Raw genomic sequence first — 72,089 nt, 5'->3', positions numbered from 1 at the left:
TGTGTTCAGTCACAGAACCACCAGCTCACACCACCATCACGTGAGGCGACAATGTTGTTTTAGAGCCACAAAGTGCTGGAGTAACTCAGCGGGTCAGGCAGCATCTCTGGAGAACTTGGATAGGTGACGTTTCAGGACAAGACCCTACTTCAAACTGATAAAAGTTTGCAGTTCCTTGTTCTCCAATATTTTTTGGAGACTACCTCCCATTTTAACCATTTGAATTCCCCATTCCCATTCCCATACTGATTTTCTGTCCTGGGCCACCTCCACTGCCTGATGTGGACTGTGAGAACAGACGTCAAGTGCCCGCTAATAAAGATGTTTGGAAGAATGAATGGCCATTGTTAAAGTTAAGTTCCAATAAATTTCAGAATTTATCGTCATATATTGAATATATTGAATATCACTGCATATAAGGAGCAAACTTTCTTTAAAAATGGACTGACTAAAAGGTAATTTCAAATGAAGGAACTCTTCTGAGCTGCCAGTGTCCTGACTCAATGAGTCCAGTTACATTTATTGACACGTGCGCCGAGGTCCAGTGAAAAGCTTTCGTTGCGTGTTAACCAGCCAGTGGAAAGACAACACATGATTACAATTGAACCACTCACTGTGTACAGATACTTGACAAGGGAATAATAAGAGAAGAATCTATGGAAATCAACAGGAGCTCTCCCTGACATTGTGTTCATAACTTCACAAGTCATTGAAGCAGAAATAGGCCATTCGGCCCATATGTCTTCTTCGCCATTCAATCATGGCTGATCTCTCTGTCCCCCTCAGCCCCATTCTCCTCCCTTCTCCCCATATCCCCCTGTTGGTATCTGTATTTGTGACTCCATCCAATTCAGAAGCTGGGAGGCTTTGTGACTTCAGTTTAAAACCTCCCACGTTAGTTTCTGTGTTGTTGTTAACAACCACACTCCACAACCTTTGTCCATGCTGCCAAGGCGAAAACAGCTTTTATCAGATCTCCCCTCTGGTAGCAGATGGTGTGGGATCATCCTATGGAAACTCAATTTAATTTAATCTAATTGATTGTCACGTGTACCGAGGCGAATAACGTTTAGTACAAGTTACTCCGAGGGTCTTCAGTGAAGTAGATGGGAGGTCAAGACTGCTCTCTCGTTGGTGATACGATAGTTCAGTTGCCTGATAACAGCCGGCACGAATCTGTTTCTGAATCTGGGGGTTAGGCTTTTCAAACTATCAGTTTAGTTTAGTTTAGAGATACAGCACGGAAACAGGCCCTTTAGCCCACTGAGTCCGCACCGACCAGTGATCCCCGCACATATTAACACTACTCTGCACACACTAGGGACAATTTTACATTTATACCAAGCCTATTAACTTACAAACCTGTACTTCCTTTTAGTATGGGAGGAAACCAAAGAGTTCGAAGAAACCCCTCGCAGGTCACGGGGAGAACATACAAACTAAGTTCAGACAGCACCCGTAGTCAGGATCGATCCCGGGTCTCTAGTGATGTAAGGTACCGCTCTACCGCTACGTCACCATGTTCAGCTTAGTTTATTCTCACGTGTACTGAGGTACTGTGGAAAGATTTCGGTGGAAAGACAATACATGATTACAATCAAGCCACCCATAGATACACGATGAAGGGAATAACGTGAGTAACAATTAGTGTAAGATAAAGTCCAGTAAGTCCAATCAAAGATAGTCCGAGGGTCTCTAGTGATGTAAATTCCATCAGCCCACTTGCAGAACTGATCAAGATCCTGCTGCAATATTTGACAACCATCTTCATTATCTACAACACCACCCACGTTTGTGTCATCTGCACATTTGCTAATCATGCCATGTACGTTCTCATACACATCATTGATGTAGATGACAAACAGCAATGGGTCCAGCAGCGAACACCGAGGCTCACCACTTGTCACAGGCTGCTCACTTGTTCACAGGCCGGTCACTAATTCAGATTGGATTAGAGACTCAGCCTGATCTCTCCTGCCCTTCCACATAGTGATCAGTGGTTGATTTATATTACTAGAGCCCACAGGTTTATACAGATACACAAGGGTCTGCATGTACTGGATCGGATTGAGACCCTTCTTCAGAAATGAAATCCTATCAGCTGGTGTTTTACTTGCACTGGAAAAACTTGGCTAAGAATATAATTCCTTGTTTTGTGCAGGAAGAAGTCATGTTGTGAAGTTACGTGGCAGTGGGTGGGGAGTGAGTGGGAGTGTGGGGGGGGGGGAGTGTGGGATGGAGTGTGGGAGGCAATGTGTGGGGAGTGGGGGGGGGGTGGGGTGGAGTGTGGGGGGGGGGTAGTGTGTGGGGAGTGGGGGGGGGGGGGGATAGGTGGGAGCCCAGATGAGGCACAGGTGGGAATCAGCGGAAAAGAGAGGATGGTGGGGGGAGGGGGGGGGGGGGGTCAAGAGGTCACCTATAAATGAAAAACTAGTAAAAGGGGCGATGTTATAGAGATGTGTAAGATCATGAGGGGAATATATAGGGTCAGTCAGATGTGTAGGAAGGAAGAGGGATCACAGAGGGTGTGCAGTAAAACAGAGTGTGGCCGGTACATTTTACATACGGGGTTTAAAATATGAAGGGCAATGTTCAGCGTTACCATCCCGTCAGACCGTTTCTAATTGTTTGTAGGGTACATACGTTATTGCTGATTCATGCAGAAACTTATCATTTCTGCAAGAGGATGTGTTATTAGAATTCATAACTTAAGATCTGCTGCAAATATCCAGTAAAAATGCCACAAATACCCACAAAGGACAACCATGGGAATTGTTTTGAAGACATTTGGGCCCCAGATCTGAGAAAGGATGTGCTGGCTCTGGAGAGGGTCCAGAGGAGGTTTACAAGAATCATTCCAGGAATGAGTGAGTTTGCATATGATGAGCACTGGGCCACTACTCGCAGGAGTTTCGGGAGTTTAGAAGGGTTGCGGGGGGGGGGGGGGGGGGGGGGGGGGGGGGGGGGGGGGGGGGGGGGGGGTGGGGGGGGGGGGGGGGGGGGGGGGGGGGGAGACCTCATTGCAACTTACAGAATAATGAAAGGCATAGATAGAGTAGATGTTCCCACTGCTGGGAGAGTCTAGGACCAGAGGTCATAGCATCAGAATTAAAAGTTGCTGTTTTAGAAAAAAGTGAAGAGGAAGTTTAGTCAGTGGGCAGTTAATCTGTGGAATTCATCGCCACAGTGGATTGTCCAAAGGTCATCCCGATGCATGTCTTGCTTCCTAATACAGTCATTTACAAGCTGTACCTGGACACAATACCTACAGGTATAATCGTCAGGGTCACCAGCAGTTTTCCTACATTCCTACATCCTGATTGAGGAGTATTGAACCAATTTACCTGCCACCTGCGCTTCACTCACCCAAGAAAGAAAAAAAACAATCACAGGATTCACACACAAGCGCAGAATTTACATTATCCACTTAATCAACTTGACCCCCCCCCCCCACACACAGCACTTCCCCCCCCCCCATCATTTGTCCCTCCCCCACACACAGCATTTGCCCCATCTCTCACTCAGCACTCGACCCTCCCCCACACACAGTACTTGCTCCTCCCCACACACAGCACCTGACCCACCTCACGCCCCCACCTCCCCCCCACAGCATCTGATACACCGACCTTCCCATTAATGCACAATCTTTTATCTAGGGTAGGGAAATCAATAACCAGATGACAAAGGTTTAAGGTGACAGGGAAAAATTCATTAGAAATCCAAGGGACATCTTTTTACTCAGAGAATTGTGGGGTTTCTGGTACGAGCTGCCAGAGGAGGTCCAGTAGCTGTGACAGGTACTATAACAGCATTTAAACGACAAATGGAGAGATGCAAGAAAGGAACGGTTCAGAGCCATATGGGTCAAATGTGTGCAAATTAGACTAGCTTAGATGGGGCAATTTGGTGAGCATGGACAATTGGGGCTGTCGAGCCTGTTTCCATGCTGTATGACTCTATGACAGATGGATAACTTGCCCCATGTGATGCTGCTAAACAAGATGAGCGTGCAAGGTATTAGAGGGAAGATACCCGGATGGATAGCAGGTTGGCTGAATGGCAGAAGGCAAAGAGTGGGGGAAAAAGGGCCTTTTTGTGATAGGCTACTGGTGACTAGTGGTGTTCCGTTGGGGTCGGGGTTGAGGCCGATACTCCTCACATAGTTTATTAATGATTTGGATGAGAAAATTGATGGAAATTTGGCCGTTTGCAGATGATACAAAGATAGGTGGAGGAGCAGCATAATGTAGAGGAAGCAGGGAGTCTGCAGAAGGACTTGGACAGGTTGGAAGAGGTGGAAGATGGAATACAGTGAAGCAAAGTGTACAGTCATGCACTTTGATAGTAGGACTAACGGCATAGACTATTTTGTAAATACGGAGAGGATTCAGAAATCTGAGGTGCAAAGGGACTTGGGAGTGCTGGTGGAGTGTTCCCAAAAGATTAGTTTGCAGTTAAATCGGTAGTAAGGAAGGTAAATGTCATGTAAGCAATTATTTTGAGAGAACTAGAATATAAAAGCAGGGATGCAATGCTGAGGCTTTATATGATGCCCAGTCAGACTGCATTTGGTGTTTTGTGAACAGTTTTGGTCCACATATCTGAGGAGGGATTTGCTAGCATTGGAGAGAGTCCAGAAGAGATTATTCAGAATGATCCCAAGGAGGAGTGGCTTAACGTATGAGGAGCCTGTGAGGGTTTTGGGCCTGTACACGTGTGTGTTTAGAAGGATAAGTAGGAATATCATTGAAACATACTGAATAATGAAACGACCACACAGAGTGGATGCTGAGAGAATGTTTCCATTAGTGGGAGAAACTAGGATCACAGGGCATATTTTAGAATGATGAGAGAGGCGGATATTATTTGCCAGAGGTTAGTTTATTTGTGGAATTCATTGCCACAGACGACTGTGGAGGACAAGGCATTGGGTATTTTTAAAGCAGAGATTGAAGGGTTATTAATTATCAAGGAAGACAAATGTTAGGAAGAAGGTGGGAGAATGGGGTTCAGAGGAAAAGATCAACCATGATTGAATTGTGGAATAGAATCGATGGGACGTTTCCGTTTCAAATTCAATAGATAATAGACAAGAGGTGAGGAGTAGACCATTCGGCCCTTTGAGCCAGCACCGCCATTCGCTTTGATCATGGCTGATCATCCACAACCAATAACCGTTCCTGCCTTCTCATTATATCCCTTGACACTGCTATCTTTAAGAGCTCTATCTAACTCTCTCTTGATAGCATCCAGAGAATTGGCCTCCACTGCCTTCTGAGGCAGAGAATTCCACAGATTCACAACTCTCTGGGTGAAAAGGTTTTCCTCATCCCCAACCTAAATGGCCTACCCCTTATTCTTAGACTGTGGCCCCTGGTTCTGGACTCCCCCAACATCAGGAACATGGCTCCTACGTCTAGCGTGTCCAAACCCTGAATAATCTTACATGTTTCAATAAAAACCCCTCTCATCTTTCTAAATTCCAGAGTATGTAAGCCCAGCCGCTACATTCTATCAACATATGACAGTCTGCCATCCCGGGAGTTAACCTAGTGAACCTCAATAGGTTAATTGATCACCGAATACTTGTTGCACTCCCTCAATAGGAAGAATGTCTTTCCTCCAATTTGGAGACCAAAACTGCACACAATACTCCAAGGTGGGGTCTCACTAGTGCCCTGTACAACTGCAGAACGACCTCTTTGCTCCTATACTCATCTCCTCTTGTTATGAAGGCCAACATGCCATCCGCTTTCTCAACTGCCTGCTCTTTACATGCATGCTTACTTCAGTGACTGATGAACAAGGACCCCAAGATCGCATTGTGCTTCCCCTTTTCCCAACTTGACACCATTCAGGTAATAATCTGCCTTCCTGTTTTTTCCACTAAGTGGATAACCTCACATTTATCCACATTAACCTGCATCTGCCCACTCACCCAACCTGACCAAGTCACCCTGCAATCTCATAGCATCCTCCTCACAGTTCACATGGCCACCCAGCTTTGTGTCATCTGCAAATTTGTTAATGTTACTTTTAATCCCTTCATTGGTTTCTCAAGAGAAGGTGAAAGAAAGAAAATGGATGGGATAAACCCATTAATGGGGAGGTTCTTTCTCATTGGTGCATTCGAGCAGTTCACGACTTACTTCGTTCAAAATCTATTGGTTGTTTGGAGCAAAACATCATTTAGTATGAAAACAGTTATCAAATAATTAACTCTCAGATACGTTAGTGTGTCAGAAGATTTTGGAGAGACCATTCTATGTCCGTAGTGGGTGTTCAGTTGAAGTCCTGGAGTCATCGCTGCAATTGGCCGCTGGGAGAATGCTGCGGTCCTTCTTGACTTTGGTTGTATTGCAGATTTGGAACTGTGAGTTCATTGAGAATGTTGAAAGTATTCGGTGATCAATTAACATGATATTTATTATTATACTATATATTCCCGTATCTTTATAGCTACATAATTGAACGTTGTGGTGTATGGACTGTGGATAGTAGAAAATATTTATTCTCTGAATGGAGACACTGCAGATGCCTGCAGATGATGCTTTACGAAAAAATACTCAATTTGCTTAAATAACACAGCGGGTCAGTCATCGTCTCTGGAGAACTTGGATAGATGACATTTCGGGTCGGGACCCTTCTTCAAACTGTTGTTGCCTGATCCACTGAGTCACTCCAGCACTTTGTGGCTTATCACTAAATGGTGTGATGAAAAAATAGTGATCTATTAAATTGATGATAAATTTCTGCCACGTGTGAAATTTCCACCTGTCCACATCAGGGGTTTGGGTGTTTTTATAATGAGAGCAGAAATGAGAAAATATGCTCATATCCTTCAAATTGATGACGGGAGAAGTGGTCTATTCAAATGTGGCAATTATGTTAATAAATAACTCATTATTTTCTAATGTTTTCTAACTGAGCCATTTGGTAACTAGTTGCTGACTTCTGTCGGAACGGTGTGTGTTTGGATAATGTCGCCAAGATGAACACATTTAACGTCCCATTCCGATTTTATCAAACAGATTTAAACGTGAAATTTCATCCACGGGAATGTTCTTCAGTCACAGATCAGTCAACCCGCAAAACTCGGGTCTTGTGTACTGCAATTCAGAAAGAGATTATTAATCTGAATTGATCAGAGGTATAGGTCGGTCACTGTTGGGACAGAGTACATCGGAGTCCGTAGAGTATAAACTCCTTGAGGGTGAACAACAGCATCCAAAGCTGCAGCTGTTGCTGACTGAAGCCGCACACAGATTCTTTTATCCCCCATATAGAAACATAGAAAATAGGTGCAGGAGGAAGCCATTCGGCCCTTCGAGCCAGCACCGCCATTCATTGTGATCATGGCTGATCGTCCCCTATAAATAATCCGTGCCTGCCTTCTCCCCATATACCACTAGCCCTAGTGCTCTATCTAACTCTCTCTTAAATCCATCCAGTGACTTCGCCTCCACTGCCCTCTGTGGCAGGGAATTCCATAAATATCATAGAGTGAGCGCAGCTTGAAATTTTAGTGCAGATTTCCGTGACAAAATTCAGCTTAATGTTTTATCTCATTCATGTGCCTCGTGTTAAATGCTCAAAGAGAGAGAGAGAGAGAGAGAGAGAGAGAGAGAGAGAGAGAGAGAGAGAGAGAGAGAGAGAGAGATAGAGAGAGAGCGATAGAGATAGAGAGAGAGAGAGAGATAGAGAGCGATATACTATCGAGCTCTAGCTCTCTCTCTATCTATCGCTCTCGCTCTCTCTCTCTATCTCTCTCTCTATCTTCCTCTTCTCTTTCTCGTTCTCTTCTCTTTCTCCTGCTCTCTCTTCTCTCTCTCTCTCTCTCTCCTGCTCCTCTCTCTCTCTCGCTCTTCCTCTCTCTCTCTCTCTTCTCTTCTCTCTCTCCGCTCTCTTCTCTCTCTCTCTGCTTCCTCTTTCCTCTCTCTCTCACTCCTTCTCGCGTTATCCTCTACGCGTAAGACGTATAAACAGAACCTTCGGCGGGGCAGCAGCTGCTGAAGAAAGTATAATAGTCCACAGTGTGACTGATGGACATAATTTGTGTAAAGAACAGCAGAGCATAAGTCACCTTTGTTTCACTTTCCACAGGTACTGAGTGTTTCAGAATATTCCCTCTGTTTAGAAGCTTTCTCCCATCTGCGGCTTTCTAGATAAATTCAGGCATATATTCAGCTGTTGTTTCTCAATCCCCGTCCACCTCATTGACACTTCTATTTAGTGCCACGTTCAGTCGGTCGTATAGTTTCTCAATGTTCACGGTTTTGGTTAAGGTTTATGTTATAAACTCCATCAAAGGGAAATGCGCATTGCCTGATCGAGTAGACTTTCGGCAATCTTTACATCTCCTTTCTTTTGAAATCGATTGGCCTATATTGAATTTTCTGCAGAATATTCAGTTGCGTTCAGGAAACACATTCTGTAAATGGGCTGGATGGGTTGGAGTTTGTAAAATGTGTGCAGGATAGTTTTTTGCAGCAATACATAGAAGTACCTACTAGAGAAGGGGCTGCGCTGGACCTCCTGTTAGGAAATGAGACGGGTCAGGTGGCAGAGGTATGCGTTGGGGAACAGTTCGGGACCAGTGATCACAATACCAGTAGTTTCAATATAATTATGGAGAGGGTCAGAACTGGACCTAGGGTTGAGATTTTTGATTGGAGAAAGGCTATCTTTGAGGAGATGCGAAAGGATTTAAAAGGAGTAAATTGGGACAGTTTGTTTTATGGAAAAGATGTGGAAGAGAAATGGAGGACATTTAAAGGTGAAATTTTAGAGTGCAGAATCTTTATATCCCTGTTCGGTTGAAAGGAAATAGTAAAAATTGGAAAGAGCCATGGTTTTCAAGGGATATTAGACACGGTTCGGAAAAAGAGAGAGATCTACAATAATTATAGGCAGCATGGAGTAAATGAGGTGGTTGAGGAGTATAAAGAATGTAAAAAGAATCTTAAGAAAGAAATTAGAAAAGCTAAAAGAAGATATGAGGTTGCTTTGGCAAGTAAGGTGAAAGTAAATCCAAAGGGTTTCTACAGCGATATTAATAGCAAAAGGATAACGAGGGATAAAATTGGTCCATTAGAGAGTGGACAGCTATCTGCAGAGCCAAAAGAGACGGGGGAGATATTGAACAATTTATTTTCTTCGGTATTCACCAAGGAGAAGGATATTGAATTGTGTGAGGTAAGGGAAACAAGTAGAGTAGCTATGGAAACTATGAGGATCAAAGAAGAGGAAGTACTGACACTTTTGAGAAATATAAAAGTGGATAAGTCTCCAGGTCCGGACAGGATATTCCCTCGGACATTGAGGGAAGTTAGTGTAGAAATAGCAGGGGCTATGACAGAAATATTTAAAATGTCATTAAAAACGGGAATAGTGCCGGAGGATTGGCGTACTGCGCATGTTGTTACATGGTTTAAAAAGGGGTCTAAGAGTAAACCTAGCAATTATAGACCTGTTAGTTTGACGTCAGTGGTGGGCAAATTAATGGAAAGGATACTTAGAAATAATATATAGAAGCATCTGGATAAACAGGGTCTGATTAGGAACAGTCAACATGGATTTGTGCCTGGAAGGTCATGTTTGACTAACCTTCTTGAATTTTTTGAAAAGGTTACTCGGGAAATTGATGAGGGTAAAGCAGTGGATGTTGTATATATTGACTTCAGTAAGGCCTTTGACAAGGTTCCTCACGGAAGGTTGGTTAAGAAGGTTCAATGGTTGGGTATTAATGGTGGAGTAGCAAGATGGATTCAACAGTGGCTGAATGGGAGATGCCAGAGAGTAATGGTGGATGGTTGTTTGTCAGGTTGGAGGCCAGTGACTAGTGGGGTGCCACAGAGATCTGTGTTGGGACCACTGCTGTTTGTCATAAAAGGATGATAATGATAATGATAATACAAGCAAGGATCCTGGCACTGGGGTGGTGGGGGGGGGGGGGGGGGCGTGGGGGGGGGGGGGGGGGGGGGGGGGGGCGTGGGGGGGGGGGGGGGCGTGGGGGGGGGGGGATATAAGATGATGCAACTGCCAGTAAGATATATAAAAAAGAGACGGCAGAAGAATGCATGACGTTTATAAGTAAATTTATCCCATGATTTACATTTTTTGTTAGGAATGATTTTGTGGTCATATGATCCTATTATAAATGGGGAACCAAGCAGTGCATTAGAAAATAGCGAAGTGAACGATTACTTCCCATCAGCATTTACAATAATGTACAAGGAAATAACATCCTGATCACTGAGAGTGAAGAACATCCATGTGTAATCAGAGACCGTATCACGCCAAGATGAAGCAGCACTTGATTACATTGTGGAGACAAAATGCCGAACTGAATAAATAAATGAAGTGGAGACGGTGACGCCTCTTGAACAAATGAGATCCTGAGCATTGGCAGGAGGAGAGGATGGGCAACCAGAATACTTTATTTTTCTCCATGTCAAAGGTTTAAACCAGTGTGTTATGGGGATGCGAACCTAACAGGAGTCGGGAGCGAAATAAACTAATGGGAAATGGATCGTCGTAAATCCATTGCTGTAATGTAGAAATATACAATGTCATAGTGGGTTTCATCCACACATCTGGTTTCATCTGTCCTCGACCTCGCCCAACACACAACTGGAAACGGATATAGATCTTAGACTACAGGAAAAATGAACAAATATAATAGTCCGAAGAGGTGGCGGGGGGTGGGGGAACCAAGGGTGGAATCTGATATTTTTTTCAATGACAACATTATGCATGACGAATTTGAATATTGTAGAATTCAGCAAAGGAAAATATCAGCAAAGGGAAATATCAATTATTTGCCGACATATACGGGGGAAATGTAATCCGTGCAAAATGGAAATTTGATGGGATGGGTTAACGTTTCCAGAATAAGCGTTGACAAGGATGAATTAGAATTCGGCAAAGGACAGATATGAAAAGGGACAACAATGAGAGAAGAAAAGACTGCAACTTATCCACACGTGGGGTGAATTTAAACAGTGGAATACGGAAATTATTTCGCCGAATAATTTTATAAAATGTTGATTCCATCTTAGCTAATAAATGTAAACTTGTTTAAATGCTATAAAACCAAACGCCCACACAAAACGAGCAAGTAATATAAAATATATTAGTGACAACATTATACCAGGGAGGACAGTGAGCCTGAATACCTGAAAATTCCATGGATCCAAAGACCCACATCATAATATAATTGAAGCAAAGGGCACGCTCGCTACAATATCCAACAACGTATAGTTTCTGCAATGGGTCTTGCAGATTGCAGCCCACAGTATTTAATGCCCACAATATTTAATATGTAAAAGAATATGTGATTGTGTTTATAGTTTGTTTGGTTGTTTGTTTGTTTGTCTTTTTGCACAACGTCCGCGAGCATTGCCACTTTTCATTTCACTGCACATCACGTATGTGTATGTGACGAATAAACTTCTTGACTTGACTTGACTTGACTTCGGTATTCACTCTTTGAAAAGAGGAAGGATAGAGAAAACATGAACAGCCGATCTGTTCCAGCCTTGGACGAATGATGGAGTTCACAATAACATGGGCCATCTGAAGCACTGAAAATAATAAGTAACGTCGGGTTGAATTGCTCAAAGTGAAGTCGTGTTTGACTAATCCACTGAACCTCTTTGTAAGTGTATCTCTCACGGCAGATAAAGAGGAATTTTCAGAAAATGTATTCTTATGTTTCAGGAAGATCACATACCGATCTGCATCAAACAGACAGTTAACACGTTTACACATTCTGTTGTCATACAATTTCGTTCAGACTGAAATGTCTGAAAGACAATAAAGGATACTTTTATACTTTTTTATACTTGTGCTGCAGCAATTAAGAATTTCAATGTTCTATCTGGGACATATGACAACAAAACACTCTTGACAAAGGAGAGGGAGGGGGGAATGAATGGGTCCAAACAGATTGGCTGGTTATGTCGGGAGGGTGCCAAGGCAACGCCATTTATTCACAAACTATGTTAATGGTTGGGTTGTGGGTGGTTGGGGGGGGGGGGAATGGGAGTGAGGGTGGTAGCTGGTGCTATTAAGCGTAACATATTCAATATTGCTAATGCCATGACGCAAGGTGTTGGCAGAAGGAACTGCAGATGCTGGTTTACAGTAAAATACACAAAATACTGGAGTAAGTCAGTGGGCCAGGCAGCATCTCTGGTGGAAATGGATAGGCGAGGTCTCAGGCCTGGGTTCTTCAAGCTAAAGAAGGGTCCCGACCCGAAACGTCACATATCCATGTTGTCCAGTGATGCTCCCTGATCGGCTGAGTGTCGTTCACTTGCATTGGACAACATATCAACCAGCATCTGCAGTTCCTTCTAAAACATACGGAAAAGCGAGTGGACAAAAAATATGGCATATATGTAGTCCTGTGTTGAAAAATGTAGGCTGCACTATTGGAGACCATCGATTAGGTCGGGTGCACATTTTATTCTGGTGAACGCTCCAAAGCCGCAAGTATTACAGATGAGATCTGAACTTATTTGGTCAGGACTTTAAACTAAATAACGTGAAACTGACGGTCCCGACGTGCCGAGTTGAAGACCGTTACCATTCACTGTGTGTATTGAAATATCACCACGCGCACACACTTTGAAGGTGGCCGCTTAGAAAGTGAGGAAAATAAACAAACGATTTCTAACTTTCATTATTTTTCTCTATTCTTATTGTGTATTGAACTGTCATTTTGTCCCATAAAAACAGGGAACCATGGCCCACGACTGGTGGGTGGGGAGGATAGATGTTCTGGCCGGGTGGAGGTTCTACACGAAGACGAGTGGGGGACAGTTTGCGATCAGTACTTTAGCTTGCTTGATGCCGGCGTGGTCTGTGAACACCTACAGTGCGGTGCAGTGGCCGCAACTCGCGGAGTTACTCACTTTGGCCGAGGATCCGGCCCTGTGTGGAAGGAGAACTACCACTGTCGGGGGAACGAGTCCCGATTAGTTGATTGTCCAGTCTTACCCAGGGATCAGACGAGTTGTTCACACGGAAACGACGCCAGTCTCATCTGCTCAGGTGAGTCAACAAATGTCCTTGAACTGAAAAACAGAGTTGCCCGGTGGTAGAGATGTTTACACGGTGCCTCTTTTAACCATTGAAAACATCTGCTGTTTCCTGACGACCATCTTTATTTTCTTTTTAGAAGGAAACCTTCAAGAGAGAGCTAGATAGGTCTCTTAAAGATAGAGGAGTCAGGGGATATGGGGAGAAGGCAGGAACGGGGTACTGATTGGGGATGATCAGCCATGATCACATTGTTTGGCGGTGCTGGCTCGATGGGCCGAATGGCCTACTGCTGGATCTATTGTCTATTGTCTATTTTCTTCAGGCGCCGTCTTTCCCTTCCCCCACTGATAGGATACGGGGGGGGTGGGGGCATTGTTATACAACGTTGTCATACATCGATAGACTGAATTTGAGTATGCAGTGCACGATTCTCCAGTTTATAAAATTGTTTCTATGGATAGTAAATGAGAGATTGTAGCTAGTAAACATAGTAAGGATAGTACAAAGGATAAGAACTGTTCATTAAGGAGAGAGAATGATGGCGATTTGTACAGTCGGGTTCTACTTCTCGGTTCACTGCTACAATACACAGATATAAATTAGTTACATCAGCTGTAGAGATCTGAGATAGAGTCTGTAGGAAGAATGCGATATGAAATTTGAAGTGGCTTAGTGATCCTTTCACGAACTTGACCCTAAAAGCAGGAATAACTCAGCGGGTCAGACAGCGTCAGAAAAGGAATAGGTGACGTTTCTGGTCGAGACCCTTCTTCAGTCATCTATTCCTTTTCACCAGAGATGCGATCTGACCGGCTGAGTTACTCCAGCTTTGTGTCTCTATTGTCGGTTAAAACCAGCATCTGCAATATGGAATGAAAAATTGAAAAACAAAATGTTTTCATGATATTGGAATGGTTCCAGGAATGCATTTATTTACCAAAAGAGAACGAAGGTAAAGCGAGATTTCAAAAGACCCCGCCTACACGAGGAACGGGCGATGGACTGGTCTCAGCACGCCTATTGCATTCGGTTTAGATCAATGCATCAGCTGGTGGTTATCGTTTATTCAATAGCCAGTTTATTCCTTGTTACTGGGCCCATTTCTCTTGGTGAGGCACATAGGTTTCTCGGCAATGATTTATGTAGACGTAGACAGAATGTTTCTATGCAGTTTATCTGCCAATGTGACATAGAAACATAGAAAATAGGTGCAGGAGTAGGCCGTTCGGACCTTCGAGCCTGCACCGCCATTCAATATGATCATGGCTGATCATCCAACTCAATATCCTGTACCTGCCTTCTCTCCATACCCCCTGATCCCTTTAGCCACAAGGGCCACATCTAATTCCCTCTTAAATATAGCCCATGATCTGGCCTCACCTACATTCTGTGGCAGAGTATTCCAGAGATTCACCACTCTGTGTGAAGAATGTTTTTCTCATCTCGGTCCTAAAAGATTTCCCCCTTATCCTTAAACTGTGACTATTGTTCTGGACTTCCCCAACATCGGGAACAATCCTCCTGCATCTAGCCTGTCCAGCCCCTTAAGAAATTTGTAAGTTTCTATAAGATCCCCCCTCAATCTTCTAACTTCTAGCGAGTACAAGCCGAGTCTATCCAATCTTTCTTCATATGAAAGTCCTGACATCCCAGGAATCAGTCTGGTGAACCTTCTCTGTACTCCCTCTATGGCAAGAATGTCTTTCCTCAGATTAGGACATGTGACATGTGCACAATTGATGAAGAAAATAATCCTTAAAACTAATAGCTGACCAGGTAAATGTTGAGAAGTTATGGATTATTTTGTCTTCGGTGTAATAGTTTAACCCAACATGTATTGTATTATAGATGAAATTTGGTTTCTGAGATTGATCAATGGGGGCAGCCGCTGCGACGGCCGAGTGGAGGTTTACCACAATGGTAGATGGGGGAGTGTGCAGGATAGCGCCTGGAACATCAATGATTCCAACGTGGTCTGCAGAGAGTTGGGCTGCGGCTCCGCCATATTCGCCTCCAACTCCTCAAGGTACGGAGAGAGTGAGCTGCCCGTGTGGGTGAACAGCGTTCACTGTGAAGGAAACGAGTCGCAGCTCCGATATTGCAGCACATTTACGCTGAATCAGACATCCAGCGACAGCATCGGTGTTGGAGTCCTGTGCTCAGGTGAATATTGGCATAACGATTCAAATTAGACATTGTAATGATTGTTTGTGACTCCAGAAATTTCGAGTTGTATTGGCTTTTCTGTCATCTGGGTTTTCGACTTGTCAATTGGGACAGCACGGAAAATGAAGAAGCTTTATTTATCCGTTCTGGTCAATCTAATCAAAGGTCCGAAATAACATTTCTTAGTTTACCAACTTTAATGGCTTGTTGATAAATATTTATATTACACATCTGTATATAAATATATATACATATATATTACATACCTGAGATCCCTTTAAAACTATGTTGGAGAATAATACAGCATCGAGAAAGGCCCTTCGGCCCATCGAGTCCACCCCGAAGACTGATTACTCATTTACATTGGTTCTATATTATCCCACTGTCTCATAAACTTCCTTGACACTGGGGGAAATTTAATGGAGGCCATTTAACCAACAAACGCGCCAGTCTTTAGGATCTGGATGAAACCCACGTGGTCACGTGCGCAAACGTATAATCTCCACACAGACAGCACCTGAGGTCAGGATCGAACCGGAGTCCCATGTAGTGTGACACCACAGCATTACCATCTGCGCCGCTGAAGAGTTAGCTCCCATGAGACTGCCAAGCAATTGAGAGAGAGCTCTTAAAGATAGCGGAGTCAGGGGATATGGGGAGAAGGCAGAAACGGGGCACTGAATGTGGATGATTAGCCATGATCACAGTGAATGGCGGTGCTGGCTCGGAGGGCCGAATGGCCTCCTCCTGCACCTATTGTCTATTTTCTATTAAAACAAAATACATAACAGGACTTCTGCAACATTATCCACCCAGGACCTGGGTATAAAGTGGGAGGTTGTCCACGTATAGAGATTGTCCACGTATACTATGGGCCCTCTCCATTTCCAGTCGGCAGAAGAGACCACCAGGTCCAGGGAGCAGGCGATGGTGAGTGTGAGGGGCCGTGTGTGAGAGAAGTCTGGTCAAGAAACACTTCCATGTGGTGTGGAACAACACGGGGTACCTTTCCGAGGGATAGCATAGAAGGCGCGGCCGAAGGTGGGGTGATGGGTTTACATTGCAATTGTGTGATTAACCCCCTTGTATGTGTTCAACAGACCATCTCCAATTACGGCTGTCTGGGGGTGGGAATACATGTGCTGGACGAGTGGAGATTTATTACAATGGGTCTTGGGGCACAGTTTGTGATGACTCCTGGGATCTGGACGACGCTAACGTGGTCTGCGGGCAGCTAGGTTGCGGATATGCCGTGGAAGATAAAATTCCGGGATTCTGTGGACAAAGTAAAGGCCAAATTTGGTTGGATGAAGTAAGATGCTCGGGTAACGAATCATACCTCTGGAACTGTTCCTCCGCACCGTGGGGCGGCACGATTGCAGTCATAAGGAAGATGTGACAGTGAAGTTTTCTGGTAAGGATACGTTCGGTCTGTTGATTCTCTGCAGCTTAGAGTGGGAACCTGCATTCCAGAGATGTATTCAATGGTTTATCGTAAACACTGCGAGCATTGAATCTCGTTGATGGAATAAAGTCCTTTCTCTGCTTAGGTTTTCTTCTACTTACCAACACCAAACTCTCCCCACGTGTAGCTCTGCTCATTTCGACCTCAGCTGTTGTCCGGTTTAACGGCATTTGTCCACATTTCCCGAAACGGACCGACGAGATGTTGATCGTTCCGGCATTTTCGGCAAAGTCATTGTGGGCGGAAGTGTCTGTTCCTGAGCTGATATCTGTGAACGGGAGATATTCCCTCTTTATTCTATACTCTTGCTTTAGGGATCGTGATTGTTAATTTTCATTTCGATGTTGCACAATCGAAGGTTAATTAAATGGAGTATTTGCTTTCAGGTTCAGAACTGTCGCATTTTCAACCAGAACTGAAGCAAGATTGCACCACTTCACACAAGTATTTCCCTGCCCTCCACTTTCAGCGACTTGATAGAACAGCTGACCTTGCGATTTCCTCTTCACCCAATCTGTTCCCAATTACCAGCCCCTGTTGAGTTTTTCCAGCGACATCTGTTTTTGTTGAATCAGATCTTTCTCATGCCTCTTTGTTGCTATCTGCGGGATGGATACATTATGATGACATGCATGTCTTCTGTTCCCTTCACAGAACACAAAGAGATGCGCCTGGTGAACGGAGGCCGGCGGTGTGAAGGGAGAGTGGAAGTGTGGTACAACGGGACATGGGGAACAGTGTGCTCCGATAAGCTATATAGAGTGGAGGCGGAAGTGATCTGTAAACAATTAGAATGTGGACCCCTCGCATATATTGAATATGACACCAGAAAATATGGACAAGGTTCTGGGCCCATATGGATCGATGAGATGAAATGTAGCTCGCACGAGTCAGACCTTTGGCAGTGCCAGTTTGACCCGTGGGGGAAACACGACAGTGACCACAGGGAGGATGCAGGCGTTTCCTGTAAAGATAACACAGGAAAGTCAGCATACGATGGCAGATTAAACACGCGCGTAAATCCGTCAACATTTCACTGTTCTCAACAGATGCTGAAATGCCGGAGACAATCCGCGGGAAAGGCTGCGACGGAGGAAATGAATCTAAATCTCGCCGTTTACCAGGCGAGTCATTCTACTATTTACGCCGTCAGCGTGACGTCAACCCCGGATGTTTGATGAATGAGTGATCAACTAAATAGCTGAGAACCCTCAACAACTTCTCTTTAGACTTCTCTCACGACCTTCTCGTTAAACGTGTAGCCATGGTTCCTTGCATGGATCCCAGCTATGTCTGCCTTTTGATTCAAGTACTTTGACCAGTCCTTCTTCCAAACGTGCACTGGCATCATTCCCCAAACTCATTCTTCGCTACTTCGACATGAAATATACAACCCATATTCCCTTCCACCCCCCCCCCCCCCTCCACCCCATCCGTCCGTTTCCACCTTTATCCCTTCCTCTGGATTCATAATTCATCCTCGTCATTCCTTATATTACAGCCTTTTGTCCTCATATCTAACCTTTGTGCACCCATCTGTCAATGAACCCCCCCCCCACACCTGCATCCACCTATCACTTGCCTAGATTAGACCCGCCTTCAACTCTGTTACAGCCTCTTCCCCTCCCTCTTAGTAGAATTAGTCTGAAGATGGGTCCCGATCCGAAACGTCACTGCACACGTCATGCAGAGATGCTGTCTGACCTGTTGAGTTACTTCAGCACTCACGTATTTTTAACTGAGTATTTAATTTAACTTCACTTAGATCTACAATTGCGGTTTGATGGCGGCATCAACAATTGCTCCGGAAGGGTTGAAATATTATTCAACAACAGCTGGGGAACGGTGTGTGATGACTCCTGGGGTCCCGCCGATGCCAATGTTGTCTGCAGACAGTTGGGCTGTGGCTCTGCTCTTTGGACCCCAGGAGCGGCGACCATTGCCCCGGCCTCAGGTGATATCTGGCTGGATGAAGTGAAATGCACAGGAACTGAATCATTCCTGTCCCGTTGTCTGGCTTCGCCGCTCGGTCAACATGACTGTGATCACAAGGAAGATGTCTTTGTCACCTGTTCTGGTATGTGTCATTCGGCATATTCCCCGATCTCTACACACCTTCAATTTCAGAAGTAAAATACCGTTTTTTTTTAATTGAAAATCTAACGGAGATGAGGTTGCTAAAAACTAATTACAATGTCCACGTCCAGTTTTGATCCCCTCTGGCTCCAGCCCTTCAGGTATTTATTATTCATGCCATGTTAATAATAATAATAATACATTTTATTTAATGGGCGCCTTTCAGACATCTCAAGGACACCTTACATAGTAATCGGAATAAAAACATATAATCGGAATAGAACAGGTAAAAAAGACATCACAGAGACACAAATTAAAAACAGAATTCAATCCAAAAACAGAAAATCAAAAACACAGTGTGAAGAGAGAGCAGCGGCAGCCAAAGCGCGCCAGCGTCCACTCTCCCTTCACGGCAGCCATCTTGGCCATTACACTTACACACTATGCTGACTGGGCTGATATTCGCTTGCTACTGTTTGCTAATTGCTGTGAACATGATAGGTGGTTTTCAAATTGGTTGACTCGGTATGTGAAACAGAACTTGCAAAATTCTAAAAAATCATGATGTTCAGCTCCAGCCAAATATCTCTGTGACAAGACAGGATATTGGACTCTTTGCAGTATTTTCTCCTCCGGAAATGTTGGTAATAGCAATCATATCGCGTGTTTCAGTGAGGATTACTGACCTTTGATTAATGGCTGTTAATTAACTGTTATTATGTGTAGGAACCAAGCTAATTCGATTTGTAAGTGAGTGTTCCTCTGTTTGGTGGCATGTCGAGGCAGTAAAAACAGTGCTTGTTCTTTCGCAAGATGTTGTCGAAAGGTTGTCCGGGCTTATGGAGTGATGTCTGGTGAATGGGGTTAAGAGGGAAATATATAATTGAAGGGCGGAGTGGACTTGATGGGCCAAATTGCCTTATTCTGCTCCTGGAACATAGGAGCTTATGAATTTATGAACTTATGAAATAGTCTTGATATGTTACCCATAGTACATATTATAGATATCGTTTTTTTTGTAAACAGCATCATATCATGCAGGAATTTAGAGCCATGCGCTTACATATCCTTTGTATTCTTCTGATTTGGATTTTATGGCATTGATGTCTGTGGCAAGCAGTATGGATGCAGTGTGGATGCACATTATGCCCGAATACAATATTGCAGCTGTTGTCTGGATACAGAGCGTCACTAGTGAGGAATCAGGACATTCTAGTATATTTTCTATTTATACCACTCCGCACAATACAATAGAGACTTGAACTTTTTATTGTTTTCCGCTCAGCCATTCTTCTGGTGCAATGTATGACCGGATTTTGGGAACATTTCTAGCAAAGCAAGATGCACAACCAGCGGTTAAAATTCATCAATGGTCCCAAGAAATGTTTTCAGGTTGGACCAACTGCTTCTGTTTCCCGTTTATCCAGGAATTTCAATTTCAGAGTTGGGAAAGAAGCCGCCCTCTGTGGCTGTTGTGGTTTGCACAACTCTGGGAATCCTCCTCGTGGCTGAATTTGTCACACTGATGATAATAGCTCGGAGGCAATCAGCAAGAAGAGGTGAGGTTCAACGTTACAGCGTTATTATTCCAGACAATATTTCATAGCGTGAAGAGACTTTCATTCGCTTTTCCATGTGCTCTTTTCTTTTTTGAATTATGAGCAACAAATGCAACTGTGCAGCATTGTGTAGGTATTCCATGGTTCCTATTGGAAAGAGCAATGTGTCGTAATAGCATGGAATGTTAAATGTGATTATTGTTTGGGTACCTCCATCAATTGTTCACTTGACTGATCCATTGGGGTGGGAGATTGCAACCTTCACGTGGTCCGCCCTGTTTCGACGAATGCAATCAACCTGGCGTGCACATTCATATACGATCAAATAGAACAAGTTGTCCAACAACTTTAGTCTGTGCACGCCAAAGGCAAGAAGAAGCATAACATTCCATTCAACATCCTGTTCAATGCGCTGCTCAATCGCGAACCTTCTGATGAGGTTATAGGCACCACACCTCAAGCTTGATCTTTCCTCACATTCTGTGCTCCTGCAATGCTTTATTCCCCATCTCCTTCCATTTATTTGATGCAACTCAATCTGTCTTCCATTTCCTAAATTGACAAATGTGGACATTTCAACTCCTGATCACCCACACCCACACTTGTACCATCCGTATGTATTTGGGAATGCAATCAGGCTTTGAACGGCATAGTCGTGGCGGAACAGAAATACGGAATTGCTTCCTCCTAATGTACACTATCTGTGATCTTCTTGATGTTCGTAGAATTCGCTAATTTCTGCAAGAAGCCATTAGACCTCCTGCGCAAATCTTCAATGGTAACGCTCATCAACAGTTTACCTTGAATATCATTAATTCATAATTTTTTCATGTCATACGCAAATTGCTAACTGTTAAATACTATTCCTGTAAATCCACAAGTTAACCCACACTCTCCTTTCAACAGGTGCAGAGATGAGAGCCAGGGGCTTTGGCTTTTACGGAGCAATTTATGAAGAGATTGACGATACTCTCCCTGGAAACAACTTCAATCAGATGGATGATTCAAGCGTGTATTTGTACTCGATACTCGCTCTTCATTGATAAATATGCCCTCCACTCCAGTAACCGTATTAATAATAATAATAATAATAATACATTTTATTTATGGGCGCCTTTCAAGAGTCTCAAGGACACCTAATGGTCATTGATTAAAAAGAAAAACATTGTGACAGGTACATCGGACACAAGCAAACTGTTGGAGCAACGCAGTGGGTCGGCCAGAATCTATGAAGGAAAATGTACAGATGACCGTTTGTGTCCGTACCCTTCTTCATGTCTGGAGTAGAGCGGAGATGGTTGATAGAAAGTGGCGAGAGGAAATGCTGCACAAGTTTCTGGTAGATGACAGGTGGATGTATGCAACGAGGGGTGGAATTGTAGACAAATCCATTTGGGGAGACGCACGGAGAGTGGAGGTGACCACAACGGTTAGAGGTGATAGAAGGGAGGACAAGGAGCGCCAGATGGTGGAATCTGTTAAGAAAAAACAAGTCAACAATTGAAATATAGAAACCTTGGGAATAATGGTGGGTAGGTGGGAAAAAGGGGGGTGGGAATTGTGGACACTGTGCAGATAGGGATAGGTGATGAGCTGATGGAGATGGTGGAGGTGAGGACAGGAAATGGGAAGCGAGGGACTGGCTCAGTGGAGAGAATGTTGTGTTTGAGAGAGCCAGTGTTGATTATCAGGAGAGAGAAGTGGGGTAACAATTGGAGAATTAAATATTTACACCATCGGATTGTCAGCGTTACCTGAAGTGCTGCTCTTCCAGCTTGCATGTAAACTCAATCTGGCAATGTAAGAGGCGGAGGACAGAGAGGGCGAATGGGAATGAGGAATGGAATAGAAATCCAGCTGTCATTGGCGGACAGAATCTGGTTGCCTCGTCTACATTTAGCATCACGTGGGTCAAGGAGGGTACATCGAGAGCATGGAATGGAATAGTGGAGACTGACGTTTATGTCCCCGAATGGAGATAAAGGAGCAGGTGTAATAATAGGTGTTGCATCACCTGTGGTTAGTGGGGGGGGGGGGGGGGGGGGGGGGGGGATGTTCAAGGTGGATCGTGTGAAGATAGATCAAGTCAAGGAATCTGCACCATCCCGGAGTCAGCCTCATATCCATGGCCTAGGAGTTTTTCCAAAAAAGTGTGTTGAATGAAGCCGACAGATAGACATGATTAGATGGGCCTAATGGGATTGTCCATGGCTACTCATTTGATTTGTAGAACGCGAGGGCATCCACAGAAGACACGTTCCACCAGGCAGAGGAGACTGTTAGCTGCACTGAAGTCGTTGGGTCACTGGTCTGGGACGAAAGCAATTGTCCAGAAACCTTTGTGATGGGAAGGGACTGTTCCTGGATGGAACACATGAGGAGTAGTGAGCCACACAGATTGGACGTTGTAAAAGTTGTGGGGAGCATCTGAGGTGTGCAGATGTAAGTAAACACGATTGGCAATGAGGTCGAGGTACATTTAAGCTCTGAGGTTAAACAATGGGTCAGACGGAGTTGGAAAAATACTCCCATCCTGTTTATGGCATTAGGGCGGGGGATAGAAGCGGGCAGTGGACACTTTAAGTCTATCAGTTTTCAGACTGTAGTAGGTAGATACCGGAAGTGATGAGCTCTGTGAAGGTTGGTGATAGATTTGCTTCTTCTCCACACCTGGTGACTGACATGTTAATGATGTTTACCGAATGCGCTTTTGTTTTGTTTTAATATGTTATCAATATTTCGAATAGAAACGAACAGATATCAGAAACTTTCCGCAAGGGAAGAATTGCTATGACAGTGAGATTCTCACCGTATCCATATAAATGTTCATATCTATAATGGATTTACGGCATCTTTCAGTGTTTATATTGCTCAATGAATGGGTGTTGTGTATGATTATAATAACCAGCAGTTCAACGTTATTTTTTCCTTTGGCACCAGCAACATTAACACAGTTATCCGAGTCGGATATCAATGAGATAAACCATTGAAAATAACTTATTTACACATATCCATTGGTGTTTGAACAATACACACAGTGTCAGAAGGAGTCCGACCCGAAACGTCTCCTCTTCGTGTTCTCCAGGCGTGCTGCTTGACTCGATCGCATCCTCCAGCACTTTATGTCCTTGTTGTAAAAGAGCATCTGCGGTTCCTCGTTTCTTTAATTGGTTCGTTCGTGGGTCGCTACAGCTGACCTTCCTGTTGAACAGTATTGCACCATTATGCCATATGTCATATCCGCGATACTGTCATTGGGACGATGAATAATGTGTGTCTTCTGCTCCAATGCCCAATTTAGCCAGATGTCTAATAACTATCTCTGTCATTGACTTCTAGTCTCTGGATCCATTGATTCCATGGATCAAATAGAATATTACACCAGCGACCCTCTGGGTTGTGCTCATTCAAGAAGCGAACTCCCTGAAGGAACCTCCTCCAGTGTTCGAGGTTGGTGCATGTTTTGATTCCCATTTTCTCCTATTTTAATTCATTTTGTTCGTAATCAGAACATATCAGGGAAAAGGTGTCCGAGCATGTTCGCCGTGAAATGATAGAGAGGCGATCTCAAGTACTTGTAAGGGATTTCTATTTAAAACATCAACAATTTGACTTTGGAGATAAACCTCTCGACCGCCAGCTGTGTCATTGAATGAAACATTCATTGTGTGTTTATATTCTCAATGCGGATAGGACTTGAACTATAACACCAATTATAGCGCCGGATTGGAGCAACGTTAAATAGTTCACAGGCCCAACACAATCCTCTCTCCGTCCAGATACCAATTACACAACAACATCTCAGTTTGAAGAAGGGTCTCGACTCTAAACGTCACCCATTACTTCTATCCAGAGATGCTGGCTGTCCCGCTGAGTTACTCCAATATTCCGTTTTTATCTCACACCCCTTGCAGCTTACAAAACAATTTAGGTTTTAAGGAAGATGTTTCTGGTTTATACTTCCTCCTAGATCTAGTTCCGGATGACCATGACGATCCTGAGAGTAAAGCCATTGATTGTCCGGGCGGTCAGTACCCAATGGACGGTGGCGCCGATGCCCTTCTGATGCTAACAGTTGCCGGCGGTGACGTGGACACTGGTGGTGAGTAGTCTCTGACATGCCAGAATCACCAATGCTCAGCAAAATATTCCACCCACTGCGTTGTTTTATATTCACTTTCCTGCTTCAAATATTATTTGCTAAAAGAAAAGACATTTTCAGAGAAATTTGCCTACGGACGGTTTTGTTCTTACTCGAACAACGTGTCATGCACAACTGCAATGTGAACCATATGAATACAGTATCTAATTTGTCATGTTCCATGTCGGCTTATTTTCCCCTTGAGACTGCGTTATGAACCTGAACGGGAATGGCGGGGAGGGGGGGACAGGGGGACAGGGGGGGGGGGGGGGGGGGGGGGGGGGGGGGGGACAGGGGGACAGGGGGGGGGGGGTTGGAGACTCCAACAGAAACCACTTCTAGTCTCCGCACACAAACAAAGCCCCATTTTACAAAATATATAATTGCTGCACATAAAAACCGGACTGCTGACTATTCTATTGCACGGTCCTCTCTCTGTCCAAATATGCCAGGCACTACTGGATGGATATTTTTAAAATAATTTCTGTAGTCGTCTATAACCAACTGGATCCCGACCCTAAATTAATAATATTGGGCATATCAGAACAATACCTAAAACTCACAATAAACCAAAGAAATTACAGTATAATAATTGGGAAAAAATTGATATTAAAATTTTGGAAAAACCCAACAACCCCCACAATCAAGATGTGGATTATGGAGATGTCGGAGACCTCACATTTGGAAAAAAATTAGATTTGTCTTAATTGACAAACCAGAATTATTTATTAGAGTATGGTCTCCATTTATAGATTATTTGAAGGGGTAGATTGGACCGGCGCAGAGGCCGGACTGAAGCCTGAACCCAGGGCTAGATGAATAGTTATGTTCTCTACGGACCTATCTCCCAAGTTGTATTATTGATAGTTTATCCTATTTTTCAAATGTATTCCTTTCTTTCTTTATTAAAAACAAAACAAAACAAAACAAATATGCCAGACACAAAGCGGCGGAGTAAGTCAGAGGGTCAATCAACATCAATCAACAGGGATGATTAACGGTTCAAGTTCTTCAACATTCTAGAGACTGTGTAAGAGTCGGGAGAGTCTGGCAAGTGATAGGTGGATACGGCTGGGGAAATAACAACCCAACGGAATGAACGTTAAAGTCTTCCATTTTATACACAACCCAACCACCCGCCCACCAAAACTGCACACCCCTTTATCCCCCCTCTTCCCTGTTCACCACCCCGAATGCGCACCATTTTCCCATTGTACCGTCCCCTTTCCATTCCCCATCACTTTCCATTCTATCCCTTCACATTTCCCACCTTACTCTATCTCACAGCATTTTGCCTTTTTTTCCATCTCAAGCCTTGGTTCGCCCATCTGTCGATCAAACAACCCCCACCTGTATCCACAAATCACTGGCAGGATGTTGTCCCTCCCCCGCCTCTTCGCCAGATTTCTCCCCCCATTACAATTTGTCTGAGAAAAGGGTCCCGACTCGAAACCTTCCCTATCCATGTGGTTAAGAGATGTTGTTTGACCCGTTATGTTTCTCCAGCACTTTGGGTTACTTTTTGTACACCAACATCTATAGTTCCTTGTGTCCGCTCTATTCCAATGCTGCCGTTCTTCCATAATTGAATAATCCTCGCCATACAATGCCGTCTCCCGCAAACTGAGGTTCGTGTCATTAATGTTCAATCATACAGAGCATAGTCCGCAGATTCTCACTGATCCTGTTTTCCCGGCTACCTGCTCTACAAACAGCAATGATGAACGCCACTGTGGCGCATTCACAGTCCCGACCCTTGCAGCACCCATTGGGTTTGATGGCTCTATTCCATATTTTACATCAGAGCCATGAAGACGGAATGAAAACAATATTTCATGCGTTTGCTTTCACTGTCTATATCGCAACACCGGTGATGTGGGCGTGGGGTATTTGTTCTATTTTGGGTGGACTGTGTTGAAATATCTGTGATGCTGATTCGAAATAACGTTATTGGCGAGAAAATGCCACATACTTTTGTTGAAATACACAGTTACTTACACAGGTAGATAGTGCGGCAAAGAAGGCTTTTAGCACATTGGCTTTCATTAGTCGAGTTTTTGAGTGTTAACGTGGGGTGATATGTTACGTACATGACGTTGGCATGGTTCCATTTGGGTAACTCTGTTCAGTTTGTGTAGCCCTGCTACACGAAGCATGTCATTAAGCTGAAAAGAGAGCAGCGATGAATTCCAATGGTATTACCAAGATTTGAACGGCTGAGGTGTAGCGAAAGGCTGGACAGAGTAGGACATTGTTCCTTGGAGCGTAGGAGGCTGAGGGTTATCTAATAGGTGTGTAGTAATTGGCGATGCTGGCTCGAAGGGCCGAATGGCCTCCTCCTGTACCTATTTTCTATATACTAAATGATGAGGGGACCGGATAGGGCAAATGTATAGTGCCTTTTACCGAGAGAAGGGATATCAAGAATTACTATACATAGGTTTAAGGGGAGAGTGGTAGATTTAAGGTGACATGGTAAACTTTGATTTCAGAGGATTGACGATACGTGGGACGAGCTGGAAGTGGTTGGGGCAGGCAATGTAACCGCTTCTAAACAATACTTGGACAGGTACATGGGCCGATTAGGTTAAATGTACATGAGCAAAACGCGGGCAAGTGGGACCAGCTTAGGTGGACTATTTGGTTGGAATTGACGAGTTGAGTCAAATGTCCTGTTTCAGGGCTATATGACTCCATGCCTCGGATATTATAAAAATCCGTTTTTTTTAATCATGTTAAATCTTGATTTTAGCTGGCCCAATAATATTTGCTTTGTTTTCTTTCCCAGGTGAATTTAGCATGATACCTTGTTTCCAAAGCCTGGCTTGAAATGATGGAAGTCGCTCGGCTTCATGAGACAGCACGTGCCTTTCAAATAGGAAGGGAATTATCACATTGATAGGGCATTATTATAGCCCGCCCCCCGCCCCCCCCCCCCCCCCCCCCCCTCGCCAGCGCGAATTGGAGGATCAGGTGTAGGAGATTTTAAGTTGCTGTAAAATAATACGGTAGCTTTAATGGGAGATTTTAACTTCTCTTATATTGACTGGGTCTCTCGTGACTTAAAGGGGTTGGACGGGGTATAAGTTATTAAATCTGTCCAGGAAAGTTTTCTTGATCAATATGTAGATGGTGTTACTAGAGGGGCGCAACATTGGACTCCTCCTTGTGAAAAACGTAGGACGTGTGACTGAAATGTCAGTATGGAAGCACATTGGAGCAGTGAGCATAAGTTTATTAATATTAACGTTGTTATGGATTAGAATAGGACTGGAGCAAGTTAAAATCTGAAAATGGGGAAGCGCTGATCTTGGTGGCATGAGGCTGGGACCTACAGTACATGCGTGGATTGGGGTAATCTATTTACAACTAAGGGTGGCAAGTTTAAGAGAATCGAGAGAGGTTGGCGAGAGATGTTGAGGATCTGACTAGGAAAAATGAGGCGTACGTCATAGTTAAGCAGAAAATCCCTCCTCGAGTATAAGAAGTGTGGGGGTACACTTAAGAAGATAATCAGGGAGGCAGAAAGAGGACAAGAAATAGAAGCCTGCGTTTGGTCCATATCCCACCAAACCTGTCCTATCCATGGACCTGTCTCGCTGTTTCTTAAACGCTGGGATAGTCACAGCATCAACTACCTCTTCTGGCAGCTTGTTCCATACACCCACCACCCTCTGTGTGAAAATGTTACCCCTCAGATTTATATTAAATCTTTTCGCCTTCACCTTAAACCTGTGTCCTCTGGTCCTCGATTCACCTACTCTGGACCATCTACTCGATATACCTAATCTTTTCATCTCATGATTTTATACGGTGTCAGATGATTATGCAAGTGGATTATGAACTATTATGAACTAGTACACAAACACAACACCCAGCTCATTTAAGCTCTGCGTTGGTACTTGTTCATTTTGTGAAGTAAGGTACCAATCCTGACCACAGGTACTGTCTAAATGGGGTTTGTACATTCTCCACGTGACCTGTGTGGGTTTTCTCCGTGTGCTCTGGTTTCCTCTTACACTCCAAATATGTACAGGTTTGTAGGTTAATTGGATTCGGTAAAATTGTAAATTGTCACCAGTGTGTGTTGGAGAGTGTTAGTGTGCGGGGATCACTGGTCGGCGCTGACTTGGTGGGCCGAAGGGTCCTGTTTCCGCGCTGTATCTCTAAGCGGAACTAAACGAAATTATTGAATGGCTGAGTAGACTAGGTATTCTGCTCCAACGACATATAAACATGAATAACATTAAAACTCTGAGTTTATAATATGCAAACATTAGGCTTCGCTGTGTTTCCTACAGATTTCAGTTTATCTATCCAGGTGGATATTGTGGGAAAATGGAAAGTGATGTTCTAAATGGTTCGGTTTCAGCTGTATGTGAATCAAACTGCTAAAGTACAACTGCCCAGGAGAGGACAGCTCTGAGCTGTAATGGCAGACCACAGAGAGCTCTTCGCTGCAGATAAACTGAATAGAATTAGATATTCATTCGGATTTAAATGTCTCTGTGTGTGTCTATATGTGTGTGTATGTGTGTGTCTACGTATGTGTCTATGTGTGCGGCTATGTATGTGTCTGTGTGTGTGTCTGTGTGTGTGTCTATGTGTGTGTCTGTGTGTGGGTGTGTGTGTCTATGTGTGTGTCCATGTGTGTGTCCATGTGTGTGTCTATGTGTGTCTCCATGAGTGTGTCTATGTGTGTGTCTATGTGTGTGTCTATGTGTGTGTCTATGTGTGTGTGTATGTGTGTGTCTCTATGTGTGTGTGTACGTGTGTGTGTATGTGTGTGTGTATGTGTGTGTATGTGTGTGTCTATGTGTGTGTGTATGTGTGTGTGTATGTGTGTGTCTATGTGTGTGTTTATGTGTGTGTGTGTGTTTGTGTGTTTGTATGTGTATGTCTATGTGTGACTATGTGTGTGTCTATGTCTGTGTGTATGTGTGTGTGTATGTGTGTGTCTATGTTGGTGTCTATGGGTGTGTCTATGGGTGTGTCTATGTGTTTGTCTGTGTGTGTCTATGTGTGTGTGTATGTGTGTGCGTATGTGTGTGTATATGTGTGTGTCTATGTGTGTGTGTATGTGTGTGTATATGTGTGTGTGTGTGTGTGTGTGAGTGTGTGTCTATGTGTGTGTCTGTGTGTGTGTATGTGTGTGTATGTGTGTGTGTGTGTGTGTGTGTGTGTGTGTGTGTGTGTGTGTGTGTGTGTGTGCGTGCGTGCGTGCGTGTGTGTGTGTGTGTGTGTGTGTGTGTGTCCATGTGTGTGTGTTTATGTGTGTGTATATGTGTGTGTCTATGTGTGTGTCAATGGGTGCGTCTATGTGCGTGTCTATGTGTATGTATGCATGTGCGGTTGCCTGTATGTCTGCATGTATGACTGTGTGTCTAGGTGTGTGTCTGTCTGTGTGTCTATATGTGTTTTGCATGTTTGTCTATGTGTGTGTCTGCCTGTGTGTCTATATGTGTGTCTGCGTGCGTGTGTGTCTGTCTATGTATGTCTGTGCGTAGGGAGGGCTTCGCTAAGCCTGGCATGATCAGAGACACTGAGATATCTGTAGGAAGATGTTCAAAATTATCAGGAAGATCAGGAGAAATGATTCCCAGTGAGAGGTAGCGAACACAGGGCACATATTTCAGGTGGTTGCCAAAAACACCAGAGGGGATTTGAGATTTTTTTCATACAGAGTGAAAATTATGAGGTGGAATTCACTCAGTGGAAGGGTAGTGGATGGATAATTAATAATGACTTTCAAAAGGGAATAGTCTATATATTTATGATGAAGGAATGTAAAGGGTTATGGGGGAAGGAGCAGGAGTATGGGATTAATTGGACAGTTCCATCAAAGTGCTGGCACTGTACCAAGGGTCTTTGCTGTGAGATTCAATTATTCCAAAATCCACTCAGTACAAAAGGCACCACTAAACATCTATTTCAGCTGCTCTCGTCGTGCCATTTCTATTCAGCTAACGTCAGCCAAACCACCAATTAGTTTTCCTCAAGTATTTATCTTCCGTTGTTCTGTTCATTTATTCATTCACAGTATGTGGGCGTCAGTATGTGGCCGCCATTTATAGCCTATCCTGACCTGTCCCGGAATTGTGGAGGTCGTTAATTGATGGATGTACAGCCATGGCGTGGCGCAGCGGTAGAGTTGCTGCTTCACAGCGCCAGAGACCGGGTTCGATCCTGACCAGGGGTGATGTCTGTACGGAGTTTGTACGTTCTCCCTGTGACCAGGTGGGTTTCCTCCCACATTCCAAAGACGTGCAGGATTGTGAGTTAATTGGCTTCTGAGAATTGTCCCCAGTGTGTAGAATAGTGCTGCTGTACGAGTTGATTGTTGGTCGGTGTGGACTCGGTGGGCCGAAGGGCCAGTTTCCACACTGTATATCTACGCTACATTAAACTAAGGATAGGGAAAAGATGACAGAACTTCTCTCCTGAAAGACAACAGAGAATCAGATGTTTTTTATGGCAACGTAGAGGTTCATACTGAGATTAGAGTTTCATATCCCCAGCTTATTTAATTATTTAAGTTATTAAATAACTGCAGCTACTATGAAGGGATTAGACCTTGTGTCCTTGGATCAGCTCTCTGCGATCCTGGCTGTGTTCGGTCACAGAACCACTACCTCACACCACCATCACGTGAGGCTACAATGTTGTTTTAGAGACACAAAGGGCTGGAGGTCAGGCAGCATCTCTGCAAAACATGGATAGGTGACGTTTCTATTTTTTGGAGACTACCTCCCATTTTAACCATTTAACCAACAATTCACCATTCCCATCCCCATACTGATTTTCTGTCCTGGGCCACCTCCATTGCCTGATGTGGACTGTGAGAGCAGACGTCAAGTGCCCGCTAATAAAGATGTTTGGAAGAATGAATGGCCATTGTTAAAGTTAAGTTCCGATAAATTTCAGAATTTATCGTCATATATTGAATATATTGAATATCGCTGGCTATAAGGAGCAAACTTTCTTTAAACATGGACTGACTAAAAGGTAATTTCAAATGAAGGACTCTTCTGAGCTGCCAGTGTCATGACTCAATTAATCCAGTTACTTTTATTGACACGTGCGCCGAGGTCCAGTGAAAAGCTTTCGTTGCGTGTTAACCACCCAGTGGAAATACAACACATGATTACAACCGAGCCACTCACAGTGTATAGATACATGACAAGGGAATAATAAGGGAAGCATCTATGGGAAGCATCAGGAGCTCTCCCTGACATTGTGTTCATAACCTCATTAGTCATTGAAGCAGGAACAGGCCATTCGGCCCATCATGTCTACTTCGCCATTCAACCATGGCTGATCTATCTGTGCCCCTCAGCCCCATTCTCCTCCCTTCTCCCCATATCCCCCGGTTGGTATCTGTATTTGTGACTCCATTCAATTCAGAAGGTGGGAGGCTTTGTGACATCTCTTACGTTAGTTTATGTGTTGTTGTTAACAACCAGCCTCCACAACCTTTGTCCAAGCTGCCAAGGCGAAAACAGCTTTGATTAGATCTTCCCTCTGGTAGCAGATGGTGTGGGATCATCCTATGGAAACTCAATTTAATTTAATCTAATTGATTGTCACGTGTACCGAGGTGAATAACGTTTAGTACAAAATAAAGTCCAGTAAAATCTGATTATAGTTACTCCGAGGGTCTCCAATTGGGGTAGATGGGAGGTCAAGACTGCTCTCTCGTTGGTGATACGATAGTTCAGTTGCCTGATAACAGCCGGTACGAATCTGTTCCGGAATCTGGGGGTTAGGCATTTCAAACTATCAGTTTAGTTTAGTTTAGAGATACAGCACGGAAACAGGGCCTTTGGCCAACTGAGTCCGCACCGACCAGTGATCCTCGCTCATATTAACACTACTCTGCACACACTAGGGACAATTTTACATTTATACCAAGCCTATTAACTTACAAACCTGTACTTCCTTTTAGTGTGGGAGGAAACCAAAGAGTTCGAACAAAACCCTTGCAGGTCACGGGGAGAACATACGCACTCCGTTCAGACAGCACCCGTAGTCAGGATCGATCCCGGGTCTCTAGTGATGTAAGGGTCTCTACCGCTACGTCACCATGTTCAGCTTAGTTTATTCTCAAGTGTACTGAGGCACTGTGGAAATATTTCGTTGCGTGCTAACCATTCGGTGGAAAGACAATACATGATTACAATCGAGCCACCCATAGATATACGATGAAGGGAATAACGTGAGTAACATTTAGTGTAAGATAAAGTCCAGTAAGTCCAATCAAAGATGGTCCGAGGGTCTCTAGTGATGTAAATTCCATCAGCCCACTTCAAAGCTCCAGAGGAACTCAGCAGGGAAGGAAGCATTCATTTGGGTTGATCCAAAACATAGTCTGTCCATTTTCCTCCACAGATGTTACCTGGCCTGCTGAGTTCCATTCACAAAGATGGACACAAACTGCTGGAGGAACTCAGCGGGAAAGGCAGCATCTCTGGAGAGCAGGAATGGGTGACTTTTCGGGTTGAGACCCATCTTCAGAAGTGACATCCTATCAGCTGGTGTTTTACTTGCGCTGGAAAAACTTGGCTAAGAATATAATTCCTTGTTTTGTGCAGGAAAAGGTCATGTTGTGAAGTTACGTGGTAAAAAAGATCTGCAGTTGCCTTGTTAATACACAAAAGGACGCAAAGTGTTGGAGTATCTCAGCAGGTCAGGCAGCATCTCTGGAGACACTCACCGGACAGACAACATCTCTGGAGAACACGGATAAGTGATATTTCAGTCAAGACTCTTCGTCAGACTGATTGTAGGGGGGTGGATGGCTAGAAGAAAGCTGGAAAAGGGGAGCGGCAGGACAGAGCTTGGCAGGTAATAGATCAGCACAGGTCAGGGAGGTTTGACAAACAGATGGTTGGAACAAAGGCCAGTGATACGAAAGGAAGGTGTGAGACAGGTTGGGAGAGTTGTAGAGTGTAGAGCCAGAAGGAGGAAAGTAGAGAGGTGGGAGTAGGGGGAGTGGGGGGGGGGGGGGGGGGGGTGGGGGGGGGGGGGGGGAGTGGGGGGGGGAGTGTGGGGGGTGGGGGTGTGAATAGGTGGGAGACCAGGTGAGGCACTCAGGTGGGAATCAGCGGAAAAGAGAGGATGGTGGGGGGTCAAGAGGTCACCTAAAAATGAAAAACTAGTAAAAGGGGTGATGTTATAGAGATGTGTAAGATCGTGAGGGGGAATATATAGGGTCAGTCATATGTGTAGGAAGGAGGCAGGATCACAGAGGGTGTGCAGTAAAACAGAGTGCTGCAGAACTCTCATTGGAGAGAGGAGGAGAACTTCATCAAAGCAGGCAAACCTTGAGGAAATTTTGTTGTGAAGCAGACAAAATGTGTTGGGAGGAACTGCAGAAGTTGGTTTATATTAAAGACAACGCAAGAAACTGGGGTAACTCAGCAGGTCAGGCAGCATCTCTGGAGAAAGGGAATAGGTGACATTTTGGGTCCAGACCCTTCTACAGACCAAAACATTTTTGAATTAAAGATCTGGAATAGAACTTGGATCTAAAATCTTGCAAATCAAAGCACAGTGTACTGTGGAAATAGGTACAGCATTTATCTCTACATTTTTGGTATATTTTGGTAAATCAGAGGATATGAAAATTTAGAGATAAGCCCAGAAAACAGAATAATGAAAGCCATAGATAGAGTGGATGTTACCACTGGTGGGAGAGTCTAGAACCAGAGGTCATAGCATCAGAATTAAAAGGCACTGTTTTTGAAAGAAGGTGAAGAGGAAGTTTAGTCAGAGGGCAGTTAATCTGTGGAATTTATCACCACAGTGGATTGTCCAAAGGTCATCCCGATGCATGTATGAGGAGCATGTGAGGGTTTTGGGCCTGTACTCGTGTGTGTATGGAAGGATGAGTAGGAATCTCATTGAAACCTACTAAATAATGAAACGACCCCACAGCGAGGATGCTGAGAGGATGTTTACAGTAGTGGGAGAATCTAGGATCACAGGGCACAGCCTCGGAATAAAAGGACATCATGTTAGAATGATGAGGAGGATATTATTTTGCCAGAGGTTAGTTTATTTGTGGAATTCATTGCCAGAGACGACCGTGGAAGCCAAGGCATTGGGTATTTTTAAAGCAGAGATTGAAAGGTTATTAATTAACAAGGAAGACAAATGTTAGGAAGATGGTGGGAGAATGGGATTCAGAGGGAAAGATCAACCTTGATTGAATTGTGGAATAGAATTGATGGGCCAATTGGCCTAATTCTGCTCCTATGACATAAACATAAAAACATGAGAGTATGAAGTCTTTTTGTTCTCTTCTACACTGGAGACTGTGATACAGGCCTCAATAAAAATGAATTAAATCTGCATTCGGCATCGTGTGGTATTTTCAGGCGACTGCTGAGAGTGCGGGTGGGCTGGTTGCTCTGAACTGTTTGCAAAATGACAAAGCACCTGGTGGTGGAACAATGGAAATGAGAAGAGCACCCACATGGTCTGGATCACACTGTGGACACTGGGATCAACCATCTCGTCGCTGATGGTAAGCTTCTTTAACTGTCTGCTTCTTGGATGCAGGTATCGGCTTGGTGACACGTTTCTGTTTCAAATTCAATAGATAACAGACAATAGGTGCAGGAGTAGGCCATTCGGCCCTTTGAGCCAGCACCACCATTCACTGTGATCATGGCTGATCATCCACAATCAATACACCGTTCCTGCCTTCTCACTATATCCCTTGAAACTGCTATATTTAAGAGCTCTATCTAACTCTCTCTTGAAAGCATCCAGAGACTTGGCCTCCACAGCCTTCTGAGGCAGAACATTCCACAGATTCACAACTCTCTGGGTGAAAAAGTTTTCCTCATCTCCAATCTAAATGGCCTACCCCTTATTCCTAAACTGAGGCCCCTGGTTCTGGATTCCCGCAACATCGGGAACATGCTTCCTGCCTCTAGCATGTCCAAACCCTTAATAATCATATGTTTCAATAATATACCCTCTCATCCTTCTAAATTCCAGAGTATAGAAGCCCAGCCGCTCTATATTATCGATATATGACATTCTGCCATCGACTTTCTTCACTGCCTGCTGTACATGCATGATTACTTCAGTGACTGATGAACAAGGACCCCAAGATCCCGCCGTGCCTCCACTTTTCTCAGCTTGACACCATTCAGGTAATAATCTGCCTTTCTGTTTTTGCCACCTAAGTGGATAACCTCATATTTATCCACATTAACCTGCATCTGCCATGCATCTGCCCACTCACCCAACATGACCAAGTCACCCTGCAATCTCATAGCATTCTCCTCACAGTTCACACCCCCACCCAGCTATGTGTCATCTGCAAATGTGTTAATGTTACTTTTAATCCCTTCGTTGGTTTCTCAAGAGAAGCCGAAAGAAAGAAAATGGATGGGATAAACCCATTAATGGGCAGGTTCTTTCTCATTGGTGCATTCTAGCAGACTGCAGTTCAGCCAATCCTGGTGTCATCGCTGCAATTGGCCGCTGGGAGAATGCTGCGGTCCTTCTTGACTTTGGTTGTATTGCAGATTTGGAACTGTGAATTCATTAAGAATGTTGAAAGTATTCGGTGATCAATTAACATGATATATATTATTATACTCTATATTCCCGTATCTTTATAGCTACATAATTGAACGTTGTCGTGTATGGGCTGTGGATAGTAGAAAATGTTATTTCTCTGAATGGAAACACAAGTGCCTGCAGATGCTGCTTTACGAACAAAGACATAATTTGCTGGAATAACACAGCGGGTCAGGCAGCATCTCTGGAGAACTTGGATAGATCACATTTCGGGTCGGGACCCTTCTTCAAACTGTTGTTGCCTGATCCGCTGAGTCACTCCAGCACTTTGTGGCTTATCACTAAATGTTGTGATTAAAAAAATAGACATGTATAAATTGATGATAAATTTGTGCCACGTGTGAAATTTCCACCTGTCCAGATCAGGGATTTGGGGTTTTTAAATGAGAGCAGAGATGGGAAAAGATGCTCATTTACTTCAAATTTATGACGGGAGAAGTGGCCTATTCAAGTGTGGTAATTATTTATTATAAATAATTCATTATTTTCTAATATTTTCTAACTGAGCCATTTGGTAACCATTTGCTGAACTGTCGGAACAGTGTGTGTTTGGATAATTTCGCCAAGATGAACACATTTAACGTCCCATTCCGAATTTGTCAAACAGATTTAAACGTGAAATTTCATCCACGGAAATTTTCTTCAGTCACAGATCAGTCAACCCGCAAGACTCGGGTGTCGTGTCCTGCAATTCAGAAAGAGATTATTAATCTGAATTGATCAGAGGTATAGAACGGTCACTGTTGGGACAGAGTACATCGGAGTCCGGAGAGTATAAACTCCTTGAGGTGAACAACAGCATCCAGAGCTGCAGCTGTTGCTGACTGAAGCCGCACACAAAAGCTTGTCGCTGATAGTGATCAGTTGCAGCTTTTTAAATCCCCCATATAGAAACATAGAAACATAGAAAATAGGTGCAGGAGGAGGCCATTCGGCCTCAAATCAAACAAGAGGACATGACTTCAGAATTAAGGGACAGAAGTGTAGGGGTAACATGAGGGGGAACTTCTTTACTCAGAGCGTGGTAGCGGTGTGGAATGAGCTTCCAGTGGAAGTGGTGGAGGCAGGTTCGTTGGTATCATTTAAAAATACATTGGATAGGCATATGGATGATAAGGGAATGGAGGGTTATGGTATGAGTGGGACTAATGGAAAAAAAGTTGTTCGGCACGGACTTGTGGGGCCGAGATGGCCTGTTTCCGTGCTGTAATTGATATATGGTTAAATGGTTATATGGCCCTTCGAGCCAGCACCGCCATTCATTGTGATCATGGCTGACCGTACACAATCAATAATCCGCGCCTGCCTTCTCCCCATATTCCACTAGCCCCTAGAGCTCTATCTAACTCTCCCTTAAATCCATCTAGAGACTTGGCCTCCATTGCCCTCTGTGGCAGGGAATTCTATAAATATCTTAGAGAGAGCGGAGCAAAATTATGAATTGCAGTTAGTATCGTGTTGTGGGTAATGTTTTATTAATTTTACAACATTAGAACGCATCCGATGCAGAATGAACACTGCTAAAATTAACATTCATTTTGTCATTGATCTTAATCACTCACTTGGTAGGATATTGACTACGAATATTTGCACACACCGGTAGAGTTTAATGTGCCTACAATTATCTTCAAATGTGTGACATTATATATTAAACTGAGTTTTCAGTTTGCCCCTATGTGTGTGCGGCGATAAGTAGCAACGCATTTTCTCGGGACATTTTTGCATTCTCCATTCTGTTTATGTGGAGAATCGCAATTTGTGAGATGTTGCAAATTCACTTCTTCGATTCAGCTTGAAAGTTCAGTGCAGATTTCCGTGACAAAATTCAGCTTGATGTTTTATCTCATTCATGTGCCTCGTGTTAAATGCAGAGAGAGAGAGAGAGAGAGAGGAGAGAGAGGAGAGAGCGAGAGAAGCGTGTGAGAGGAGAATGAGAGAGAGAGAGAGAGAAGAGAGATCGCTCTGAGCAGTCTCAGTATCTCTCTCTCTATATTCTCTCTCTCCTCTCTCTCTGCTCTACTCTCTCTCTCTCGCTCTACTCTCTCTCTTTCTCCTCTCTCTCTCTCTCTTCTCTCTCTCCTCGCTCTCTCGTCTCTCTCTCGTCTTCTCTCTCTCTCTCTCTCCTCTCTCTCTCTCTCTCTCTCTCTCTCTCGTCATTCTCTCTCCCTCTCTCTCCTCTTTCTCTTTTTTCCCTTTCTCTTTTCTCTTCTCTTTCTTTTCTCTTTCTGTATAAACAGAACCCTCGGCGGGTAAATAGTCCACATTGGGACTGATGGACAGAATTTGTGGAAAGAACAGCAGAGAACAAATCACATTTGTTTCTCTTCCCACAGGTACTGAGTGTTTCAGAGTGTTACCTCTGTTTTGAACTTTCTCCCATTTGCGGCTTTCCATATAAATTTAGGCATATATTCAGCTGTTGTTTCTCAGTCCCCGTCCACCTCATTAACGATTCTATTTAGTGCCACGATCAGTCGATCGTATAGTTTCTCAATGTTCACGGTTTTGGTTAAGGTTTATGTTATAAACACCATCAAAGGGAAATGCACATTGCCTGATCGAGTAGACTTTCGGCAATCTTTACATCTCCTTTCTTTTGAAATCGATTCGCCTATATTGAATTTTCTGCAGAATATTCAGTTGCGTTTGATGAAATACCGATATTTTTTCAGTTTGCTTCCACTAACTCCACGTCCTGCATTTTCTATTAACAGCTAACTTCAGCTAATCTCTGTTTAATATGTCGATCAGAAAATATGTATCTCCGAATGGAGACACGAGGGCCTGCAGATGCTGGTTTACAAAAAAACTCAATTTGTTGTAATAACACATCGTGTCAGGCAGCATCTCTGGAGAACATGGATAGGTGACGTTTCAAATCGGCCCCCTTCTTCAAACTGATGCTGCCTGACCCGCTGGGTTACTGCAGCCCTTTATGTCTGTATCTCTAAATGTTGTGATGAAAACATAGTGATCTATTAAAGTGATGAATAATGTCTTCCACGTGTGAATTTTCCACCTGTCCAGGTCAGGGCTTTGGGTGTTTTGTAATGTGGGCACAGGAGCAGAGTGGATTTTAAAAATAGGCTAATTCACCTTGACAACGGCTGAATGGAATATTGAAGTGTGTTATTTGCTTTCTATAATTAATTAGTTATTTTCTAATGTTTGCTATTTGTGTCCTTGTATAACAGTCCCTCAATTCCGACGGAATAGGCTATATATTTGGATAAGGTCCCCAAGATGAACACATTTAACTTCCCATTCAGCTTTTTGAAAACAGATTTAAACGTGATATTTCGTCCACGGGAATTTTCTTCAGTCACAGATCAGTCAACCCGCTCGACTCGGGTCTTGTGTACTGCAATTCAGAAATAGATTATTAATCTGAATTTATCAGAGGTATAGGGTGGTCACTTTTGGGGCAGAGTACATCGGAGTCCAGAGAGTATAACCTCCGTGAGGGTGAACAACAGCATCCAAAGCTGCAGCTGTTGCTGACTGAAGCCGCACACACATTCCTGTCGCTGATAGTGATCAGTTGCAGCTTTTTTTATCCACCATGTCATACTGTAAACTGAGCATATTTGTAAAATGTAGTTAGTATCCTGTTGTTGGAAATGTTTTATCAATTTTCTATCATTAAAAGTCATCTTGATGTAGAGTGATCACTGTTAAAATTAGCATTAATTTTGTCATTGAACTCTCACTTCGATAGATATTGACGCTGACATTTCCACACAGTGGTCAATGATCTTCAAATGCGTCACATTATATATTAACGGAGTTTTCAGTTTGGCACTATGCGTGTCCGGCTATTAGTAGCAACACATTTATTTCTCGGGGCATTTGTGCATTCTCCATTCTGTTTAGGTGGACAATCGCAGTTAGAGAGATGTTGCAATTTTCTATAAATTGCTTTTCACTTGCTCTATTTTGGTTAAAAGTTCAGCGCAGATTTCCGTCACAAATTTCGCCTTGATATTTTATCTCCTACATATACCTCGTGTTAAATGCATAATGAGGCAGTGAGACGCGCAAACAGAACCTTCGGCGGGGCCGCAGCTTCTGAGGAAAGTAAAACAGTCCACGTTGGTACTGATGTACAGAATTCACCTGTTTTCTCTCTGTTGAGAGTTTCAGAGTTTTACTTCTTTGTTTTGAAGATTTATATCATTTGATGCTTTATAGATAAATTCAGGCACATATTCAGCTGTTGTTTCTCCATTCCCGTCCACCTCATTAAACAAATCAAAAAAGAAAAGCAGGACATATTCATCCGTGAATTATCGGCAGAAATTGGGCGCTGACTAAATCAAACACCAACTTGTCTTCTGATTTTGTCGTTAAGATAACATCACGTCATTGAATATTGTTGGAGCCTGTGTAATTGACACCACGTTGGCATCTAAGTAAATGTGTAGGAAGGAACTGCAGATTCTGGTTTAGACAGACAACATGGAAAGACCCCTTGACCACCGAGTCTCAGGCGAGCAGCAAACATCCAATTGCATCATTAATCCAATTTTATTTTTCCTTGTTCTCATCAACTCCCCGAAGATACTGCCACTCATGCACATGAGGGAATATTTACAGCGGGTAAATGCCCGGTTTGGAATGTAGGACAAAAACAGAACGCGCGGGGGAAACCCACACAGGCACTAGGAGAACGTACAAAATCCACACTGACAGCACCCGAGGTCGGCATTGAACTCGGGTCTATGACGCTGCCTGCAGTGGCTCTACTGGTTGGAAGGAGCACCTTATCGGTATCCTCTATTTAATTATACTACCGCTGCTTCCACCCAGTTGTAGCGATCTCGGTTCATTCCTTACCACCGGTGCTGTATGACATGCTATTACACTTGCATCTTCCCTGTGACTGTGCGCGTTTGCCCGGGTGCTCGCGTTTCTTCGCGCATCCCAATGATTTGTTGCTAGGTAGTTTAGCTACCTACTGTAAATTATCTTGAGTAGAATGGCCAAACGGATGAAAGAATGGTTGATGGGCCCGAATGAAGGCAAATAAGCAGAGGGTAAATTAAATCAACGAGACTGTTGTACAGTGCTTGGTATGGAGCCGATGGGTTGAATGGTCTCCTTCTTGTCCTTAGAAATTTATAATGGAAGCTGTGTTTTATACATGATGTGTAATGTTACTGCTTCCGTGTGCATTAAATACTTGAATAATCGTAATACACTTCTGAGAAAATATGATCCTAATGATTACCAAATCGTCAGATACGATTGTGCTGTTTATATTATTATTACTTCGTGAGATATAACACTAAATTCATGAGCCTATTGTGCATGCGATCAATTGTCCACTGCATTGTCCACGGGCCGAGTTTGTGCAATCGGTGAAAGGCAAAGAATTGAATAACATTATCTAGATTCACAAATTGTAACGCGGGTTTGAAACTGTGAACGTAAATAGACTTTCCCCACTTCTTGAAAATCGGTTAAAAGAAAATGGCAACTGGCGAGACAGTATCTGTTCCTGGAGCGAAGTCGATAACAGCAGTCAGATGTGGGAGCAAGTCGTGCCCAGTTATTGCTGGACAACGCAGGACACAAAGGAACCAACGTTGGAATATCATTCAAGCATTCCCCACAAGCAAATCTGAAAATAAATAGAGGCATAGAGTCGAAAATATTAACATCGCCGCACCTGTATTACGATACTGGAAAGTAGTATAGAAGTCGGGGGCAGAATAACTTCAGTAGTCTGGGATCAGGTCATTTGTCCATCATGTGGTAGACGGTGTTGAACACAGAAAAATATCCTGCAAATCTTTCTGAGGGATTATCAACGTAAATTTTGTTGGAGGGGAAATGAAGGAGTGGCTGTCCGCAGAAAATTAAAATAGCCTGAAGAAGGGTTTCGGCCCGAAACGTCACCTATTTCCTTCGCTCCATAGATGCTGCTGCACCCGCTGAGTTTCTCCAGCATTTTTGTGTACCTTCGAACTTCCAGCATCTGCAGTTCCTTCTTGAACAACATTAAAATGATTGAGTTTGGCACACGGGTCAGTTCACTTTGTATCGCCTGTGGAAAGTAAAATTGAAATGAGAATCTGAACTCGTGACAGTGTAAACCTCACAGACAGGAGCTATTTCAAGTGGGGGGTTTTAACTGTCATATGCACCGAACAATGAAAATAAAGAAAATATTTATTCTAGGGGAACTGTTAATTGCATAATGATTTTTCCCATGCGAATTATCAGTTAGAGTGGACTGAAAGGTACATGCAGATGGGTTTGTGAATAAGTTGGTGGACCACACCAAAATTAGACATTACATATAATGAGGAATTCTGTTGGAAGATCCAGAGGGATCCAGATCAGCTGCAGAAACGAGTTGAGAAATAGCAAGTGGACTTTGAATGCAATAAGAGATTAAACAGTTAATGGCGAAATCCTTAACATCCTTGATATACAGAGTGATCTTGGAGTCCAAGTTCTAAGTTCGCGGAAGGAGGCAGCACAAGTAGATAAAGAAGGTAGTAAAGATGGTGTATGGTATGCTTGCCTTCATTGCAAGTAGCATTGAATGCAGGAAGTCATGATGCGCCTGCGTAGGGCTTTGGTTTGGCCGCATTTGGAGTATTGTGTGCATGTATGGTTGCCCCACTGCAGGAACTATGTGGAGGTTTTGGAGCGGATGAACAGAATGGTGTCTAAATTGGTTTAATTTAGTTTATTGTTGTCACCTATCCTGAGGAACAGTGAAAACCCTTTTGTTCTAAGCTATCCAGACAAGTAAAATACTATAAATAATTACAAACAAGCCATCCACAGTGTACAGATACAGGATAAATGGATAGCATTTATTGCAAGGGAAAGACTGATAGAATCCATTAAATATTCTTTCCAATGGGATGAGAGGTGATGACCGCACGAGCTGGTGGGAAGACCATTATATTGCCAGTTGTCAGGGTTTGAGCTGCAGGGAGAGATTGGATCGAGATGGATTGTTCTCTTTGGAACATCGGAGGTTGATGGGAGACTTGGTAGACAGTCAGAAATGTTTGTCCAAGGGTGGGCAAATCTATAAAATGAGAGGGGGTAAATTAACTGAATGTGCAGGTCAAGGTTTTTTTCTTTACACAGAGAGTGGTGAGGTTTGGAACACATTGGAACATCAGGGACGGTGGTGGAGGTGGATAAGAGAGTGATGTTTAAGAGGCTTTAAATTGTAAAATGGAAGTGCAGGGAAAAGAGGAATGTGGATCACCTACAGGCAGATGAGATCAGTTTAACGAGGCATCGTGTTCGGTGCAAACAATGCGAGTTGAAGGGCTCGTTCCTGTGCTGTTCTATGTTCTGTATCCCTCAAATTTTCCAACATGACTGTGTAAACTTGGATTTATTTAGGTGTTTGTGACATTTATAGCCCGGGAAAAATTAAGGATCAGCAACTCATCTTTTAATTTGGCTCGTTAAATGATTTTGACTCCACATTGAATTCAATACTTGAAAAATATTTTTTCAGAGAATAGCTAATAGCATTAATCCTACATGTTACCTAATCTGCCTTTCTCTCCACATTCCTTAACCTTGATTCTCTCATCCCTTTTCCTTTATCTGTTACTTTACCTCACCACTTACCTCACGCCTTCACTTCGATCACAATTATTGGTGCTGACAGAAAGTGACTGGGCAAAAGCAACATTGTTACAAGTCTACACACATTGTCTGGCTTTGGTCTGGCCTGCTGAGTGTTTTTGGACTGTGGGAATTGTGGGAATTGAACTGTCCTTCCATCTTGTCGTGGACATGGGCAGCAACTTGTACTGTGGGAATTGTACTTTATTCCAGAAGTGTTCCATCAGTGCTAGGCTGTGCATGTCTAATCACACTGACTTTACACATCTTGTCCTTCAGTGATAAGCCTGTGTTTATACGTGTAAGCACAGTACAGTTAACCATGTAAACAGCTTTACGTGACCCACTCCACATCTTTCTCTGTCACAAATGATATAAAAAGGTTGCATATTTTCTGTCTGTAGAAAAGTCCTTGTTTGACTTTACTCTTGGTCTGACAAGTTATTGAGAATAAAGAAGTTCACTGCTATTCACATTTCATGGAAATTATTCCAACAATACTTCACATTGTTCTCATTCAAACTGAAATAAATTTTTAATTAATTTCTCCATCTCTCCTTTTCATTTATTTTAAAGCAATTATTTATTGACAGCATGGTACCTGTTATTCATTCCTAATTTCCTTCAACAGTTGGATGGTCAGCCATCTTCCAATCAAGTTATTCCCACTGTTGCTGGATGTTCAGGTCTTACACTCAAGGCAAGAAAGAAAAATGAACGAATCAAGAATCTATCTATCCTTGCCTTAAAACTATCCAGTGACGGCCTGCACACGCTTTATGACAAAGAATTCCACAGATTCACCACCCTCTGACTTTTTCTCATCTGAAGAAATGTTTCTCATCTCCTTCGTAAAGGAACATGGTTTGATTCTGAGGCTATGGCCTCTAGTCCTAGAATCTCCCACTAATGGAGACATCCTCCCCACATCCACTCTATCCAAGCCTGTCACTGTTTGGTACGTTTCTATGAGGTCCCCCCAACTATCTTGATCACACTGTGACCTCGGATCTGTCATGGTAGCTCAGTCTTCCTTGTTCCTGCAAGTAGAACACAGATAGGAGGGGGGCAGCCCACTATGTCTCCCTTCCTCTCTCTCTTTGTTTCTTCCTTCTTCCACTTTCTCTCCTGCTTCTTTTCTTCTCCTTCTCCCTGTCACTCACACTGGCTCAAATTTTTGGGTTTTGTTGCGAGTGGCTGGCGTGGTTTAAGTGGATAATGAAGAGCAATAATGCTGGGAATTAGCCTCTCCTGGCCTATCAGCCAGTTAAAAGAATCAGCGGAACTCCCCAAAAGGAGAACATGCTGTCACAGACACCTCCCCCTCACTTTCAATGATCCCGGGACGTGAGATAGTTCTTCCTTTGTTAGTTTCTAACCATTTTCAGTTCACACTTTCAGCAACATTTATCTAGTTAGTTAAATAAATAAATATCTCTAAATGCAAAAACCTTACCTGGAGACCGCTGAAGATGTTCAGTTCTACAGTGGACGCATTGTGGCAATACAGGTGAAGTGATCATGGGGAACAAGGACATGGCAGAACAATTGAATAACTACTTCGGTTCTGTCTTCACTAAAGAAGACATAAATATCTTTCCTCAGATTAGGAGACCAAAACCGTACGCAATACTCCAGGTGTGGTCTCACCAAGACCCTATACAACTGCAGTAGAACCTCCCTGCTCCTATACTCAAATACTTTTGCTATGAATGCTAACATACCATTCGCTTTCTTCACCGCCTGCTGCACCTGCATGCCTACTTTCAATGAATGGTGTACCATGACACCGAAGTCTCGTTGCATCTCCCCTTTTCCTAATCGGCCACCATTCACATAATAGTCTACTTTCCTGTTTTTGCCACCAAAGTGAATAACCTCACATTTATCCACATTATACTGCATCTGCCATGCATTCGCCCACTCACCCAACCTATCCAAGTCATCCTGCAGCCTCCTAGTATCCTCCTCACAGCTAACACTGCCCCCCAGCATTGTGTCATCCGCAAACGTGGTGATGTTGCATTCAATTCCCTCGTCCAAATCATTATTGACGAGGACATTATTGACATAGAGGGAGTGCAGAGAAGGTTCACCAGACTGATTCCTGGGATGTCAGGACTGTCTTATGAAGAAAGACTGGATAGACTTGGTTTACACTCTCTAGAATTTAGGAGATTGAGAGGGGATCTTATAGAAACTTACAAAATTCTTAAGGGGTTGGACAGGCTAGATGCAGGAAGATTGTTCCCGATGTTGGGGAAGTCCAGGACAAGGGGTCACAGCTTAAGGATAAGGGGGAAATCCTTTAAAACCGAGATGAGAAAAACTTTTTCCACACAGAGAGTGGTGAATCTCTGGAACTCTCTGCCACAGAGGGTAGTTGTGGCCAATTCATTGGCTATATTTAAGAGGGAGTTAGATGTGGCCCTTGTGTCTAAGAGGATCAGAGGGTATGGAGAGAACGCAGGTACGGTATACCGAGTTGGATGATCAGCCATGATCATATTGAATGGCGGTGCAGGCTCGAAGGGCCGAATGGCCTACTCCTGCACCTAATTTCTATGTTTCTATGTTTCTATTAATACGTATATATTGTAAATAGCTGGGGTCCCAGCACCGAGCCTTGCGGTACCCCACTAGTCACTGCCTGCCATTCTGAAAAGGACCTGTTTACCCCTACACTTTGCTTCCTGTTTGCCAGCCAGTTCTCTATCCACATCAATACTGAACCCCCAATACCGTGTGCTTTAAGTTTGTATACTAATGTCTTATGTGGGACCTTGTCGAAAGCCTTCCGAAAGTCCAGATATAACACATCCACTGGTTCTCCCTTATCCACTCTACTAGTTACATCCTCGAAAAATTATATGATTCGTCAGACATGATTAACCTTTCGTAAATCCATGCTGACTTTGTCCAATGATTTTACCACTTTCCAAATATGTTGCTATCCCATCTTTAACAACTGACTTTAGCAGTTTCCCCACTACCGATGTTAGACTAACTGGTCTGTAATACCCCGTATCTCTCTCGCTCCCTTTTTGAAAAGTGGGGTTAGATTAACTACCCTTAAATCCTCAGGTACTACTCCAGAATCTAAGGAGTTTTGAAAAATTATCACTAATGCATCCACTATTTCTGGGGCTATTTCCTTAAGTACTCTGGGATGCAGCCTATCTGGCCCTGGGGATTTACCAGCCTTTAATCCATTCAATTTACCTAACACTACTTCCCAGCTAACCTGGATTTCACTCAGTTCCTCCATCTCATTTGACCCGCGCCCCCTGCTATTTCCGGCATATTATTTATGTCCTCCTTAGTTAAGACGGAACCAAAGTAGTTATTCAATTGGTCTGCCATGTTCTTGTCCCCCATGATCAATTCACCTGTTTCTGACTGCAAGAGATCTACATTTGCTTTAACTAATCTCTTTCTCTTCACATATCTATAAACACCTTTGCAGTCAGTTTTTATGTTCCCTGCCAGTTTTCTTTCATAACCTATTTTCCCTTTCCTAATTAAGCCCTTTGTCCTCCTCTGCTGGACTCTGAATTTCTCCCAGTCCTCTGGTGGGTTGCTTTTTCTGGTTAATTTGTACGCTTCATCTTTTGTTTTGATACTACCCCTGATTTCCCTTGTTATCCACGGATGCACTACCTTCCCTGATTTATTGATTTGCCAAACTGGGATGAACAAATGTTTTAGTTCATTCATGCAGTCTTTAAATGCCTTCCATTGCATATCCACCGTCAACCCTTTAAGAACCCATTCAATTTGCACTTGAAATGGAATGGAACTGGATGAGTTGTACCTGAACTGGAAAGGAACAAATATTCAAACAAGCAGGTTGGCTCTACTATATGGGTGAGTTTACACTATATAGGGTGATCCACAGAGATCACATGCACTCCCTGTCTATTTCCTTTTCTCATGCTCACCCACCCTCTCTCTTCCTGGACCATGGGCATTATGACTTCACTGCACATCTTATCAAATAAGCTCTCATTCTCCTGGATAGTCCAAAGGTCATCCAGATGCATGTCTTGCTTCCTAACACAAGTCCTTATCAAGCTGTACCTGGAGACAATAACTATAGGTATAATCGTCAGGGTCACCAGCAGTTTTCCTACCTTCCTACGTCCTGATTGAGGAGTATTGAACCAATTTATCTGCCACCACCGCTGTACTCACCCAAGAAAGAAAAAATCAATCACAAGACTCACACACGTGAAGAATTAACGTTACCCTCTTAATTAACTTGCCACCCCCCCCCCCCCGCCCCACACACAGCATTTGCCCCTCCCCCATACACAGTACGAGACCCTCCTCCCAGACACACACAACACTTGCCCGACCCCCCACACCGCATTCATCCCATCTCTCACACAGCACTCGACCCTCCCCCACACACAGTACTTGTCCCTCCCTCTCCCACACACAGGACCTGACCCACCCCACGGCCCCATCTAGCATCTGAAACACCGCCCTTCCCATTAATGCACAATCTTTTATCTATGGTGGGGAAATCAATAACCAGATGACAAAGGTTTAAGGTGACAGGGGTAAATGTATTATAAAAATCCAAGGGACAACCATTTTACGCGGAGAATGTTGGTGTTTCTGGTACGAGCTGCCAGAGGAGGGACAGTAGTTGTGGCAGGTACTATAACAGCATTTGAAAGACACATGGAGGGATACATGAAAAGAAAGGTTTAGAGCCATATGGGTCAAATGTGTGCAAATGAGACGAGCTTAGATGGGGCTATTTGATGAGCATGGACAATGTGGGCTGTCGAGACTGTTTCCATGCTGTATGACTATGACAGATGGATAACTTGCCCCATGTGATGCTGCTAAACAAGGTGAGAGCGCTAGATATTAGAGGGAAGATACTTGCATGGATAGCAGGTGGGTTGAATGGCAGAAGGCCAAGACAGGGAAAAGGGGACTTTGTGTGATAGGCTACTGGTGACTAGTGGTGTTCCGTTAGGGTTGGGGTTGAGGCCGCTACTCTTCTCATAGTTTATCAATGATTTGGATGAGGAAATTGATGGATATTATGGCCGTTTGCAGATGATACAAAGATAGGTGGAGGAGTAGCTAATGTAGAGGAAGTAGTTAAATCAGTAGTAAGGAAGGCAAATGTCATGTTAGCAATTATGTTGAGAGGACTAGAATATAAAAAGCAGGGAAGCAATGCTGAGGATGCCCAGTCAGACTGCATTTGGAGTTTTGTGAACAGTTTTGGTCCACATATCTGAGGAGGGATTTGCGAGCATTGGGGAGAGTCCAGAAGAGATTGATGAGAATGATCCCTAGGAGGAGTGGGTTAACGTATGAGGAGCCTGTGAGGGCTTTGGGCCTGTACTCGTGTGTGTTTAGAAGGATGAGTAGGATTCTCATTGAAACCTACTAAGTAATGAAACGACCACACAGCGTGGATGCCGAGAGGATGTTTCCAGTAGTGGGAGAGTCTAGGACCACAGGACACAGCCTCGGAATAAAAGGACATCATGTTAGAATGATGAGGAGGATATTATTTTGCCAGAGGTTAGTTTATTTGTGGAATTCATTGCCACAGACGACTGGGGAAGCCAAGGCATTGGGTATTTTTAAAGCAGAGATTGAAAGATTATTAATTATCAAGGAAGTCAAATGTTAGGAAGATGGTGGGAGAATGGGGTTCAGATGGACATATGAACCTTGATTGAATTGTGGAATAGAATTGATGGGCAAAATGGCCGAATTCTACTCCTATGACATGAATATAAAAACATGTGAGTATGAAGTATTTTTGTTCTCTTGTACATTGGAGACTGTGATACAGGCCACAATAAAATGAATTAAATCTGCAGTCGGCATCGTGTGGTATTTTCAGGCGGCTGCTGAGAGTGCGGGTGGGTTGGGTACTCTGAAGTTTACAAATTGCCAAAGCACCTGGTGGAGGAACAATGTAAATAAGAAGAGCACCCACATGGTCTGGATCACACTGTGGACACTGGGATCAAACATCTCCTCTCTGACGGTAAGCTTCTTTAACTGTCTGCTTCTTGGATGCAGGTATCGGCTCGGTGACACGTTTCCGTTTCAAATTCAATCGATAATAGACAATAGGTGCAGGAATAGGCCATTCGGCCCTTTGAGCCAGCACCGCCATTCACTGTGATCATGGCTGATCATCCACAATCAATGCCCCGTTCCTGCCTTCTCACTATATCCCTGGGAACTGCTATATTTAAGAGCTCTATCTAACTCGCTCTTGAAAGCATCCATAGAATTGGCCTCCACAGCCTTCTGAGGCAGAATATTCCACAGATTCACAACTATCTAGGTGAAAAGGTTTTCCTCATCTCCAATCTAAATGGCCTACCCCTTATTCCTAAACTGAGGCCCCTGGTTCTGGACTCCTCCAACATCGGGAACATGTTTCCTGCCTCTTGCATGTCCAAAGCGAATGGTATGTTAGTTTTCATAGCTAAAAAGGATTTGAGCATAGGAGCAGCGAGGTTCTACTGCAGTTGTACAGGGTCTTGGTGAGACCACACCTGGAGTATTGCGTACAGTTTTGGTCTCCAAATCTGAGGAAGGACATTATTGCCATAGAGGGAGTGCAGAGAAGGTTCACCAGACTGATTCCTGGGATGTCGGGACTGTCTTATGAAGAAAGACTGGATAGACTTGGTTTATACTCTCTAGAATTTAGGAGATTGAGAGGGGATCTTATAGAAACTTACAAAATTCTTAAGGGGTTGGACAGGCTAGATGCAGGAAGATTGTTCCCGATGTTGGGGAAGTCCAGGACAAGGGGTCACAGCTTAAGTATAAGGGGGAAATCCTTTAAAACCGAGGTGAGAAGAACTTTTTTCACCCTGAATCTCTGGAACTATCGACATATGACAGTCTGCTATCCGCTTTCTTCACTGCCTGCTGTACCTGCATGCTTACTTCAGTGACTGATGAACAAGGACCCCAAGATCCCGTTGTGCTTCCACTTTTCTCAGCTTGACACCGTTCATGTAATACGCTGCCTTTCTGTTTTTGCCACCTAAGTGGATAATCTCACATTTATCCACATTAACCTGCATCTGCCATGCATCTGCCCACTCACCCAACATGACCAAGTCACCCTGCAATCTCATAGCATCCTCCTCACAGTTCAGACGGCCACCCAGCCATGTGTCATCTGCAAATGTGTTAATGTTACTTTTAATCCCTTCATTGGTTTCTCAAGAGAAGCCGAAAGAAAGAAAATGAATGGGATAGACCCATTAATGGGCAGGTTCTTTCTCATTGGTGCATTCGAGCAGACTGCAGTTCACGCCTTACTTCGTTCAAAATCTATTGGTTGTTTGGAGGAAAACATAATTTACTGTGGAAACAGTTATCAAATAATTAACTCTCAGATACGTTAGTGTGTCAGAAGATTTTGGAGAGACCATTCTATGTCCGTAGTGGGTGTTCAGTGGAAGTCCTGGTGTCATCGCTGCAATTGGCCGCTGGGAGAATGCTGCGGTCGTTCTTGAATTTGGTTGTATTGCAGATTTGGAACTGTGAGTTCATTGAGAATGTTGAAAGTATTCGGTGATCAATTAACATGATATTTATTATTATACTCTATATTCCCGTATCTTTATAGCTACATAATTGAACGTTGTGGTGAATGGACTGTGGATAGTAGAAAATGTTTATTCCCTGAATGGAGACACAAGGGCCTGCAGATGCTGCTTTAAGAAAAGATACACAATTTGCTGGAATAACACAGCGGGTCAGGCAGCGTCTCTGGAGAACTTGGATAGATGACATTTCGGGTCGGGACCCTTCTTCAAACTGTTGTTGCCTGATCCACCGAGTCACTACAGCAATTTGTTGCTTATCACTAAATGTTGTGATGAAAAAATAGTGATCTATTAAATTGATGATAAATTTCTGCCACGTGTGAAATTTCCACCTGTCCAGATCAGAGGTTTGGTGTTTTTTAAATGAGAGCACATGAGCAGAGATGAGAAAATATGCCAATTTACTTCAAATTTATGACGGTAGAAGAGGTCTATTCCAGTGTGGTGATTATTTTTTATAAATAATTCATTATTTTCTAATATTTTCTAACTGAGCCATTTGGTAACTAGTTGTTGACTTCTGTCGGAACAGTGTGTGTTTGGATAATGTCGCCAAGATTAACACATTTAACGTCCCATTCCAAATTTGTCAAACAGATTTAAACGTGCAATTTCATCCACGGGAATTTTCTTCGGTCACAGATCAGTCAACCCGCAAGACTCGGGTGTTGTGTACTGCAATTCAGAAAGAGATTATTAATCTGAATTGATCAGTATAGAGCGGTCATTGTTGGGGCAGAGTACATCGGAGTCCGGAGAGTATAAACTCCTTGAGGTGAACAACAGCATCCAAAGCTGCAGCTGTTGCTGACTGAAGCCGCACACAAATTCTTGTCGCTGATAGTGATCAGTTGCAGCTTTTTTTATCCCCCATATAGAAACATAGAAACATAGAAAATAGGTGCAGGAGGAGGCCATTCGGCCCTTCGAGCCAGCACCGCCATTTATTGTCATCATGGCTGATCGTCCCCAATCGATAATCCGCGCCTGCCTTCTCCCCACATTTCACTAGCCGCTAGAGATCTATCTAACTCTCTCTTAAATCCATCTAGTGACTTGGCCTCCACTACCCTCTGTGGCAGGAAATTCCATAAATATCTTAGTGAGCGGAGCAAAATTATGAATTTCAGTTAGTATTGTGTTGTGGGAAATGTTTTATTAATTTTACAACATTAGAACGCATACCGATGCAGAATGAACACTGCTAAAATTAACATTCATTTTGTCAGTGGTCTTAATCACTCACTTGGAAGGATATTGACACCGACATTTCCACACAGTGGTAGAGTTTAATTTGCCTACAATTATCTTCAAATGTGTGACATTATATATTAAACTGAGTTTTCAGTTTGCCCCTATGTGTGTGCGGCGATAAGTAGCAACGCATTTTCTCGGGGCATTTTTGCATTCTCCATTCTGTTTATGTGGAGAATCGCAATTTGTGAGATGTTGCAAATTCACTTCTTCGATTCAGCTTGAACGTTTAGTGCAGATTTCCGTGAGAAAATTCAGCTTGATGTTTTATCTCATTCATGTGTCTCGTGTTAACTGCTCAATGAAAGAGAGAGACAGAGGCACAGAGAGAGACAGAGAGAGGGGGGGAGAGAGAGCGAGAAAGAGAGAGAGAGAGAGAGAGAGAGAGAGGAAAGATGTAGAGCGAGATAAGATCCTATCATCGCTGCTCTCTCTCTCTTCGCTCGCTCTCTCGCGCTCTCCTCTCTCAGCTCGCTCTCTCCTCTTCTCTCTCTCTCTCTCTCTCTCTCTCGTCTCTTCTCTCCTCTCTCTCTCTCTCCCTCCTCTCTCTCTCTTCCTCTCTCTCTCTCTCTCTTCTCTCTCTCCTCTCTCTCTCTCTCTCTCTCTCTTCTCTCTCTCTCTATCTCTCTCTCCTCTCTCTTCTCTTTTCTCTCTCTCTCCTGTATACAACCGACACTTCGGCGGGGCAGCAGCTGCTGAGGAAAGTATAATAGTCCACATTGGGACTGATGGACAGAATTTGTGGAAAGAACAGCAGAGAACAAATCACCTTTGTTTCTCTTTCCACAGGTACTGAGTGTTTCAGAGTTTGACCTCTGTTTTTAAGCTTTTTCCCATTTGCGGCTTTCTAGATAAATTCAGGCATATATTCAGCTGTTGTTTCTCAGTCCCCGTCCACCTCATTGACGATTCTATTTAGTGCCACGTTCAGTCGATCGTATAGTTTCTGAATGTTCACTGTTTTGGTTAAGGTGTATGTTATAAACTCCATCAAAAGGAAATGCACATTGCCTGATCGAGTAGACTTTCGGCAATCTTTACATCTCCTTTCTTTTGAAATCGATTCGCCTATATTGAATTTTCTGCAGAATATTCAGTTGCGTTTGATGAAATACCGATACTTTTTTCAGTTTGCTTCCACTTTCTCCACGTTCTGCATTTTCTATTAACAGCTAACTTCAGTTTGACTGTTTGATATGTCGATCAGAAAATATGTATCTCCGAATGGAGACACGAGGGCCTGCAGATGCTGGTTTACAAAAAAACTCAATTTGTTGTAATAACACATCGTGTCAGGCAGCATCTCTGGAGAACATGGATAGGTGACGTATCAAATCGGCCCCCTTCTTCAAACTGATGCTGCCTGACCCGCTGGGTTACTGCAGCCCTTTATGTCTGTATCTCTAAATGTTGTGATGAAAACATAGGGATCTATTAAAGTGATGAAAAATGTCTTCACGTGTGAAATTTCCACCTGTCCAGATCAGGGCTTTGGGTGTTTTGTAATGTGAGCACAGGAGCAGAGTGGATTTTAAAAATAGGCTAATTCACCTTGACAACGGCTGAATGGAATATTGAACAGTGTTATTTGCTTTCTATAATTAATTAGTTATTTTCTAATGTTTGCTATTTGTGTCCTTGTATAACAGTCCCTCAATTCCGACGGAATAGGCTATATATTTGGATAAGGTCCCCAAGATGAACACATTTAACTTCCCATTCAGCTTTTTGAAAACAGATTTAAACGTGATATTTCGTCCACGGGAATTTTCTTCAGTCACAGATCAGTCAACCCGCAAGACTCGGGTCTTGTGTACTGCAATTCAGAAATAGATTATTAATCTGAATTTATCAGAGGTATAGGGTGGTCACTTTTGGGGCAGAGTACATCGGAGTCCAGAGATTATAACCTCCGTGAGGGTGAACAACAGCATCCAAAGCTGCAGCTGTTGCTGACTGAAGCCGCACACACATTTCTGTCGCTGATAGTGATCAGTTGCAGCTTTTTTTTATCTACCATGTCATACTGTAAACTGAGCATATTTATAAAATGTAGTTAGTATCCTGTTGTTGGAAATGATTTATCAATTTTCTATCATTAAAAGTCATCTTGATGTAGAATGAACACTGTTAAAATTAGCATTAATTTTGTCATTGAACTCTCACTTCGATGGATATTGACGCTGACATTTCCACACAGTGGTCAATGATCTTCAAATGCGTCACATTATATATTAACGGAGTTTTCAGTTTGGCACTATGCGTGTCCGGCTATTAGTAGCAACACATTTATTTCTCGGGGCATTTGTGCATTCTCCATTCTGTTTAGGTGGACAATCGCAGTTAGAGAGATGTTGCAATTTTATTTAAATTGCTTTTCACTTGCTCTATTTTGGTTAAAAGTTCAGTGCAGATTTCCGTCACAAATTTCGCCTTGATATTTTATCTCTTACATATACCTCGTGTTAAATGCATAATGAGGCAGTGAGACGCGCAAACAGAACCTTCGGCGGAGCCGCAGCTTCAGAGGAAAGTAAAACAGTCCACGTTGGGACTGATGTACAGAACTCACCTGTTTTCTCTCTGTTGAGAGTTTCAGAGTTTTACTTCTTTGTTTTGAAGATTTATCTCATTTGATGCTTTATAGATAAATTCAGGCACATATTCAGCTGTTGATTCTCCATTCCCGTCCACCTCATTATACAAATCAAAAAAGAAAAGCAGGACATATTCATCCGTGAATTAACGGCTGAAATTGGGCGCTGGCTAAATCAAACACCAACTTTTCTTCTGATTTTGTCGTTAAGATAACATCACGTCATTGAATATTGTTGGAGCCTGTGTAATTGACACCACGTTGGCATCTAAGTAAATGTGTAGGAAGGAACTGCAGATTCTGGTTTAAACAAGCACCAAGAAAAGACCCCTTGACCACCGAGTGTCAGGCGAGCAGCAAACATCCAATTGCATCATTAATCCTATTTTATTTTTCCTTGTTCTCATCAACTCCCCGACGATACTGCCACTCATGCACATGAGGGAATATTTACAGTGGGTAAATGCCCGGTTTGGAATGTAGGACAAAAACAGAACGCGCGGGGGAAACCCACACAGGCACTAGGAGAACGTGCAAAATCCACACTGACAGCACCCGAGGTCGGCATTGAACTCGGGTCTATGACGCTGCCTGCAGTGGCTCTACTGGTTGGAAGGAGCACGTTATCGGTATCCTCTATTAATTATACTAACGCTGCTTCCACCCAGTTGTAGCGATCTCGGTTCATTCCTTACCACCGGTGCTGTATGACATGCTATTACACTTGCATCTTCCCTGTGACTGTGCGCGTTTGCCCGGGTGCTCGCGTTTCTTCGCGCATCCCAATGATTTGTTGCTAGGTAGTTTAATTACCTACTGTAAATTATCTTGAGTAGAATGGTCAAACGGATGAAAAAAGGGTTGATGGGCCCGAATTAAGGGAAAAAAGGAGAGTGTAAATTAAATCAACGAGACTGTTGTACAGTGCTTGGTATGGAGCCGATGGGCTGAATGGTCTCCTTCTTGTCCTTAGAAGTTTAGAATGGGAACTGTGTTTTATACATGATGTGTAATGGTACTGCTTCCGCGTTCATTAAATACTTGTATAATCGTAATACACTTCTGAGAAACTATGATCCTAATGATTGCCAAATCGTCAGATACGATTGTGCTGTTTATATTATTATTACTTCGAGAGATATAACGCTAAATTAATGAGCCTATTGTGCATGCGATCAAATGTCCACTGCATTGTCCACGGGCTGAGATTGTGCAATCGGTGAAAGGCAAAGAATTGAATAACATTATCTAGATTCACAAATTGAAACGCGGGTTTGAAACTGTGAACGTAAATAGACTTTCCCCACTTCTTGAAAATCGGTTAAAAGAAAATGGCAACTGGCGAGACAGTATCTGTTCCTGGAGCCAAGTCGATAACAGCACTCAGGTGTGGGAGCAAGTCGTGCCCAGTTATTGCTGGACAACGCAGGACACAAACGAACCAACGTGTAACGTTGGAATATCATTCAAGCATTCTCCACAAGCACATCTGAAAATAAGTAGAGTCATTGAGTCGAAAATATTAATATCGCCGCACCTGTATTAAGATACTGGAAAGTAGTATAGAAATCGGGGGCAGAATATCTTCAGTAGTCTGGGATCAGGTCATTTGTCCATCATGTGGTAGACGGTGCTGAACACAGAAAAATATCCTGCAAATCTTTCTGAGGGATTATCAACGTAAATTTTGTTGGAGGGAAAATGAAGAAGTGGCTGTCCGCAGAAAATTAAAATGGCCTGAAGAAGGGTTTCGGCCCGAAACGTCACCGATTTCCTTCACTCCATAGATGCTGTTGCACCCGCTGAGTTTCTCCAGCATTTTTGTGTACCTTCGATCTTCCAGCATCTGCAGTTCCTTCTTGAACAACATTAAAATGATCGAGTTTGGCACACGGGTCAGTTCACTTTGTATCGCCTGTGGAAAGTAAAATTGAAATGAGAATCTGAACTCATGACAGTGTGAACCTCACAGACAGGAGCTATTTCAAGTGGGGGGTTTTAACTGTCATATGCACCGAACAATGAATATAAAGAAAATATTTATTCTAGGGGAACTGTTAATTGCATAATGACGTTCTAAAGGGTCAGCCTGGTGTAGGAAGGATGCCATTAAGATGGAAATAATGCAGTGAAGATTTACAAGAACGTTTTCAGCACTTAAGGAGCGAGCTGTAGAGAGAGATTGGGCAAGCTAGGACTTTATTCCTTGGAGCGCAGGAGACCAAGGGGCGATGGAGGTGCATATAATCATGAGAGCAATAAATAAGGTGAATGGCACAGAGTATTTTAAACCAGCATAGGATAAATTAAAACAACAGAGGCTAAAGGTTTAAGATGAGACGGGAAAGATTTAATAGGATCCAGAGGGGCGTTTTATCTACACACAGGATGGTGGGTAAATGGAACAAGCTGCCAGGGGAGTCAGCTGGGGCAGGTATTTATGGTATTTAATGCATTTAAAATTAATTGATCGGGTACAAGCATTGGAATGTTTTAAAGCGACATGGGCCAAACGTGGGCAAATGGAATTTGCTTAGATGGGACAATCTGGTCGGCATGGACCAAATTTACCACATCGGTAAATTGTGTCCAGATCTCTGTAGATCTAACAATAAATGTCATTGCAAAAGAGACACGATATGAATTGCTGACTGCTGATACTCATTTACAGTAACAGCTAAAAAAGGAGGTGGGAAGGTGAAAGAACTCTCTGTAGCGGTTCGGAACGCTGCCTCTCGGGTTATTGTCGGGACTTTTAAAGTTGATGGTTTCATTAATGAGATGCCCACCTCCCCATGGACCCATTCGCTCCCACATCCCAAGCCCATCACTCCACCCGTCACACAGCCAAATCTCATTCGTTATTTCTCATTTCAGGCCGCCCCGGGGATAGTCAACCGGTCCCATCAGGTAACCTCGCTTAACTTTCACTACGTGTGACTACTGACACTGATTGTTACTGAAGAATAGGGGTGGGGAACCTTTTCATGTTGGAATGCCGCATTAAGGTAGTTGTAATCTAATACGGCCGCATCCAAGAAACATTAGATATACTTCAAAATGCGCATTTTTTGTGAAAATAGCCCTCATAACTTACTAATGTTTTCATTGTGGCCGGCAGTCGGGGAGGATTATTTCGTGAATTTTCTTTTACTCTTAGGTATTTTTAATTTAAGATTAAAGTACAAATAATAAAAGACGAACAAAAACATATTAATAAAAATAAAAGGATTTGTTCTACAAAATTTGGATTCGTTCAAAAGGCCGCACTTAATGGCCAAGAAGGCCACATGCAGCCTTAAGACCGCAGGTTCCCCATCCCTACTGAAGACCTTTAATGCTACTTGCGAGGTGACTGCCGTCTACAGACGAAGTGACGGCCACTAATGTCCCTGAAGCGCGCAGTGAGAGGAGTCGACTCTGCTGACGTGGTTCACGGTTCCAAGCGTGTTCTCACTGCTCATCCCACTGTGGAGACCAAGTCCGGATCTTTCACCTTTGACGTCTATTTCCAGGAATGCCTTCACACCTCTAACACGTTTGGGTTCCATTGCCCGTCACATGAGCTTTGAGTACAGCGGAACACTGACCCGCGCAGCTCATCAGCCGCTCTCCCGAGAATGAAAACGAACCTGCAGCTGAGCTTGGAGACACAAGGGACTGTAGATGCTGGTTTATATTAAAAATCACAGTGCTGGAGTAACTCGGTTGGACATGCAGCATCTCAGGAGAACATGGGTGGGTGTCCGCATAGTTACTCCAGCACTCTGTGTCCACAGCTTACCCGGTCCTCCGGACGGGTACCAGCTTACTGCAGATTGTTGACACTGTCAACAGTTCATTCGACGTCTGCCGCTCCCGTTGATCATTCCGTGGTACATGTGGACTTTGAATGGTTGGAGCTAGGGGTGGCTGGGAGCGCGGTGTGCAGGGCGCCGACTGACCCGCGGCTTAAACCGGCGGCAACGTTTGTTCTTATATTAGCTGATTTTTTTAACAGAAAGTGTGAAGTTGAGGCTGGTGAACGGGAGCAGTCCATGCGCCGGGAGAGTGGAGGTCCACTACAAGGGAAACTGGGGGACTGTGGCTGATTCCAGCTGGGACCTGCAGGACGCGGCGGTGGTGTGTCGGGAGTTGGGCTGCGGCGCCGCGACGGGAGCCCCGGGCGGAGCTCACTTTGGACCGGGGTCCGGACGCATTGAGACGTGGAATGTTGAGTGCACCGGGAACGAGGCCGCTCTGCGGGAGTGTAGATCAGATCCATGGGGGTAGCATTATGACAATCTACACTCCCGGGATGCCGGCGTTATCTGCGAAGGTAAACATCAGCTTTTTCTCTCTTTGCTCCGCAGTTTGGTGATTTCCCGGATGCCCTGGATGTAACTGACTCGGACTGACCGCCCGCGGCGAGTGGTGTGAAATTAAATCCAGTGGTTGTCCGTTTTATTCCTTTCCAATTGGAATCAACTTTCGCTTCTGGATCTCACATTCTGGTTTTAATTAAACAAATACAACCGGGAGCATTAAATACTCTCACCCGGTACAATGACGGGGCCAAGAAACAATCGGCTGGAGGAACTGAGTTGGTGAAGCAGCAACTGTCGGGGACTGGTGGCAAGAGAGGAATAGGGGGGTTGCACGTAAGGTCATTAGGTCAAAGGGCGTGACGCACGGAGCAGCTCCATCCACGTGGAGGACAAGGCAGCCTCGGCACACACTGTTTACACACGAACGCGTACTTTGTTATCTGTTAAAACCGCCGAAATTGTCAATTTTTTCGCTGTAAATAATCGTGGAAATCGGGGTTGTGAGGGACATTTATCCTACTTCAGAATTCCGAGTGAAGAGAAATGATGGTAGAGAGAAGCGAAAGCTGAAGGGTTGACGAACATTGGCCGTGCAGATATCAAGATAGAAAATATTGGGAATCATCGCGTTTACTCACTGCATTTCATCAACAGTGAGGCATTATTTGTGTATTTTCTTGATTCCTTTGGAGTCTACAAAGTTTCAGAAGTGATAAATCAGGCTGATATATTTTAAAATCGCCCATGGTTCTCAAGTGGGTTTTAACATGCAACAGAGAAAACGCTTCTGAAGCTAAATTTATCATTTAATAAATCGCAAACCATACGTGGGTTTTGAATCACATTTTTTCAGATGGAAGCCAAGGAATGGCATTATTGTTAGCTGTTCATTGGGCATAATCAACCTCAGCAAATTGACAATATCTTTGAAAGGGACTGGGTGTTTAAGTTGTCAGGACATTTTATTATTGGCCAAAATATGCATCTCAATAGCATAATGATAGAAAACGTACTTTTCCACACACCACTCGTAAGTCATGAGATTTTTTTAATAATAAATTTAGCTTCAGTGGAGTTTTCTTTGTGTCTGTAAAAACCAACTTGAGAATATCGGCGATTTCAAAATTTTAGCCAGATTAATCACTTCTGAAACACAAATCATGCCTTGCTGTTGATGAAATGCAGTGAGCAAACGCCAATATTTTTTCAATCTTGATAACTGCACGGCCAATGTTCGCCAACCACTTCAGCAATTGTTGTCCCCTCACCTGCCGCTTCTCTCCACCATCATTCGTCCTCACTTTTGGAATTCTGAAGTGGGATAAATGTCTCTCACGGTTACCCCGATTTCCACAATTATTTACAGCCTAAATATTGACCATTTCGGCGGTTTTTAACAGGGAAGACGCGTTTCGTGCGTTAAAAGTGTATGCTGTAGGCTGCCATGTCCTCCAGACGGATTGAACTGATCCGTGCGTCACGCCCTTTGAACCGATGACCTTACGTGCAACCCCCCTTTTCTCAACGTTCCGGGATGAAACACTCAGTCCTTTTTTAGGGGCTTGACCCCGAACAGTTCCTCTCCCTCACAGATGCTGCTCGACCCGCTGAGATGCTCCATCCCAGGAATCAGTCTGACGAGCCTTCTCTGTACTCTCTCTGTGGCAAGAACTCTTGCCATAGAGGGAGTACAGAGAAGGTTCACCAGACTGATTCCTGGGATGTCAGGACTTTCATATGAAGAAATACTGGATAGACTCGGCCTGTACTCGCTTGAATTTAGAAGACTGAGGGGGGATCTTATAGAAACTTACAACTTTCTTAAGGGGTTGGACAGGCTAGATGCAGGAAGATTGTTCCCGATGTTAGGGAAGTCCAGAACAAGGGGTCACAGTTTAAGGATAAGGAGGACATCCTTTAGGACCGAGATGAGAAAAACATTTTTCACACAGAGAGTGATGAATCGCTGGAATTCTCTGCCACAGAAGGTAGTTGAGGCCAGTTCATTGGCTATATTTAAGAGGGAGTTAGATGTGGCCCATGCGGCTAAAGGTATCAGGGGGTTTGGAGAGAAGGCAGGTGCAGGATACGGAGTTGGATGATCAGCCTTGATCATATTGAATGGCGGTGCAGGCTCGAAGGGCCGAATGGCCTACTCTTGCACCCATTTTCTATGTTTCTATGCTTCTAAAATGGCATGGCACTGAATTCCGTTGAAGCATTTTGATAAGCCCTTCTTAAAATAAATGTCAACAACATCAGCACTTTGCAACCCGGATTTCTGAACCCTCTACCAATTTAGAAAATAGTCTACGGCTTTACTCTGCACATTTTGCGACTGTATTCCGTCTGCCACTTCTTAGCCCACTCTTACAACTTGTCGAAGTCCATCTGCAGACCCTCTGCTTCCTCTACAGTATCAGTCCCTCTACCAGTCATCTGCAAACATAGCCACAAAGCTTTTAATTTACTCACACAAATCATTGATATACAACGTGAAGAGCAGTGGCCCGAACACCGGCCCATGCGGAACATCACTGGTAACCGACTGCCATCCAGAAAAGCCTACTTTATCCACACTCTTTGCCTTCTGTCATTTAGCCAGCCTTCTATCCATGCTAGTATCTTCCCACTAATAGCATGGGCTCTCACCCTCACACCTTCATCAAATGCCCTCTGAAAACCCAGGTAAACAATATCCACTGTCCTCCTTTGTCAATCCTGTTATTTAATTCCTCAAAGAATTCCAACAGATTGAGCAGGCAAGACCCCCCTTCCACAAACCCATGCTGAACTCTGCCAATTTTATCATATGCCTCTAAGTACTCAGAAATGTAATTCTAACTAATGGACTCTAAAATCTTACTAAACACTGAGTGTTAAGGCTAACGCCGATAGTTTGGGCTAACCAGCCTATAGTTTCCTCACTTTCACTTTGCTTCCTTCGTGAACAATGGGAAACATTTGCAAAGCCCAGTCCTCTGGGATGACTCCTGTCTCCATTGATTCTAAACATTACCACTAATTCCTCCACAATCGCTGAAACGACCTCATTCAGAACCCTGGGTGTTGTCCACCTAGTACAGGTGACGTATCTACGTCAGACATTTCAGCTACCCAAGAATATTCTCTTTAGTAATAGCAACTTCACTAACTCTCTTGAATTTCCGTCACCTTGCTAGTGTCTTTGGCTGTGAAGACTGATGCAAAATACTTATTCAGTTGATCTGCCATTCCTTCATTCCCCATTACTACTTCTTCAGCATCATTTTCCAACGGTCCAATGTCCATCCTTGCCTCCCTTTTATTATTCGTGTATCTGAAGAGATCTTTGATATACTCTGTTATATTATTGGCTACCATACCATCATATTTCATCTTTCCCCCGGCATTGCCTTTTTAGTTACCTTCTGTTGGTTTCTAAAAGTTACCCATTCCTCTGGCTTCCACGTAATCTAAGCAATATTATGTGCCTTCGCTTTTAGTTTTCTGCTGCTATTGACTTCTGTTGTCGCCTCATTCTCTCCTTAGAATCTTTTTTTTCTCTTTGGAATGGAAAGATCCTTCGTCTTCCAAGTTACTGCCAGAAACTCCCACCATTGTTGCCCCTCCGTCTTTCCTGTTTGGGTCCCTTTCAACTTTAGCTAGCTCCTCCCCCATGCCCCTAAAGTTACTTTAACTCAACAGTAATTTGGTTCAGTTTAGAGATACAGCACAGATACGCCCACCGAATCCTTGCCAAACAATGATCCCCGCATATTAACACCATCCTACACACAATAGGAACAATTTATATGTATACCAAGCTAATTAACCCACTCACCTGCACATTTTTGGAGTGCGGGAGTAAACCGATGATCTCGGCGAAAACCTACACCGTCACATTCCCACACAGACCTTTCTCTCCTGTGCCTCCTCCTTGTCAGAGTGAGGCCCAGCCCAAATTGGAGGAACAATACATCATATTTTGCTTGGGCAGCTAACACCCCAGCGGTATGAACATTGACTTATCTTACTTCAAGTAGCCCTTGCTCTCCCCCTCTCTCCATCCCCTCCCTTCCCAGTTCTCCGACCAGTCTTACCGACTACATTTTAGCTTTGTACCGCACACTCCCCTGACATCAGTCTGAAGAAGAGTCGCACCCGATGTCATCCATTGCCGTCTCGCCAGAGATGCTGCCTGGCCCGCTGAGTTAGTCCAGCATTTTGTGTCTACCACTGTAACATTGCCTTTCTTGTATTACGTTATATCATTTGTGCCCTCAATCCTGGCTACTGTCCAGAGTCGATATAACTCCCATAATGCTCCTGCTACCCTTGAAGTTTCTTAATTCTACCCTCAAGGATTCTACATCATATGCTCCTATGTCCTCCCTTGCTGCGGACTGAATTTCATTCCTTACCAGAAGATCTACCTCACCCCTTCTGTCCACCAGTCTGTCATTTGGATAGGATGTGTAACATTGGATATTCCATTCCCAGCTCTTCTCCTCTTTCATCCACATCTCTGTGATGCCCATAATGTCGCACCTACCAACTCCTGGGATGTCAGGACCTTCATATGAAGAAAGACTGGATAGACTCGGCTTGTACTCGCTGGAATTTAGAAGATTGAAGTGGGATCTTATAGAAATTTACAAAATTCTTAAAGGGTTGGAAAACCTAGATGCAGGAAGATTGTTCCCGATGTTGGGGAAGTCCAGAATAAGGGTGTCACAGTTTAAGGATAAAGGGGAAATCTTTTAGGACTGAGATGAGAAAAGCATTTTTTACACAGAGAGTGGTGAATCTCTGGAATTCTCTGCCACAGAATGTAGTTGAGGCCAGTTCATTGGGTCTATTTAAGAGGGGGTTAGATGTGGCCCTTGTGGCTAAAGTGATCAGGTGGTATGGAGAGAAGGCAGGTACAGGATACTGAGTTGGATGATCAGCCATGATCATATTGGATGGCGGTGCAGGCTCGAAGGACCGAATGGCCTACTCCTGCACCTATTTTCTATGTTCCTATGTGCCTTGGTGCTCCGCCCGCAAGTGACAGCGACAAATAGTGACAGTTAGGAATGACACATAAAACATTAAACATTAATAATAAAACATTGTTGATTAAACATGTGAATTAAATAAAATGCCAGAGCAAAACGCTGTAAACCAGCATATCCGGTTCCATCCGACGCATAGTGAATATGGAAGTCAACAGAATTTCACGGAACTTGTATCTCTTGTGTTGTAAACTGATGATCCCGTCACACCGATGTAAAAAAAACGATGTGGCATTTTACTATTCAATATTATATTGTTGAAATATCACTGCACACTCACACTTGGAAGGCAGCCATGTCATTAAGTGAAAACAGTAAACAAATCTTCCAATTTCACTGTGTACCTTTATTTTTCAGAATAATTAACTGCTTTCATGTTTTGTTTACTAAAACAGGGACTCCTGAACCACGACTGGTGGGTGGGAAGAACAGATGTTCTGGCCGGGTGGAAGTTGTACACGGAGAAAAGTGGGGGACAGTTTGTGATCAGTACTTCAGCTTGGATGCTGCCGGCGTGGTCTGTGAACACCTACAGTGCGGGGCAGTGGCCGCAACTCCCGGAGGTGCTCACTTTGGCGAAGGAACCGGCCCCGTGTGGAAGGAAAACTACCGTTGTCTGGGGAACGAGTCCCGGTTAGCTGATTGTCCAGTCTCAGCCTGGGATCAGATTAGCTGTTCGCACAGAAACGACGCCGGTCTCATCTGCTCAGGTGAGTCACCAAAGTCCTTTGTACGGAAAAGAAAAGGTTCTCCGGTCGCAGAGATGTTCACAGGAGTTACTTTTCTTAACAATTTAATAAATCTGCCATATCGTGGCAACCATCTTTGTTTTCTTTTCAGAGGGACGTCAGTTGTCCTTCATCTCTCCCCCACTGGAAGGTAGCGGGGACATTTCAGTGCTATGACCTGTCGATAGACTGAACTTGAGTGTGTAGTGCAGAATTCTGAAGTTTAGCAATAAAGATCTTCCTATAAATGGACTAGAACGATGGCGATCTCTGCGATCGGATTCTAATTATTGACATGCCACTGAAATACACAGGCACTCATTCTCTCCACAGATGCTGCCTGTTCCGCTGAGTTACTCCAGCATCTTCGGTTTAAAACCGCATCTGAAGTTCCTTCCTACATATAAATAAATGATATTTGCAGCTACAATGTGTCATGGGTTTCACTTTGGACGCGCGATTATAAGCTTTGTGACCTACTAGTGGGCGAGTAATAGGAGAGACTGGCACGGTTTCGCGGGTTTTCAATGTGGAATTGGAAACGGGAAATTCATTATTTAACGAGATTATATGACCCACTGAACACTACCCATTATTGATAGTGAACAAAATTAAAGGAAAACTTCCAAAAGACTTCGCCCAAGGTCTGGAAAAGCGACGTCCGAGTCTCGCCGAGCGTATTGCATTCAGTTCTGATCAGCACATTAGCTGTTTGATGAATGGGTAACAATCGTTTACTAGTATTTCTTCAATAGACTGTTGTTTTTCTTGGTGCTGGACACGGCTCTCCAAGTTGGACACATATATGACTCGTTGTGCTTTTCTTTGTACGCAGAGGAAAGTGACTGGTGCTGTTTATCTGCCGAAATGACATGTGGGCAACTGTTGCAGCAAACAACCCTTACAACTAGTAGCTGACCATCTACATGTTGATAATGTATGGAATGTTTAGGCTTCAGTTTAAAACATTCTGTCAATTCTGTTTCGTTTTGTAGATGAGAGTTGGTCTCTGAGACTGAGCAATGGGGGCAGCCGCTGCGACGGCCGAGTGGAGGTTTACCACAATGGCAGCTGGGGACGAGTACAGGATCGCTCCTGGAACATCAATGATTCCAACGTGGTCTGTAGAGAGTTGGGCTGCGGCTCCGCTATATTCGCCTACAACTCCTCAAGGTACGAAGAGAGTGAGCTGCCAGTGTGGGTGAACGACGTTGACTGTGAAGGGGACGAGACGCAGCTCCGAAATTGCAGCACATTTACCATGAATCCGTTTCTCACTGACAGCAACGGCGTTGGGGTCCTGTGTTCAGGTGAATATTGTAACAAGGTTTGAAATAAAGAAATGATGAACTTTGTGAAAGATTAATAAAGACAAGGAATTTCGAGTTGTAGAGATATGTAGATCGGCATCTGGCTCTTGGGCTCATAATTCCCGCGCCAACAATCCCCTTTTACACGATGTCCTTTGCGTTCTCCCGACAACTGCCACCCCAGACTACAACTCACTTACACACTGCGGACAATATACAATGGCAGGCGACGGTGAGGAGTGGAGCGTGTGAAGGAGAAGTCTACACAAGAAACGCCCTGGTGTGGTGTGGAACAACAGCGGGGGCATTTCCGAGGGACAGCTCGTGATTTTGCCGGGCTGGCTCCAGACGGGGATTTCGGGGCCTGCTTCCAATGAGCAATTCTAGGCGAGCGGGGTTTATCCGGGTGTCATCACCCCGTTCTCACCGAGTTCTCCTGACCCCCATTGTGAACGGACAGTCGGGCGCTTTGACAACAAGCCACAGCGCCCCCCAGTGGTCGCTTCCCCACCGTCTGGTCCACGCCTTCGCCTGACACCCTGGCGGCTGAGCGCCCCCCAGTGGAGACATGAAGAGCCCACGGTCCAGACTCTGAAAACATCCGGTTTTATATGAATAATCTACAACCACCGAGTGACATGGGCCATGTTTGCCACTGTGAACCGAATGTGGTCCTGAGGGCATGTCCTCGAACCAAGAAATCGGTCGCCATGTTCACGCAGCTGGGATGATCGTGATGTCCATGTATGTATCTCCGCAGTGTTTGACGTCGGAGAGCCAGTCTGTGGGCTCAGACGGTAACCAACACGCCGAGTCTTCCAGCATTTTATGTTTTAACTTCTACTTTAGATTTTCTACTAGCTAAATCTGAGCTAAATGTAAAATTATTTGTAACTATAATTGCTCAAGCAGATTCAGAAGTTCTGACCAAGTGACAGGCATAATGTGCAATTGTATAGGGGACCCCCCTGTTTTATTGTCATTCCCTCTGTTATCGGGCTTATGAACGGTCCTTCCTTAAGCAACGATACTCTCCGATTCACCTCCACCCTGGAATTTAGAAGGATGAGAGGGATTCTTATTGAAATAGATAAGATTGTTAAGGTTTGTACATGCTAGAGGCAGGAAACATGGTCCCGATGTTGGGAGAGTCCAGAACCAGGTGCTACAGTTTAAGAATAAGGAGTAAGCCATTTAGAACGGAGAGGATGAAACACATATTCACACAGATAGTTGTGAGTGTGGAATTCTTTGCCTCAACGGGCGGTGGTGGCCGATTCTCTGGATACTTTCAAGAGAGAGCTAGATAGGGCTCTTGAAGTTAACGGAGTCAAGGATCTGGGGAAAAGACAGGAACGGGGTACTGATTGTGGATGATCAGCCATGATCACATTTAATGGCGTTGCTGGCTTGAAGGTCCGAAAGGCCTACTCCTGCACTCATTGTTTATTGTCTATTATCTACCCCATTGCGGACTTCGGACTTTGTTGATAGAACTGATGCGCTACGAAGCGGAGCATTCTGTATTTTCCCGTTGCTCTATCTATTGTACTTGCGTTTGGCTTGCTTGTGTTTATGTATAGTATCAATTGATCCGATTAGATTGCATGCAAAAGTGACAATAATAACCCAAACCTTTGATCAACTCCTTTGTTGTTATTCAACAGACCACCGCCGATTACGACTGACCGGGGGTGGAAGTACATGTGCTGGACGACTGGAGCTTTATTACCACGGGTCTTGGGGCACAGTTTGTAATGACTTATGGGATCTGCTTGACGATAACGTGGTCTGTAGGCAGCTGGGTTGTGGATATGCTTTGGATGATAAACGTCTTGGATACTGCGGAGGAAGTCGAAGTCCTATTTGGTTGGATGAAGTAAGATGCTCGGGTAACGAATCATATCTCTGGGAGTGTCCCTCCGCACCACTGGGTGAACATGATTGCAGTCATAAAGAAGATGTGACAGTGAAGTGTTCTGGTAAGAGTACCTTCAATCTGCTGATTCCCTGCAGCATGGGATGGGAGGATTCATTCCAGAGATGTAATAAATAATTTACAGCATCCAAAGGGAGCATTGAGGGCCGGTATAGGTGCGGAGGCTTCACTCTGAGTTAGTTGTCACCCACTCAACATCGAACTCATTCCGCGCGCAGCTCTGTTGATTTCTCTATCAGCAGTTTCCTAGGTCCACGGAAGTTAGAACAAACAACAGGGCGGCGCACAAACAGGCCTTTGTGCCCACAATACCGCGCCGCACATAATGTCAAGTTGAACTAATCTGCGCTGCCTGTCCTTGTTTGTCCTTGATTCTGCTGTGGGGGGACGTTTGTGTTGTATTCTATAATGTGTTGTGTCCATTTTCTTTATTTTTTAAACATTTTTCTATGGTTTGTATTGAAACCTATTAGCTCTTTTATGTAAAGCACTTTGGTGTCAATGCGAGTTGACTTAAAACGTGCTATATAAATAAAACTTGCTTACTTACTTACTTGTTATTCCCTTCCATTCCCTGTATATATATATGCCGATGGAAAAGCCTTCTAAATGTTAATATCCTATCTCCCTCCACGACCAATCCTGGCAGTATGTTTCAGGCTCCCGCCACTCCCCGTGTGGGAAACTTGTCACGGCTATCTTCTTTAATATTTGCCTCTCTCACCGTAAAGCTCTGCCCTGTCATTAAAAAATTGCACCTCTATTCAAGCTAATCTACGCCCACTCCAAAGCCTCCACATTCTTTCTGGAACTGTGTGACCAGAACTGCACACTGTACAGCAAATGCGCCCAATCCAAATTAAAGCTGGAAAGTGACTTCCTGACTTAAAGGGCCTGTTTGTCCCAATTGGACGTTGTTTGCTCATCATTTGCGCGACATTATTTACGCGCCACGACGCTTGCATTACGCGCGCATGGCGTACATTTACGCAGTGCAGTGCGAGGCCGCAGGATTTGGGGATTCTCACACCTTCGCGCGCCACCTGCGTGACGTGCAAATGACGTGGGACTGGCCCTACTCATTTCCCCGACAGAGGAAGGTAAGCATGCCTAAAGCCTTCTTTACAACACTATCTCCTTGTGTGCCTACATCGTCTACAAGTCCAGAAACGTCTTTCGTGAAACGCACGTTTGTGTTGAATAGCAACTCCCTCACATTATAACCTGCAATGCGAGCATCTATCAATGAGGAACATATCCCGTTTCATACATTCAACTGCATTTGGATATACAAATAATTTAGATTTGGATTGAAATGTTATTTGAATATACAAATAATTGTTGTTACAAGCTCAAGTTCACGCATTTTTATATTTCGGCAACGGAATTGTAGATCATTCAGATTCCCCGATAATGCACTTGATGTTATACACTTATAATTGGTAATAAGACTGTGAAACGTCATTTCGACGCGCTGGAAAATTATTTTTTTCATATGAAATTCTGCCAATTTCACTTTCAGCCTTTAACTCTCGAAATTATTCTCCCATATATTTTCACAATTGGATTTATCGTAATGCGTGCTGTGATTTTAATCATGATTCTACATAACTTACCCATTGAAACCGATAGATCCAAATGATATGCCAAGCAGCTTCTAAACGTCCATGTCCGGTCTGTGGTACTGGCATGTTTCAAGAACATTTCCTGGACCGCAATACATTTTGAAACTACCATACGACTGGTTAATCTCCTAAAACAAATCTGACCCTCAAATACTGGCAGATAGGAACGACAGTTGTCATAAATTCAGAGAGAAACATCGAAACACCTATCGATGAGAAATTAGTTATTGAGTGCGGTGGAACTTCAAATTCCCAGGCGGCGATGGAACGTGGTACCTCGAGCTTCAATTGCGACGGATTTTACAATGAAGGAGGTCACAGAGCGGAGGGACAGAGTATTGAACTCGGAGTATTGAGTTGGAATTCGGTGGTGGATTAGAAGAAAGGACCAGCGGGTCAAGAAGTGAGCGTTCCCTTTGACGTGTTAAACCGTGGAGTTTCTTCATGACCAATTATTGCCGTTCAGTTATTTCTGGAATCTCAGCTCGCGTCCCCTCATCATGGAGAAGAACAATGTTTCCTCGTTCATTTAACTTCCATCCCACCAGTATCCACTTTCAGTGTTTGATCTTTCGCAATTTCCCAGAACTCCAACAACATTTCACCGCCAGATGCTTATTCCCCTCCCCTCCACTGTCGGCAATTTGACTGAACAGCTCACTTTGTGATTCCCTAACGCAGATATTTTTCCAACTAACCCTCGCTGATGAGTGTTTTCCGGCGATTTGTTGTTATGTTAAACTAGATGCGCCTTTTTGTTCAGCGACAAAGAATCTTTGCTGGCTGTTGATGATAACAGTGTGATGATCTATATATTACCCGTTTCGTTCACAGAGCACAAAGAGATGCGCCTGGTGAACGGAGAGCATCGATGTGAAGGGAGAGTGGAAGTGCGGTACAACGGAACATGGGGGACAGTGTGCTCGGAGAAGTTTCACAGAAAGGAAGCGGAAGTGATCTGTAAACACGTAGAATGTGGACCTCTCAAATCTATTTATTATGGCGTCTGGAAATATGGAGCGGGTTCTGGGCCCATATGGCTCGATGAGCTGGAATGTAATTTGCACGAGTCGACCCTTTGGCAGTGTCAGTCAGACCCTTGGGGAAAACACAACTGTCACCACTGGGAGGATGCAGGCGTTGCATGTGAAGGTAACACAAGAAATACATCATATGGCGGCTGATATATTAAACCTGAATGTATAAAACCGTCAGCATCCACCTCTTCTCCACAGATGCCGAAATACCAGAGAGATCCAGTGGAAAGGCCTGTGACGAAGGAAATGAATCTCAATCCCGCCGTTTACCTGGCGAGTTATTTTATTAATTATTAATCTGACGTCAATTCCGGATGTGTGTATTTAACGCATAATAAGTGATTATTTGTAACTTTACAGATCTACCACTGCGGCTTGATGGCGGCAGCAACAGTTGCTCCGGAACGGTTCAGTTATGGTTCAACAGCAGCTGGGGCACAGTGTGTGATGACTCCTGGGGTCTCGCCGATGCCAATGTCGTCTGCAGACAGTTGGGATGTGGCGCTGCTCGTTGGACTCCAGGAGCGGCTCCCATTGCTCCAGTCTCCGGAGGTATCTGGCTGGATGAAGTCAAATGCACAGGAACTGAATTATTCCTGTCCCGTTGTCTGGCTTCACCGCTCGGTCAGCATGAATGTGATCACAAGGAAGATGTCATTGTTATTTGTTCCGGTACGGCTTGTTCGACAGATTCCTGGATCATTATAACACTTTAAAATCTTAATTAAATGTGTTTTTTAGTTTCTTTAATACAGAAAACCTAATTAGATAAAGTTGATAATATGTGTTTGCAATAATGTTCACTGGTCCAGTTTTGACTCCCACTGGCTCCAGCATTTCAGGTATTTGTTATTCACGCGATGTTAATGTTTGGAATTCCAATCTTTGCTGATAGTCGCATGGTACGATTTGCTAATTATTAAAGTACACGATGGATAGTTTTCACATTGTATAGCCCAGTATTCGAACCTG

The 72,089-nt window shown here is 43.8% G+C and overlaps 2 protein-coding genes and 1 long non-coding RNA gene across 3 annotated transcripts in view; all 3 read left to right on the top strand.

Annotated features, from left to right (window-relative positions):
• The first annotated feature begins 16,463 nt into the window (after nucleotides 1–16,463).
• On the top strand, nucleotides 16,464–59,404 carry LOC116967293 (deleted in malignant brain tumors 1 protein-like). Its single transcript, XM_033013793.1, has 5 exons — nucleotides 16,464–16,518; nucleotides 17,336–17,647; nucleotides 17,731–17,805; nucleotides 18,447–18,758; nucleotides 59,133–59,404. Exons 1-5 carry the CDS (start codon nucleotides 16,464–16,466, stop codon nucleotides 59,402–59,404), a joined length of 1,026 nt encoding a protein of 341 aa, XP_032869684.1.
• A 2,559-nt stretch (nucleotides 59,405–61,963) lies between these two features.
• Nucleotides 61,964–71,833, top strand: LOC116967292 (scavenger receptor cysteine-rich type 1 protein M130-like). The gene is made up of 6 exons (XM_033013792.1): nucleotides 61,964–61,979; nucleotides 64,874–65,188; nucleotides 66,202–66,516; nucleotides 68,184–68,498; nucleotides 70,915–71,232; nucleotides 71,478–71,833. The coding sequence occupies exons 1-6, from the start codon at nucleotides 61,964–61,966 to the stop codon at nucleotides 71,831–71,833; spliced, it is 1,635 nt and encodes a 544-aa protein (XP_032869683.1).
• Nucleotides 71,834–71,923: 90 nt separating this feature from the next.
• Nucleotides 71,924–72,089, top strand: part of LOC116967359 — a 2,996-nt gene continuing 2,830 nt past the window's right edge. The window contains exon 1 of the long non-coding RNA XR_004410202.1: nucleotides 71,924–71,959. This is a non-coding gene — a long non-coding RNA (uncharacterized LOC116967359). The remainder of the gene's footprint in view (nucleotides 71,960–72,089) is intronic.

This window comes from Amblyraja radiata, chromosome 39 (assembly GCF_010909765.2).
Source record: "Amblyraja radiata isolate CabotCenter1 chromosome 39, sAmbRad1.1.pri, whole genome shotgun sequence".
NCBI lineage: Eukaryota > Metazoa > Chordata > Chondrichthyes > Rajiformes > Rajidae > Amblyraja > Amblyraja radiata.
Note: the sequence above shows the minus strand (reverse complement) of the source record. Positions and strands in the feature narration are given on the sequence as shown.

Coding starts and splice junctions, on each gene's coding strand:
- LOC116967292 (XM_033013792.1), top strand. Junction 65,189..66,201: donor CGCCGGTCTCATCTGCTCAG/GTGAGTCACCAA, acceptor TTCGTTTTGTAG/ATGAGAGTTGGTCTCTGAGA. Junction 66,517..68,183: donor CGTTGGGGTCCTGTGTTCAG/GTGAATATTGTA, acceptor GTTATTCAACAG/ACCACCGCCGATTACGACTG.
- LOC116967293 (XM_033013793.1), top strand. CDS start 16,464: ATGCCGTGGAAGATAAAATTCCGGGATTCTGTGGACAAAGTAAAGGCC. Junction 17,648..17,730: donor GGAGGATGCAGGCGTTTCCT/GTAAAGATAACA, acceptor TGTTCTCAACAG/ATGCTGAAATGCCGGAGACA. Junction 17,806..18,446: donor TAAATCTCGCCGTTTACCAG/GCGAGTCATTCT, acceptor AACTTCACTTAG/ATCTACAATTGCGGTTTGAT.